Source organism: Hyaena hyaena, unplaced genomic scaffold (assembly GCF_003009895.1).
Source record: "Hyaena hyaena isolate Hyena2069 unplaced genomic scaffold, ASM300989v1 scaffold_204, whole genome shotgun sequence".
NCBI lineage: Eukaryota > Metazoa > Chordata > Mammalia > Carnivora > Hyaenidae > Hyaena > Hyaena hyaena.
The window spans coordinates 304,526-376,614 of NW_024080837.1; the positions used below are offsets into that span (position 1 = coordinate 304,526).

The 72,089-nt window shown below is 40.2% G+C and overlaps 1 protein-coding gene across 2 annotated transcripts; it reads right to left on the minus strand.

Annotated features, from left to right (window-relative positions):
- Positions 1–16,548: 16,548 nt before the first annotated feature.
- MYB (MYB proto-oncogene, transcription factor) lies at positions 16,549–48,537 on the minus strand. Of its 2 annotated transcripts, XM_039242023.1 has the most exons (16): positions 48,412–48,537; positions 43,786–43,903; positions 41,919–41,990; positions 40,402–40,494; positions 39,930–40,150; positions 37,978–38,212; positions 36,667–36,747; positions 36,108–36,212; positions 34,337–34,591; positions 32,861–33,223; positions 31,185–31,327; positions 30,085–30,199; positions 29,867–29,992; positions 28,925–29,035; positions 26,869–26,976; positions 16,549–17,229 (listed from the first exon to the last, which is right to left on the minus strand). In XM_039242023.1, exons 1-16 carry the CDS (start codon positions 48,432–48,434, stop codon positions 17,113–17,115), a joined length of 2,286 nt encoding a protein of 761 aa, XP_039097954.1. In that variant the 5' UTR covers positions 48,435–48,537; the 3' UTR covers positions 16,549–17,112. The 2 variants fall into 2 exon arrangements, with proteins under 2 accessions (XP_039097954.1, XP_039097953.1); XM_039242022.1 differs by lacking the exon at positions 32,861–33,223.
- Positions 48,538–72,089: the final 23,552 nt, after the last annotated feature.

The window sequence follows — 72,089 nt, forward strand, 5'->3', positions numbered from 1 at the left end:
TGTTCATATCTTCTGCCCACTTCTTCACTGGATTGTTTGTTTTTTGGGTGTAGAGTTTGGTGAGTTCCTTATAGATTTTGGATACTAGCCCTTTATCTGATATGTCATTTGCAACTATCTTTTCCCATTCCGTCGGTTGCCTATTAGTTTGTGGGTTGTTTCCTTTGCCGTGCAGAAGCCTAGTTCCACTTCTTTCTGAGGCAGGTTAGAAGGGCCGGTCCCACTCTGATCTTTGGTAGCAACATTAAACAGTGACCTGGGACCAGGATTTCTCAAGGATGACATTTCATTAGTTTCAATAACGTGCCAATTATGTCTCTGTGGTAGGTACATACAAATTTTGCGTAATTTGCTTAAAAACTACAGGCAAAGGTCACAATATTTTATTTTCATATTTTTTCCCTCTAAGAGTGAAAAAAAAACTCATTAAATATATGCTGAGTTTCAGGTGCTTCCGAAGAAAAATGGCGAGTTTAATTGAGAGTCTCCTGAGCCTCCAGTCTTTCAAAATGCTCCAGTGGTACCATTCACATAACATTGGCCAAATTTGAGGGGTGGGGGAGCTTGTCTGAAACATCGGGATAACATACCATACTCTTCTTAATTCTCATAGTTGGTTTCTTTTTAGAAGTAACATTTACAGGGTACTTTATCCTTTACAGAGCAGTTAATTCTTTACAGATCATTTGAACCTTATAACTTCAAGATGTGTCTATCTTCACCACCACCACCACCCTTGGCCCATTTTATACTTGAGAAAACTCAAGTATAAGGCTCAAAAGATTAAATAACACGGTGTAATGGAAGAGTCATGGCAAGTTCCCATTATCATCTGACATCAAAACCCATGCTTTTATCCGTAGCTTAATAAATGATTAGTGGTTTGGAATTTGATAGCATGTTATATGTAAGGTATTCAAAATGTTAATCCCTTCTTTCTTGTATGACATCTATGTCTTTAATTTGAAAAATATTGAGGACAGAATAATTAACTATCAATAAGTCATTTATTTTTTTTAAAGGCATACAAAGCTCTACAGTCTTACTTGCATGCTCAGGTTTCGAATGCTTATAATCTACTACTAACCTTACTGCTGACATTGTTGTATTCTTTTCCCCCAAACTTTTTTTTTTTTTTTTGGTGAATATTGAAACATCCAGGAAAGTTGAAAGAGTTTTAAAGTAATACCCATACACTCGCTGCCCAGATTCTACAACTCATATTTATAATACCTGCTGTCTCATATCCATCTACCTGTGCCTATCCATCCACAAGCAATCCTTCTGTGTTCACTTTTAACAGAACAGTTTGGTAGCCCAGAGTGAAATGCTGTTAAGAATATTGCTTTGTGAGCAAAGTTTGTCACTTCACCTTGGCTCCAGGGTCCACAGACAAAACCACTGATGATCTGAAAGTCAACTTCAAAGGAAGGATGCCAATAAAAGCACCAACTGCAATCGGTTTCAAAATGACTCACATGGTCTGAATGGAGGCATTGCTTGCCTGCTGATAGGAAGGGTTGGCAAGAATGCAACTCCTGCCCGCTGGCCCAGAGAATGTTCCTTTACTGCAGCTCTAATTCTGAGTCATATTTTGAGCCTTCTTTCTTTCTTTCTTTCTTTTCCTTCTGAGACTTCCATCTCAATGGTGATATACACAAAAATAAGAGACATGGCAGGGAATCATGGAATCATGGGATGTAGAAGGACAGAAGACCACCTTGTGAGTCTGCCAAAGAGCCCTGATGTCCAAGATGAAGGGTAAAGCCCCCCGAGCCTAAAAAACTGAAAAATATGTACAGTGATGGAGAGAAAAGACAAGGCAACTCCAAAAGAGTGAAGCAGCTAGATAATAGGATTAAGGCAAGTCAATATGAGCTTTAGGGGCCTGAAAAAGAGACCCTAGAAATGCTCTTTTATTGTTTTAAAACATAATGCCCACATAGGCCACTAACTGATTTTCTGTCCCTAAAACATGGTACTTCATACCTCATTCCACTCACCTGATATAAGCATTGAACCAAAGGAAAATAGTCTTGCAAATGGATTTGTAATTTATGGTGTTGGGAACCCCACAAACTCCAATGTACGGACTAGCTTTTGTAAATTGGGTGGGGGAAATTTTATGGCTGCTTGAATCTGGCTGCTGGGAGTTTCTCCAGTAAGTAAAACCCCAGTGACTCTTCCTCACATTGCTAAAACCACAACCACTCTGTTTGGGGATTAGCAAATGTTTACACAATGTTACCACTTACCAGAGAACACTAAGAGGGGAGAAATTAGAGGAGTGGAGAGAGGGAATTTTGGAGGAATTTAGGCAACTGTCTTGCTGTATGATATGTAAGGAAAGTTCTACTCCACCTAAGTCTCTTATTGATATAGCACATTACTTTTTTAAAGTAAACTCTACCCCCCAAGTGGGGTTCAAACTCACAACTCCAAAATCAAGAGCCAGGTGTGCTGGTGTAGTATGTTATTCATGGATTTCTTTAAGATTATTTGGATTTTGGCTTGAAAAATGTGGGTCTCTGATAATAGTCTATAGAAAAGGATTAAAAAATTAAGCCCAGGATAAAAATAACCATGTCATCCTAACTGGTTATGGAGATAACATACGGCTATACCCATTGAAGAAGAGGTGAACAGGGCCTTATAGTGAACCCAAGTCATGGGAAGCACTGTAGAACCAGAGTGGCTGGAGAAGAATAGCAACTGAGCCATTGGAATGGAAGACTACTTGGAGCAGTCAGGCCTTCACAACTGCCATGATATTCCAGACAGCTGTCTAATTTTCCATAAGGCCAGAATTTAAATGCGCCCTTGGTCTTTGCAGGCTTCATAGCTCAAATAACTGGAAATGGAGACCTTCCCTCATTCTGAGGTGTCTCAGCATTCCAAAAGTTATATGTGCATGAGAGGGGCAAAGGAATGAGCTACAAAATCTTCAATCACTCTTCCATGTCTTTCTTGCTAGTAAATTTTAGGATTTTAGACATATTAGCAGCAATGTTATTTTTAGTTGATTAAATAAGCCTATGTTTATAGTCAGTAGTATCCATGAATTGAATTGTGTCCCCTCAAATTTCCTATGTTGAAGCTCTAAACCCCCAGTGTGACTGTATTTGGAGACAGGGTTTTTAGGAGGTAATGAAGGTTAGATGAGGTCATAAGGATGGGGTCCTGATCTGACAGAACTGGTGGCCTTTTGAGAAAAGGCAGAGGAAGATGAATTTCTTGCCACCACAGAAAGGCCATGTACTGACACAGTAAGAAGGTGGCCACTTACAGGCTAGGAAGAGAACATTCATCGAAGCCTGACCACAGTGTTACCCTAATCTCAGACTTCTCATCTCCAGGCTGTGAGAAAATAAATTTCTGTTAAGTTGTTCAGTCTCTGGTATTTTGTTATGGACACCCAAGCTGACTAATATAGGCGGTAATACGACCAAAGTAGGAACACAGTTCTGACTTCTGGTCAGACACACTTTTTGCTCTTCTTTTCATCTATCAACCACCTTTCTCCCATTCTAATTCTTTATCTCTCTGTCTTTCCCTCCCTCTCCTCCTCTTCTCTCTCTGTTTCTATCTTTTTTTCATCCTTCTCTTTCTCTCCCTCTTTCTCTCTCTCTCCCCACCCCCATCATTTATGTATTTTCCCAAATGAGTATTCTGTTCTTAGATTCCAGATAACCTACTGATCATAAAGTTTAGCAAGATGGAATTTAAAAGGGACTTCTCAGAGGGTCAGGAACCATTAGACTAAGGAAGTTCTATGTTCTGCAACAGTATTCCATGCTTTTCTTCTGTAATATTTATATTTATCCTTGAAGCTGTTTTGTTGTGTATTTTTTTTGAGGCATTCTTTTTTTTTCACATATTTCACTCAACACACACCCACTTCCCCTCTGGTAAGCATCAATTTGTTCTCTATATTTAAGAGTTTGTTTTTTCATTTGACTCTTTTTTTTTCTTTGTTAATTTGTTTTGTTTCTTAAATTCCACATGTAAGTGAATAATACTATATACGGTATTTGTCTTTCTCTGACTGACTTGTTTCATTTAGCATTATACTCTCTAGATCCCTCCATGTTGTTGTGAATGACAAGATTTTGTTCTTTATATGGCCGAGTAATATTCTATTGTACATATAACCACAGCTTTAGCCATTCATCTGTTGATGGACCCTTGAGTTGGCTTCCACAATTTGGCTATTGTCAATAATGCTGCAGTAAACATAGGACTGACATATCTTTTCAAATTACTGTTTTCATATTCTTTGTCACCCCTGAAGTTTTATGTTTTTCCCTAGAACAGAAGTTTGATGAGGACAGAGGCTGCTTGTCGTGGTCACTGCCATATCTTAAGCATCTAGCACAGAGGAGTCACTAGATTTTCCTTCTGCGACAATTATCTCGTTTCTGTTTAACAAACATTCATGAAAGCCTTCTTGTGAGTGAGGCACCGTGCCCATGGAAGATACTAAGAGAACAGTGGTTCTCAAAGTGAAAATACTGAGCCAGTATCATCAACATCAACTGGGACCATGTTAGAAATGCAAATTCTTGGGCCATACCCCAGGCCTATAGTATCAGAAACACTGGAGGTGAGTCCCTCAATCTGTGATTTCACAAGCCCTTCAGGTGACTGATGCAGATTTAGGTTTGCAGTAGTAGTTATCCCAATCATTTATTACAATTACCCACATTCTTCCATCTAGGTAGAAGGAGTCCATGACACCCAGCAGCAAGGTACTGTCAAAGTTCTTTATAGCTCAGTGGTGCTCAAGCCTGACTGCTCATTAGAATTACCTGGGGCACATCCAAAATACCAAATGCTGGGCTCCTCCCCCAGAGAGTCTGCTTCAACTGGTTCGGTGTGTGGCCTAGGCATTGCTCTCCAAGTGAATTGAATATATAGCTAAGGTTGAGAACCATTGAGGGAGCTGGAAGTCCACAAAGGGAAAGGGGAATGGAAAGTGAGAATGCTGGAGGCTGAAGTCTTAGGCTGTCACAGGAAGCTGCCATATTTGTAGGTCAAAATCTGTCAAATGTTGGCAGGTATATATGGTTTAACCTAGATGTTCTAAACTCCCAAACAGAAGCAGTGATGGCACGTAGCCAACAGAAGGGCCCAGGAAATGGAGAAATCAGAAACTCAATTAGTCTAACTGAAACAGAATCCAATATCTTCACCACTAGTAATAGAACTGCTATTGTGATTTTTTTTATTACTTTTCCTCAAGGAGTAGAATCACAGACTTTTCCTGTAAAGGGCCTGATAATAAATATTTTCTTTTTTTTTTTTCTTTCTTTTTTTTCTTTCTTTATTTTTTTTTTCTACAAATAGTTTATTGTCAAATTAGTTTCCACATAACACTCAGTGCTCATCCCCATAAGTGTCCTCCTCTATGCCCATTTTCATATATGAAAATAATAAATATTTTCAACTTTGCAGGCCATGTGGCCTCTCTCGCAACTATTCAACTCTGCCACAGTCATGGGAAATCAGCCATAGACAGTGTGCAGATGAAAAGGCATGGCTGTGTTCCAATAAAATTGCATGTATTAAAAGAGGGAGTGGGCCAGATTTGGCCAGGGGTCATCATTTGCCACCCCCTGCTCTATGATATGGACTTTTCATAAGAGTGCTAGAGAGTAGATTTAAGATTTTTGCATGATGAAAAAGCTGGTTAGTTGACTCTAGTAAAGTTATACAAATTAGCTATAAAACACACAGAGAGATTCCCTATATCAAGCAGCTTTTAAGTGACACAACAGAGCATTGCTGAGTTCCTTGGAGTATAAGGATTCCCATTTAAGCAGCAGTTGGGAGGCTTGGGAACAGAGATGGGAGGAGCCCCAAAGTGTAGCAACTCTTTTTTTCTCTTCCTATACAATTGGTGATTAGCAAATGTTATTGTACAGTTTGTTAAGGCTATCATATCAAAGTACCAGACTGGGTGTCTTACCCAACAGCAATTTATCTTCTCATAATTCTGGAAGCTAGAAGCCTGAGATCCAGCTGTTGGCAGGATTGGTTTCTTTTAAGAGCTCTATCCTTGATTTATAGATGCCCATCTTCTTCCTGTGTTTTCACATGGTCACTCTGTGTGTCTATGTCCTAATCTCCCCTTCTTAGAAGGATACAAGGACATTACAGTTATATATATGGGCTCATTTTACCTTAATGGCCTCCACTTATATGTCCTTATTCCATATATAGTCACATTCTGAAGTGCTGAGGGTTAGTTCTTCAACATATGCAATTTGGAGGAGATATAATCCAGCCAACAGTTATCAAATGTATTGTTTTCATGAGCAATACACTTGTCAAATAAATCCTCTAAAACCACTATAGTTTCCCATGCACAGCAGCTTAATGACTTCACTTACTCAGAGATGGGTAGAGCAGGAAGGAGTCTGTAGCTAAGCTTATCCAAACTCATTTTATTTTTTTAAGTTTTTAAAAAATTTTATTTTAGAGAGAAAGAGTACGTGTAAGATGAGGGAGAAAGGCAGAGGGAGAGGGAGAGAAAGAGAGAGAAAGAGAAAGAGAATCTTAAGCAGGCTCCACATTCAGCATTGAGCCCAATGCAGGGCTCAATCCCACAATCCTGGGGTTATGGCAGGAGCTGAAATCAAGAGTCAAATGCTCATCCAACTGAGCCACCTGGGCGCCTCATCCAAACTGACTTTATAGCTAAGCAAACATAGACACAGAGAGATGAAGTATTTGACCCTTGTCACAGGCAGGTCATAAATGAGCATGCAGGGATGCTAACTCGTATTCTTTCATGGATTTTCCAAATATGTATTATGTCCTTCCACATGTTGGGCATTGGATTTGAGACTGAAGGTAAAAGGGTATTCCCACCGTGGAATGGTTTAGACATGCATCAATCCATGGGCCACAGTTAACCATGTGGCTCTGATCTGCCCGGGAAAGTGAACAAAATTTGTAGGGGCTGAACCCAAGAGGATTTCATTAGAAAAATTCATAACTAAAAAGTTAGGGAGTCTTTTTTTTTTTTTTTTTAAAGCAAGCTCTATGCCCAACATGGGGCTTGAATTCACGACCCACAAGTTCAAAAGTCACATGCTTCACTGACTGAAGCAGCCTAATGCCCCTAAAATATTAGGGAACCTTTCAGATACTTCTGCTTTTACTCAAGCTCTTCCTTTATTTTCTGGTGTCGTCAAGTACAAGGCTCTGTGGACTTAACAATTTTCAAAGAAAGAAAAATCAGACTATGTTAAAGACATACCTGATGTCAGAAATGTTTAAAAAAAAAACATGAATAAGGGCATTTAGTCTTTTTTTTTTTTTTTTAAATATTTTTATGTATTTCTAGGAGGGAGAGAGACAGTGTGAGCAGGGGAGGGTCAGAGAGAGAGGGAGACACAGACTCTGATATAGACTCCAGGCTCTGAGCTGGCAGTCAGCACAGAGCCCGACGCGGGGCCCAAACCCACGAACCGAACCGCGAGATCATGACCTAAGCGAAAGTCGGACGCTTAACCGACTAAGCCACCCAGGCGCCCCAAGGGCATTTAGTCTTAAAGAAATATGGCTAATAAGATAGCAAATCTGAAACATACCATTCTCTTGGTACTTTTGGGGGGTATCCAAGACAATATTGTTCTGTGACTAATTTGAAAATTATATTTATTAGATTCATAGAATTTCAAATTCTGCCTTATATGGGAAGTGCTCAACAAATATTGTAGAATAAGTGAATAATTTAGGTTCTTGGTAAAAAAGAATACCTGTTCTTTTCTATTCTTTTTGACTTTTATATTTGTGTTCCTTACCTCCCCTTCGTGGTCATTTGGTGGAATTTCCCAATGGAGTGGCATTAATTCATGTCTTCCATTCACTACGTTTAACCAGGATACATGTTTCTAATGTCTTCTCATTTTGGCAGATTTGCAACTGGGAAGGGAAATGGATTTGGTATGATCCAAGTGAAATCACCTGGCTACTACGTTAGCCAATGCACACCATCCCAATGTGTGGCAGGCTGTACACTTGGTCACTGATTCACTGACTTGGAAACTAACCAAAGACGGGAAGGTGAGGAGTCTGTCCATAATTAGGCATTTGGGACCACTAAATTAAAGGTGGATGCATTTACATTCTTTAGAGAGGTGACTGGCTGAAAACCAATCCTAGTTCTGTCTTTAACATCTGCCCCCAAACACAGGCTAAAGATAATTTGTTAATTTACAAGCTCATTTCAGAGGATGCTTTCCAGCAGGAAAACCTTGCTATTCTATCCTAAGTATTCCAATGTCTTTGAGCTACTGAAGCTTTCTTTGAATTTTATTTTTCTTTGATCTGAGAACCTCTGTGTGCTTTGTAACTATATACAGGATTAAATACTTCCTGCATTTAAATAGAAATCCCAAAGTACAGAGGTGTAAAGTGACTTGAACAAGTGTTTGGCAAGTTGATTAGAGACTGGTTTAGAACAAGGGACTTCTGGATGGAAATGGTGTTTTTGTATTTTGTTTAGGAACTAAACATTTTGAGCTATAAATTCCCTTTTGATAGATCATATGCAATAGAGCCATGTTATTAAAGAGATTCGGACATACTGTGAGTAAAATTATGCTTTGCCACACGTTGTAAAAATGACACAAAAGATGGATCTGACAGCCAAGTTCAGTCTTAATTACCAATATCTATAATACAATGATTCTCTGGATTTAAGACACTTTATTTATAGTTATGGACTTAATATTTTCCTAATATTCTATAGACCAATGGACATTGTAATGAAGAATTATGTGTTCCACAGGAATTGAAATCTATGGGGATTGTAATAAAGAGAGCACAGGGTTTGGGGGACTAAGAGGTTTGTCCTAAGACAGGGTTTCTAGTGTGGTCCTCTGAGACCACCTGCATTAGAGTCACCTGGAAGCTTGTGAAAATATTCCTAGGTCAACACCTGACTTATGAATCAAAATCCCTAAGAGGAAGGTCAAGAATCTCCATTTTAAACAAGTTGCCAGTGTTTCTGATGCCTAGAAAAGTCTGAAAATCACTGGACTACATGAATGTATTCTAGATTACAGAGTAAAATACAACAAATATACAAGTAAGCTGAGGACACCTTCCAGAACAAGTATTGTCAGCTTTCCTTAATGGGAAAGAATTATATCATATTTTAAAAATTCAATGAAGAGTTGTTTTTTAAAAATGACAAGGAAAGTTTTAGATAAATTATTGATTATTAGTTGAAAATATAGTGCTTTTAAAGGAGAAAAGGGTTTTAAGCAAATTTTCCTGTACTAATTACTTTATATACTATAAAATGTGAACAGTTTAGCCTTTATGAAAATAAAAAAAGAAAATAGCCTCTGTGAACTTCAGAGCAAAAGGTATTTTCTCAATAGGATTTTCTAGGATTAAAGCACATTCCTTTGAAATTAAGACACAGTAGGAAATGTACTATGTAAAACCCAATTAGCCAAGTATAAAATCCAGTCCCTGCAATCATTTGACTCTGCTAAACTAAGGTTTCATTTTATGCTATCTGTAAAAAGGGATTTGAACAGAATTATTTATGTAAGTCAGGTATAAATTAATCATTTTATTTCCCTGTCTAAAGCCATTCAACATTCAATGATTCCCTTTATCTCTAAGGACACAACTCAAACTCTTTAAGAGTGGTTACAGGCTTCTCTCTCTGGCCCCATATCTTTCCTGGTCCCCCAGGTTTTCCCTGTCATTTTTTCCTCACTCTGACCTCTCAGACATCACAATTCTTCCTCCCTCTACTAGGACCCTTTCCTCCCTCTCCCTTTTATCGTGAGTACTTAACACACACTGTCACTACTAATAATACCATTACTGACAATGAAGAAATGTGGCACATTTAAGGTGGCATATTTTCAAGGTATAGAACTCAGATCACTCTGAGCAATTGGTGTAAGGAGGGGTGATAAGGTAAAGGGAGAAATCAAAGATGACACTTTAATCTTTAGCTTGAGGGATGCCTGAATGGCTCAGTCGGATAAGTATCCAGCTCTTGACTTTGGCTCAGGTCATGATCTCACAGTTCATGAGTTTGAGCCCCATGTTTGGGCCTTGCAAGGTAGAGCCAGTTGGGATTTTCTTTCTCCGCCCCTCCCCTGCTTGCTCTCTGTTCGCAAAAATAAATAAAACATTTAAAACAATTTTTTTTTGGCTTGAGAAATGGAAGACATGAGGGCTAATTACTACAAATGAGAATGATTACAAATGAGAAAAATAGAAGCATTGAGTGATTATGAGCTTCATTTTATTTATACTAAATTTAAGAAGTTTATGTGGAGAGAACGTTAATATGGAATGGAGTACAGGAAACTGGAAATCTGGAAGGGGGTCAGGGCTAAAGATAAAGATGATACTTAGAGCAACAGTGGTAATAAAGTCACTCGGGAAGAATGATGGAGAAGAAAGAGGAAAGTACCACTGGGAGGCCAAGAGGAGGAGAGTATCAAACTGTGTTAAAAAGAAACAATAGGCTTGGGGCACCTGGGTGGCTCAGTCGGTTAAGCATCTGACTTCAGGTCAGGTCATGATCTCCCAGTTTGTGAGTTCGAGCCTCATGTCAGGCTCTGTGGTGACAGCTCAGGGTCTGGAGCCTGCTTTCTGTGTCTCCTTCTCTCTCTGCCCCTTCCCTGCTCATACTCTCTCTCTTTCTCGCTCTCTCTCTCAAAGATAAATAAACAAAAAGAAAAGAAAAGAATAGAATAGAAAAGAAAAGAAAAGAAATAACATCCTAAAATGGAGTCACTTATGCTAAGCCCCATCAAGACTTAATAGTTATCCTAATTGCAGTTTCAACCTCTCCCAGGAATGGAATTTTAAACCATTTAGTCTGGAATTTCTTGATCAGCACCAGTAAGGTCATCCACATCATCCTGCCTCTCCCTCTAAGGGAAGATGAGCTTGCCTGAAGCAATGTTTGCTAATAACTGCCTTGTCCTGCCACTGCCCCCCACCCCTGCCTCCTGCACCCATTTCTGCCTAGAGAAGCTTTCTATTTTGCACAGCTCCTTGGAGCTCCCTTCTACTTGTTTCAATAAAGCCAATTGGGTTTTTAAACTTACTCTGTTGACTTTTTGGTCTTTAACAAGAGGGAACCAGTGAGGAAGGAGGGAAACCAGGAGAGTAGTACTCTAAAGCCAAGAAAGAAAAGCGGGAGTGTCAAATCTGTAGAAGGCTGCCCATAGCTGAAGTCAAAAGAGGCCTGTAAGTGACCACAGGATTTGGAAACATGGAGGCCATTGGTGACACTGACAAGGGCAAGCATGGTGGAATAGGGGCAATGAAAGTTCATACCGTGTGGACTGCTGGAGAAGACAACAGGAGGAAGTGGTGCCCATGACCATAGAAGATCCCTGAAGTAGTTCTGCTGAGAAGAAGAGCAGATAAATGGGGCTGTATCATGGTGATGTTACTGCTGGGAGATATAGACCATGTTCATGTGACAAGAATGATTCAGGAGAGAGGAAGACATTATGATATAGAGAAAGATCCTATCTGCAGGATGAGGCCCTGGAGGGGACAAGGGTACAAGAATACAAGCTTGTAGAGGCCAAATGGAAGGGCTGGCCCCTGACTGCAACTGGGAGTGCTCATTCATGTTAAGAGGGAAGGCAAGGACTTTGGCCCGTGTGCTGGTCTGTGGATGGGTTTGATGTGAGCATATGGATGATTTTCTTTTCTCGCTGATGTTCTGAGCAGGGAAAAAGAATTTACCAGAGAATATCCTCAGGTAGTAGAGCTGCCTGAGTGCCCTTCTGTAGTTTGTCATCATGAATTTAAAGTAAGATAAGTCATTATATTTGGGTATTTTTCCTCCAGGAAATTTCAGACGCTACCTTCACCTTGATGACCCCTCCAATCCCTATCCTGCTTTAGCCTGGTTTTATCAGTCCTGTTCCATGCCAGTTCTGTGGGAAGCTGTGCTGATCTTCCAAATCTGGATCTAGTGCTCTCTTGTTGTCTCTTACCCCTGTTATAACCCTCCCGTAATTATCCACTGACTCCTCTCTATCTCCCTCCAGAATATAAACTCCCATTGTGCAGGGATTTTCAGCCATGTTCTGAACTCTAACCCCAACCTCAAATACACAGTGGGTACTAATTGAATAAATATGGTCCATATGGCAAATACCAATCTCCCCAATTTCCACAATAGCATCAAAAATATTTACATTAAATGTTAAGAAAAATTCTTGCCTGTTTATTACCAAAATACTAAGAGTTTCCTTAAAATTTGTAGTTCAGTTTCATCTTTCTGCAGTTCCCAAAGTTACTACATATAATTATGCACATGTTAACTTTATTTTTAAAAAGAGGTTTGCATTTTATTTTTTTAAAGATTTTGCTTTTGGGGCGCCTGGGTGGCTTAGTCGGTTAAGTGTCTGACTTTCGCTTGGGTCATGATCTCGTGGTTCGTGGGTTCGAGCCCCACGTCGGGCTCTGTGCTGACTGCCAGCTCAGAACCTGGAGCCTGTTTCAGATTCTGTATCTCCCTCTCTCTCTGACCCTCCCCTGCTCACGCTGTCTCTCTCTCTCCTAGAAATAAATAAAAAACATTTAAAAAATTAAAAAAAATAAAATAAAATAAAGATTTTGCTTTTAAGTAATCCATATACCCAACATGGGGCTTGAACTCACAACCCTGAGATCAAGAGTTGCATGCTCTACTGACTGAGTCAGCCAGGTGCCCCTAAAAAGAGGTTTGCATTTTAGCTGACTTCCTTTTAACTCTGCTCTCTAAAAAAAATGGAGAATAAGGGAAAAAATTTATGATAGCAAAGAGTAGAGAAGAAAAACAAGCAACAAACTTGTAAGTATTTTAAGTGCAGTGTAAGAAACCTGAACATCTTATCTCAACATTTTATCTCTTGGTTTTCTTTTTCAGATTAGAAACCAATAAGTTTGAGGAAAAATATGTTCCCATATTTCTCACAAACCTTTGAACAGGAAGGGGAAATGTATTTTTAGTGGCATCTCAGACTGGTTAGGAATATTTTGAGAGGATATAACTTAGATTTAAAGTTAGTTTTACTATGAAGAATAGGTTTGACACAATCAGAGACATGGACCTCAGTGGTATTCTCTTCTCCATTGCTAGGTAATAGACATGTTTTTTTCTCCGATTGATCATAAGTCATTAAAATGACTTACCCAATCACTAGGCCCTGCAACATTTTACAAAGTTGCCAGAACACATTTACTCTGTCATGTAATAATCTTCATAATGCGCAACAACATTGAGATGCATCTTATGTCCTATATAAGTAAAACGTACAATGAGTAATATGAAGCTTGGGGTGATAAAGTAAAACTTTTATAATTTCATAGAGCTGGTAAAAGACAGGGTCTGAATTTAATTCAGATCAGTTGGTTGGGTGCTAAGTGTGACAAACAGGAGAAGCCCCTTATGATGTCTAAAGTTCCTTCTAGTTCTAGTATTTTATAATTTCTAAAGAAACAAAAAAATTTTCCCTGCACCTCTGTTCTCACCTTAAGTGATTAATTCTATTATTAGTTGGGAGACAAATCAGAATTTTCTCAGCATCTCTCCTGTTCTCCAGATGTGCTCATTGGACACAAGCTTACACACAGGAACTCAAAAGAACAACCTTTCCTTTGAGTAGTAAGAAATGCAGTTTCCATGTATTTTACTACCTGAATCTTTGCTTTAGAGAGGAGGATGATTGGGACACTTGCGTGGCTCCATCAGTTGAGCATCTAACTTCAGATCAGATCATGCTTTCATGGTTTGTGAGTTGGAGCCTCGCATCGGGCTCTGTGCTGAAAGCTCAGAGCTTGGAACCGACTTTGGATTCTGTCTCCCTCTATCTCTGCCCTCCCCCACTCACACTTTGTCTCTCTCAAATAAATAAATAAACATCAAAAAAATTTTTTTTTAGACAGGAGGATTAAAAACAAAAACCCAGGACAAATAAATGTGTTAGAGATGCTTATGAAATGGGTATTATATGAGTGTATTTGTACATAAAACCTAAATACGCACTATTTTGCATTAGTTCAGGTTTTTAAGTTTCTAGTTACTAGGTCATGTACTTGTTGGAAAAGTAAAATTTATTTCAGCTCTGCATAATGCTGAATTTTCAGCTCTGCATAATGCTGAATTCACTCTTGCCATTTATTTAATAGTTATAATATGACCTCTATGTTTAACTCTGTAATCAGCAATGCACATCACCAGTCAGGTGAACATTTGACGCACTATCCGGCACATGTTACTTAATCATGGAAAGCATATGTAATAGCAAACACTGTGTTACTCAACAAGATTTTGTTGTAGGAATGAACTGATCTCACAGATGAAGAAAAGAGTCTCAGAAAGGTCAGTGACCTGTCCAAGTTTGAACTGCTAGTAAGGGGCAGAGTCAGCACCTAGAACATACTCTGAGAGTTTATGAATATAAAAATACTGTGTTAGGGATGATGTGTTATTGCTTATCATAAAGACAATCGAAGGGGGTGCCTGCGTGGCTCAGTTGGTTAAGCATCAGCATCTGACTCCAAGTCAGGTGAGATGGTTAGGCATAAGCACCTGACTTCGACTCAGGTCATGATCTCACGTTCTTGAGTTCGAGCTCCACATCTGGCTTGCTGCTGTCAGCATGGAGCCCACTGTCCCCTTCTCTCTGCCCCTTCCCCGCTTGCACACACTTTCTCTCAAAAATAAACATTTGTTTTTTAAATATTTTTTAGTTAAAAATGTTTTTTTTAATGTTTATTCATTTTTGAGAGAGAGGAGAGAGAGAGAGAGACAGAGAGAGAGAGAGAGAGCGAGCACATGGGGGAGGGGCAGAGAGGGAGACACAGAATGTGAAGCAGGCTCCAGGCTCTGAGCTGTCACAAGCCCTGCTGCAGGGCTTGAACTCACAGACTGCATGATCATGACCTGAGCTGAATTCGGACGCTCCACTGAGTTGGCCACCCAGGCGCCCCCCCCCCTCAAAAATAAACATTAAAAAAAAGACAATTGGAGAATACTAAACAGTCTTTTTATTCTTTCTTCCTTTCCCCCCCTAAATAGTCTTAAAGACTGGTGATTGGGGTAATAAATCTTTGGCTCTAGAACACCAAGTGCATCGTGCACATGAGAATGCAAAGTCTAAGTTGGACAAGAGTGACTAGAGGAAACTGTAAGGAATGCACGTGCAAAGGCCATGGTAGCACAGGGAAAAGAAGGGTGAGCAGAGAGAAGGGCCAGCAGAGGTTCATATGTAACACAGGTAACACAGGGAGGTAAGACGAATGGATGACTCGGCTGGAATGTCCTACCCTTGCCCCAGCAGATCAGTGTTCCCGGGCTCCATCCTTGGAGGCTGACCGACCTTACATCCAAGTGCTCCCTTGCTTTCTAGCTTCTGGTTGGTTCTGTAAATGAGGACCCTTGACAGAAATGGAAGGGACGGAGGTCAGGCCTTGCCCTGGGCACTCTCCCTGTGAGGGCTTCAAAGGTCATGGCTCTTCTCTAGGGCTCCTGCTTTTCACGACGGTCCCTCTCCATGTGACAGTGTCCTTCAGGCCTATACCCATGGGCGTGAATCAACCCTGTGGTCCTCCTAGCCCCACCCACATCCGCGGTATCAGTCCACATTATCTCACTTCAAATGCTGCTGGGACCCTGACTAATACATTCTGCAAGATTCCTCCCAGTGGTCACTCTGCACGTGATGATTTTGTAAACTACTGAACTTGGTTTGTTTGTTCTTCTTTCTTGGCTTCTTCACATGAGATTCAGATGGTGCACTAATTATTAACACAAGAAAGAGCTCTGAGTTCACCCCATTTTCTTAAAATTAAAACTATTGTCCACAATCACAACTAAGAGAGAAGCCAAAAGTAAGTAAAATACGGGCACAGCTTTATTTCTCTACAAGGCAGTAAGTACACTGTCGTATCAAAGTTCAGTGCCGGCCGTCTTGCACCAAATGTTCTTAAGGCAGCAACTGGCTATATCCCCCAGGCTCTTGACCCCAGCTGCACACACAGGCAGTGTGCGGCAGTTCTGAGACCTTACACTTAGAAACCATAGGGACGCTGATCAAACACATAACCCCTGAATTAAAGAACAGTTAGGCTGAACTCAAAACAAAACACAGAACATCAACAACACAATCTCCCAAAAAAGTAAAGAAGTGCAATGCAAGTTCTTATAAACCAACAGGGTAACCAAAAAAAACAAGAACAAAAAAAAAAAAAAAACCCAACAACAATGACATCAACAAATGCAAAATCTCCCAAACCAGTTTTCCAGGGTATTACAAAAGGAAAAAAAAGTCCATATATATATATAAAAAATTAAAAAAGTCTGAATTACTAGTGCATAGTCAATTACCTAACACCAGGTTTCTTTTCTTTCCGTCCAAAGCTCTACTGCCCCTCTCATACTAGCAGCATGGCTACAGGCTAAGACCATAGCAGCAAAACACATTTTTCATTTGGCATTTACAAAATTAAATTACTGAATAAAAATATAATTTTTTATAAAACTATTTCACACAGTAATAATTTTTAAAGCAAGCTAACAAAAAAAAAACCCTCATAAAATGGTTTAGTACAACATATGTACCTCCAATGTTATTAACCATAAATGAGCATTTACAATCTTGATTAATAATCCCATGGTATTAAGTCAACATTTATAGTAATGCATTGTGTTTAGTGATTGAGAAAAGTGAAATATTGGAGTACCTTTTTTGTGTGTAAAAATTTCAAAAACCCCATTACAGGAAAAAATACTGGTCTGTTGGATCCTCTAAAATACAGATAAATCATTTTATGTCTTAAAAAAATCTGCATTAAGATATTAACAACTGACTACAATTCATTACCTAATAATTTAGGTAAGATTGTTATTTATTTATTTATTAAAAAATCCTTTTAGTTGGGTGAAATCCCATAAGATTTCATCCACCTAAATGCACTTGGTGCTGCTCTCAACTGTTGTACCACAACAAAAATAGGTTCTTCTCCCATTCATGAAAAGTTTCATGTGGAGGAATGACATACGCCAAGTCAACTTTTGAAGTGTTCTGAAAACCATAATGCTTGTCTGGAAACGTCTCACATGACCAGAGTCCGGGTGGAGAAGGCATTCACATATTTACGAGCTTGACCAGAAGCCGTCATCTGATCTTCGGTCTTTCCACAAGATGCGGTCTCCCAGGCACCACTACAAGGCTAATGGGGGAAAAGAAGGCAATGGCAAGGTCAGACAGGAAGCCCGTACTTGAGCCCATAAAGGATTCCCGATCCCAGCAGAACCAGCATAGAGAATTCTGACCTCTATCTAGATGGCAAGAGCAGATACAAGGGAGCCTTTGTCAGATAAAATCTTAACTCTCTGCCCCCTCCCTCCAGAACTCCAGCATTTGGAGGTGCTACTGAGGGTCAGAAATCATTCATTGCGAAGAGGGAAAACCCCACTTCAGGCAATACCATAAGCTACAGCTGCACACTTCCCACTTTTGTCTATTGGGTGGTTTTACAAAGTTGGAGGAAGAAATGAGCATAACTCCCCCAGATACCTAATATGTCTCATTAAGCAAACTGGTGAGTACTTCAGTCCTCTGAGCGAAGAAGCTCCAGGAGGTGACAGAATCAATTAAAATCTACTAAACACAGTATCTATTTTGTAGTATCAATTAATTTAGAAATATCTGTTCACTAGGACAGACACACTAGAAGATACAGATAGAACTCGTATCTAATAGGCAGCCAGTGTTTGACACTTCACAGTCATGATCTCATTTACACAGCACCACCCCCCTGAGGGGGAGGTACATTCTGTCTTCAGTCAGGCAGGAAATGGAGACACAGAGAGTGGAGATAACCCATCCAAAGCCTCTCTGAGGGTGAGGACTGGAATGGCTCTGAACCCAGGTTTGTCTTCTGCACAGCCCTGGCTCTTGCCTTCCCTCCATATTGCTTCCCACTGAAATATATACTATTCATGCTCTACTTAGTTCCCCCAAAGGATTCATAATAATTACAATATAAATATAAGATAACAGGGTTTATATAGTGGGTAAGGCAGGGTCACAGGAAATAAATAACATGATGATTTGGGTGAGATTTGGACATAAAACACTTGTCATGAAGTACAGTGCACCAGCTGGGTGTAAGCCACAAGGTTGTCTCTGAGCTATCTAGCAGGCAACGCAGAGGAAAACAGAAACACAAGCAGATGTAAGATTTGGGGTCCTTAAGCTCAAAACTAAACCCGCGGTTTAGTAAAAGTGCAACTATCCATGGAATTGACATCTAAGAACAATTCTTCCATGGGACAGAAGAAGACAGACAATTTCTCTGGGAAAGGATTCCCAGAATCTGTTCAGGAGAGCTGAATACTGAGTACTATCAATTTCACATATTCTCAACTGGAAATTTGACTGTGTTCTTACTGGATCGCCCACAGGGCTCACCACTTTATTTATGTCTGGCTCTTTCTCTAGGGCCAGATATTTAAAACAAGATCAATATTCTTTTAAATCGTACATTTTTAATTAGTCTTTTGGAGGAAGCTTTTCAAACAGATTTTCCCAAGTCAAGAACAGGGTTTTCCAAGAAACAAATGGAGCATCTCAGGGGCACATGAGCCCTGGGGCTCAGAGTCTCAGCAGCGCAAGCCCCTGGGAACCCCTGAACCTCCCAGTGTAGACAAAGGCCAGGACCCAGTAGTCACTGTGTGTGGCTCCTTTTCTGCACTCTGTGAGTACTTCTTGCAACAATGAAGAAAAATCTGGTCAGAGCAGACCCAGACCTACCCGGAGAGAGTTGAGGCAGAGCACAAGGTCAAGGACTCAGGAAAGAAAAGAAGTGTTCAGGTCCAACAGCTGACATGACAGTGGCCTTCTCCTTTGCCATTTCCTTCTCTCTCTTTACCTTGAAGCCATGGGGCCCTTGGCCAACTTTTCAAGCAGACAGAATAGTTTTGACAAAGGGGGATTAAATGTCTTTGTGCTAGAAGAATATTTGTTACTACTGTCATCTTTATCTTTGCGCCTATTTATTCCTTCCTAAATTTTAGTTTCATTTACACTAAAGAATTGATAAGAATTAAGGATTTCTGCACATGAATTCTTATGTGAATGCAGACCTGTCACTCTACCCTAATTCATTTCAACATTAATAATCCTAGCGTACCTTCGTCTACTCTTGCCTGAGAGTCACCTTGTTTATCCTGTAATGGGCCTTTAATGGCTCCCGGGCAGAAGTGAACTGCAAACAGACTGTCAAAGCTTTAAAGGGGATATCCTGCTAAGGCACTTTAAATAAATACTGGGATCCTTTGTGGAAAACAGAAGAAATAAAATGAGTCAAGACCATGTCCACAGGTGGTTTTCTGTCAGAATTAGATTATCTTCACGTCTTTATTTGGAAGACAGTTTTTTTTTTCTTTTTTATGGTGCTGAACAACTGCTGTTATTATTATATTTATATTGCAACTTCACACAATAGCTGCTCATGTCAAAAACCTTGGCAAGGTATGCGTTTTACCATTTGTGGACCTAATAAAAAATTGGCAGAAGTCATAAAAAATGATTCTGTAGAACCAAAGCAACTCAGGAGATGGCAATGTATTTTTCTTTTGTTCTGCTTTTAAATAATAAACATATATGAATGGTGTCCTAAAGAGTAAGAATAAGGATTATCCGATTTTTCTATTTAACTCATCCGAAGAAAATGCTTACTCGGGACTAAAATTCTAAAAGAATTCATTCCTAAAAGAGCATCTTTTAAAAATGTATCGATTATAAGAGATAGTGTAAAAATCTTGAAGGCTGTTATATCTTAAAAGTCAGGGATAAAGCTGAGGAGAAGTGTAAGGTAAGGTCTACGGCTACCCAGCTTTTCTCATGCACGATTGCCTTCCTATGTCTGCACAAAAGAGGGGAATGCCCCCAATTTCAGGATTTTTAACTTTTCATAGAAAATAGCCTTAAAAGTTAGGGAATTAAAGGTCTAGACAGTGATTTGAGGTTGCCCCAACCACCAGTGCCCAAGTTAACTATTGTTAATGTGGACAGACTTTTCCCCTCTGGAGCTTGTCCTAGATGCCTCCGAAGGTCTCTTCATCTTACTTGTGTATAGACTTTACACACAGTTTATGTCACATAGCCTAGGGTGTCACCATTTTTGGAAAAATAGTTCTTTCCTTAGTGATATATTAGTTCAGACTATTAAGATTAAGACAAATGACTAATTGCTCTAAAGCAATTCTATCTTTGCCATCCCAGGGAAGAGTCAGGGCTCTCTGAATTTGAGCTTGATATATTTTCTCCCCTCCTTCAACCTTTCCTATTAAAACCGGAAAGCTTTCCACAGCAAACTTGCTTAGTTTATAACATATATTGAAAGCAGGTCACCGAAACACTACCAACGGCTATGTGAATTCTTGCTGGGGCAGGTGGAAAAAAGTGGCCCAAAGGTAGAACCAAATAAGTCCAAAGGTATCCAGGGAAGCAGGTCAACAACAGCACACTACATTAAGAAATGCCCAGAAAGACCGATAACACATGTAGACAGATTGTTTCTGTGTCTGTTGACATGCTAACACAAGCAGAAGAAAAATAGAGAAAACCGATCAACCATTAGAGATCTGACTACCTTTATTTCAGGCATCAGTTGAGTCAGCTATCTCTTTGGGTGACCCACTGACACAGTTCTGTGAGAGTGGAATAGGGAAGGGAATGAGAAAGAATGTGCTAGAGGAAATAGCACACCACAGGGCAAAAAGACTTGGCCAAAGATGAGGCCTCCTTTCTGAGAGACTGTGCACAGCCTTTGCCTGCCTAATTATAGATACCACCAGTGTACATGGGCAACTGTGCTGCCATTTTGAAAGTAATATTATATCCATTTCATCTTCCTGCCAACCTCATACAATGACAGGAGGACATACAATACTATAGTCCTCAATTTATAGATGAGAGCATGTTTTTCTGAAGAGGTTAATGAATTAAGGTCATGCAATCTGCAAATGGTGGATTCTAGAGTAAAACCCAAATTCCTTTTATCTGCATGTTAGTTTACTGTGCCCTTCAGCAATGCGGACCATACCAAAAGAGTTTGCCCTATTTAATAAAAAACAATTCAGGGGCACCTGGGTGGCTCAGTCGGTTAAGCGTCCGACTTTGGCTCAGGTCATGATCTCGTGGTTCATGGGTTCGAGCCCCGCATCAGGTTCTGTGCAGGCAGTTCAGAGCCTGGAGTCTGTTTCAGATTCTGTGTCTCCCTCTCTCTCTGCCCCTCCCCTGCTCATGCTCTGTCTTTCTCTGTTTCAAAAATAAATTAAAACTATTAAAAAATTTATAAAAAAATTAAAAAAAAACAATTTATTAACAATTCATATAAAGATAGGAGCAATCAAAAACACATGGAATTTAAAAAGGGAGTTTCACTTGCCTGCAACAATATTTTAAGATTCTTGGATGTTGTGCAAATGTGTTTAAATAATAATGGCCTGAGAAATTCACTTAAATTAAACTCACTGTTTTACAAAACTAAGGCCATGACAAGCCAAGTCAGGAAATTAAAATTTAAGGCTGTCATTCTGTGGTTACAAAAAAGAGGAAAGTGAGTGAGTAAAAAGAGCATATGAACACATCTTTTATACTCAGGTCTTAAATAGGAATAAAAGGAAATTATAATTTAAGAGAAAAATACAGAAGTTCAGAAGGCTTATAACTTAAGTACAGTTTCAGATCTGTCGATGGAAATGTCAACTTCAAGACATGTTTAGTAGCATAATGTATTTATTTCAAAATGTAAAGCAGATTAAAAGCATATTGAAGCAAATAGGCAGCTCTTTTCTCCTTGCAGAGGAGGGAGTTTGGTGTGGGTGTGGGTGTGTGTCTGCCTCAGGCGCTGTCAGGGTAACTTTTGAATAATGTTCCACCATGAATCTCTTTTCTGTCCCAAACTGCAAGCTTTCCAAGCTGAATTTTATTTCTCTAGATTTGATAATTTTTCTAGACTCCATCCTCTACCTCTACACAACATAGGGAATGGTACACTGGCCAAATGTGAAAACCTCAACATAAATTTAACATAATATTTTGAGCTACATGAAAGACACAAATATCAAAAATGTCTCAGAACATTTTTATTATAAGAGTCCCTGTTTACTGTTACAATTAAAATTAAAGCACCTTTAAAACAAAACAAAATAAAAGACATACAACAATTATAAGATTGTACGGCTGCTACAAATTCCTTTTGGAAAGAGGTAAAGCATAAGTAACTTTAAAAACAAATAGAACATTATTTGTGCATAATGGCTAATATAGCCTCTATGTAAGCCTTATAGTTTATGGACTGTAACTCAGAGTTCTGAGTTATTAAAATTTGTTGCTTCTCAAAGAAAACCCACATAACACACGACATATTTAGCACCCTGATTTTGGTCTATACATACTGTTTCCCACTGAAAGGATCAGAGCTCTTTGGGGAAATGGTTAATTCCAGGGAAAGAGGAAGGAAATGTGACTATTAAGTTAAAGCAGAATAAATTAGATAAAATTAAAAATTCCAGCTGTCACCTTGGACAGGAACATATTGGGCATTTCCATCACTGCAGGAGTTCTATTGGACAGGATTAAAAGGGATCTAAGAGACTAAAAGAGATTTAAGAGACAAAAAGTAATGTGAGTGGGGCACCTGGGTGGGTCAGTTAGTTAAGTGTCTGAGTCTTGGTTTCGGCCCAGGTCATGATCTCAAGGCTCATGAGACTGAGCTGATAGCGTGAAGCCTGCTTGGGATTCTCTCTTCCTTTTTCTCTGCCTTCTCTCCCCCCAAAATAAATAGATAGACATTAAAAAAAGGCAATATGTAAAATTGTTTCAATCTGACCAAACAAATAATAAAAAGATTCTTTTAAAAAATTTTTTAAATGTTTATTTTTAAGACAGAGAGAGACAGAGGGCAAGCAGGGTAGGGGCAGAGAGAGAAAGAGACACAGAATTGGAAGCAGGCTCCAGGCTCTGAGCTGTCAGCACAGAGCCCTATGTGGGGCTTGAACCCGCAAACCTCAAGATCATGACCTAAGCTGAAGTTGGATGCTTAACTGACTGATCCACCCAGGCGCCCCAAGATTCTTTATTTGAATTAATGGGGAAACTTAAATACAGCCTCAGAACTAGAATGTTAAAGAATTATCATAATTAACAATGTGTGATTAACAGTATTAAGTTACATATGAAAACGTCTTTATTTTCAGAAATACACCTGGAAGTACATATGTGAATAAATGTCATATTGTCTGGAATTTTAACATGTCTCATAAAAACAGTTGAAGTAAATATGGCAAAATGTAAATAACTGTTAAATCTAAATAATAGAATATTTTCTATATTCCTATGTGTGTTTGAAATTTGTCAAAATAAACTGTTAACTCATAGCTTCTTGCATTTGTAGTTTTAAAATAGTAAATGTAATTTACACATATATGTATAAGCATGTGCATTTCTATGTACATTAGAAGCTAGAACCATACAGGTCCAGTATATTGGCCTCAAAAATAGTTACCGCTCTGTCTAAAGTGTGATTGTCATAATTAAGTCAGGGATGATTAAAACTGAAATGATAGAACACAGAATTACTAAAGTTGTCAATAAACTGTTCTTATACCTAAGTTATTTAGACTATTTGATGGACAGACAATACAATTGGCCTATAAAAGTGGCAGATATTTTATATTTTAGAAGTATCAAAAATTGGGGGCACCTAGGTGGCCCAGTCAGTTAAGTGTCCCACTCTTGATTTCAGCTCAGGTCATGATCTCATAGTTTATGAGTTCAAGCCTCAGGTTGGGCTCTGTGCTGATAGTGCAGAACCTGCTTGGGATTCTCTCTCTCCCTCTCCCTCTGCCTCTCCCCCACTCTCTAAATAAATAAACATTAAAAAAATAAGTATTAAAATTTTAAAGTATTTTAGGAATCATATTTAGTTGTTTTAAATTAAAAGCACCATGATAAAAATATCTAGAATGGCTAAAATCCCATTTAATATTTGATTTAAGTACAAAGTACAAAAGCACTAGGTTGCTTAAGTACTCTTAAATTGAATAGCCAGATCATGTAAGCATTGCATTTGTTCAATAATACTGTTCATGAGAGTATGAGGAATCTCATGAGAAATGAGGAATCTGCCTGATTAGGTCAAATTGAATCATCAATGAAAATATATGATAAAGCAAAATTTCTAAACTAAATTACCAAATTGCATATAAACCTCTGTAAATATTGTTGAATCAGGGTTATATGAAACATAAAAAGTATATGTGTTTTTTTTTTAATTTTTTTTTTTAATTTTTTTTATTTATTTCTAGGAGAGAGAGAGAGAGAGAGACAGCGTGAGCAGGGGAGGCTCAGAGAGAGAGGGAGTCACAGACTGAAACAGGCTCCAGGCTCAGAGCTGGCAGTCAGCACAGAGCCCGACGCGGGGCTCGAACCCACAAACCGCGAGATCATGACCTAAGCGAAAGTCGGACGCTTAACCGACTAAGCCACCCAGGCGCCCCAAAAGTATATGTTTAAGTATTTAGATTCACTTGATGAATTTTCCAATATTTATCACAGAAGTCTAAAACATTTTAGCAATCACATACTTCTATGACATAAGAAGGTAGATCTCTATGACACAAAATAATGGAAATACTTGGGATGTGTGTACTATTCATTTAATGAGGATTTCTTAAAATGAAATAGTTATTTATTATGGCAAGTTAGTAAGATATATTTAAGCAGTGTAAACCGGTAAACCATATAGTACACACAGAAGCACTGACTCTAAAATTAATTTTTGGATCTCAATTACTCCATTTTGTGAAACTGATGAATACTGCCCTCACTACATGATGTATGTGAATGGCTTAGTCCCAATATACAGATATTAGAATCTGTAGAGTACCAGATATGACTTCTTTATATGGTAGAAATTAATAAAATAGAGCTACTATCACTTTTGAGCTTCAAGGATAACTACTATTTCCATTAAATAAGATATAAATATGCTGAGAATAAAGTTCCATACTGATCATTTTTATGAAAGGCAATAGCACTAAAACCTTTAAGATAAAAAATTGGGCAACTTATATTGCTTGAGTCCCAGACTTGGTTATAAAATATATGTAAGGTTTACTCTAGCTTACTGTACTAACAGCAATAGTCAAATTCTATGCTCTGGAAACCATGGGCCAAGTTTTTAGGAAAGGAAGAAGGAAAGAAAAATAAAGAAACCATGGCTTTTTTGGAGCCAGGATCAGAGCAAGGTAAAATTCTAAAGGAGCTGACCTTTGCCTTCACATACTTCTAATGTGCTTTCTATGGCCCCTTTCTCCCTTGGTGGGATTTGTTTTCTTCCTCCTGTCCCAATTCTTGGTGATACTCTCAGTCTTTTCACAGGTGGCCTACCCAGGCCTGACCGACTCAGGAACACTCTAGAATCTCTCCCCAGGCACTGGCTTTCCCTCTTCTGTGTCCTACACTCTAGTCATCTCTCACTAAAACAGCTGGATCAGATAGAAACGACAGGAAAGCAACCTCATTGAATTCAGAAACAAGATGTGACTGCCTATAGCCCTTCCAGCTACATTTGCATTAGTTAAAAATATAATGCCAAATATCATACCTACTTAAAATGGAGACTTTTTTTTTTTTTAATGTTTTATTTATTTCTAGGAGAGAGAGAGACAGTGTGAGCAGGGGAGGGTCAGAGAGAGAGGGAGTCACAGACTGAAACAGGCTCCAGGCTCTGAGCTGGCAGTCAGCACAGAGCCCGACGCGGAGCTCGAACCCACGAACCGCGAGATCATGACCTAAGCGAAAGTCGGACGCTTAACCGACTAAGCCACCCAGGCGCCCCTAAAATGGAGAAGTTTTAATATTCTCACAATTGGGAGAAAAAGCCTACCACCATGATAGGGAAGCCCCGAGAGAGAGAGAGAGAGAGAGAGAGAGAGAGAGAGAGAGAGAAAGTACGCAAGTCCTCAAAGCAAGCCAACCTGGTTCCGTGCCTTTAACTCTTAGTAAAAATAGCAATAGCACTTTCCCCTTCTGACTCCAGGTTTTCTCCATGCTCCAGGGTTTATGAAGTTTCTCTAGGTATAGCTCAGAGGCATGGTGGGGGAGGTGAACTCTGCAGGTGGCTGGATATAGGGCTATTTAATGTTGGGAACCACTTTAAATAATTTAGGGGAGTAAATTTGCATTCTTATTTACATTTGGCTCAGGATTAATCTGGAATTTGCTGTATTTCATCAACATACCCGTACTTCAGAATTACAAGGGAAATCTCTTTTGATATTAAAACCCAGCAGCAGATGGCCAACTGCAGATTAGCTACACAACATTGGCAGCTGACTTTCTTATTCTGATAGTCAAATATATTGTAATTCTTTTCCAACCAGCTAATTTCAAACTTCATTTAAAATCCGAACAGTGCCTGAGTTTTGATGGCTTACTAATTGAGTTTAAAAAACAAAAACTTTGAAATAAAAAGAACTATACCAATAAACTGTGTCTAAACTATTTAAGAGCAGAAGACAGAAATATTGACACACATGTAACCCATGATCTTGCCCTCAGTCACAGTTAGAAATGTATCACTTCATCATGCTTTGGAAACCTGCTCTCATAAAATCGTCTAGTATGTCTCAGATGAGTGGCAACAAGGAATTTTAGGAAATTTTTAGACATCAAAAGTTGTTTAAAAGCATCACTCCTCTGTATCTAAAGTCTTAAGAAAAAAAAAAAGCCCTCAAGATGACAGTGTTTCAGTGAATGGCTTTTAAGACACTAATGTTGGAATAGTAATTACCTGTAAGGGACTCGCCAGGGACCTGTTTTTAGGTACTGTAAATGCTTTGAGAACATTGTCTTCATCTTCTGATACTGGTGTCATTAAAACGGAACTTGTAAGAATATTCTAAAGGGAAAGAACAATTTGAAATTTAAATGAGGCTGGAGAATATGAGAGCCGACACAATTCTGACACCATAGACAGGAGATGATTACGAAGTGATGCGCATGAGCAGGAACAAATGCAGGGATCTGCCACAAATCTTCTCACTGAGCTAAGAGAAGGCCTTAGCTACATACTTACCTGCATCCCATCATGGCAAACACCTCTACAACAAAAAACTTTGGGTCCTGATATAGTTCTAGGCAGGAGATGGGCCCTAAAAATATACCTGCTAAAGGAGTTAGTAAATCCATACTTTTGAAAATGAAAGATCTACTAAGCTCCAGTTAGAGAGCTATTTATTTTGTACGTTGGTATAGAAATATTTTAGAGTTACAAATTAATGGCAGTATAGTATAATGGTTAAAAATGTGGAATTTAGGGGTGCTGGGTGGCTCAGTCGGTTGTGAATTTTACCCCTGTATTGGGTTCCTCGCTGGCATGCGGAGCCTGTGTTGGATCCTCTCTCTCCCCTTCTGTCTGCCCCTCCTCCACCCATGCACTGCTCGCTCTCTCTCTCTCCCTCTCTCTCTCTCTCAAAATATAAATAAATATTTTTTTTAAAGTACGGAATTTAGAACTAAACTCTCTGAGTTCTAACTCTGAACCACCACTTATAGCTATGTAATCTTAAGCAAGTGATTAAGCCTCCCTGTGCTTGTTTCCCAGTTGGTATAATGGCAATGAGAATGTTACCAACCTTGCAGGGCTGCTGGGCTTAAATGAGGTAATACATCTAAAGCTCTTAGAGAATAGTACTTACCACTTGGCACATTCTGAATAAATATCAGCAGTTGTTATTAACTCTGATTCTCCATGAAGGACAGACATGGATAAATTACAAATTTTTAAAACAGTTTAACACTTAAAAGTTAAACTTAACACTTAAAGTTACTTAGTGGTAACTAAGTGCTAAAAAGAAAGGAGCTCTCAAGCCATGACAAGACACACAGGAAGGTGCATATTACTAAGTGAAAGAAGCCAGTGTGAAAAGGCTATACACATATGATTTTTAACTATATGAAGTCTCGGAAAAGGCAAGACTATAGAGATAGTAAAAAGTCAGTGGTTTCCATGGGTTGGCGACAGGGTAGGAGAGTGATGGAGGAATGAGTAAGTAGACCACAAAGAATTTTTAGGACAGTGAAACTACTCTCTATGAAACTGTAACAGTGGATACATAGCATAAATTTGTCTGAACTCACAGAAGATACAGCACCAACAGCGAACCCTAATATAAACTACGGACGCTGAGGGATAAAGGGTCAGCAGTGCTGGCCTATCAAGTGTAACAAATGTACCACTCTAGTGGAGAATGTTGATAATGATGGGGGTTACGCACGTGAGGGGGCAGGGGTATGTAGAAAATCTCTGTATCTTCGGCTCAGCTTTGCCATGAACCCAAAACTGCTCTAAAAAATAAAGTTTATCTTTAAAAATGGTGGCAACCAAAGTAATGCAATGACAGGAACAGTAAAGGGCATCTACTATAGATGCTGATTGGCATTATGTTAGATTCTGTGTAAAACCAAACAGGAGATGATGTAACAAGGAGGAAATACTACATTTGGAAGACAGATAAACAAACAAGAAGAAAATGTAAAAATTAACATTCTGTTTTCACAGAAATACATATTTTCAGGCAGCAGATTTTTCTAAATGGCAACGACTCTCAAATCAAGAAAATAAATAATGAAAAAAATCTGCGATGAAAAAGAATCTATTTCCAATACAGAAACAAAATGTCTACATTCAACATTAATGATCATAAGGAATCATAAGGAAATAAACATGTAATGGAGAATGTTTAGAAATATGATGCATTAAATAGTGCTAAAACCACAGGAGCCTCACATGCCACATGGAGAATTCTGCGAGGCACCAACATCTCATAACATGGGTGTGTACTTACTGGCACATCCGCCACAGGCGATGCCTGTGTGAACAGCTGAGTGTTCAGGCTCTCCCCTTCCCAGTGGTTGGAGCAGAAGAAGTTTCCTGCTTTATCCGTCGGAGATTCCACCTGAAAGCAAACAGGAAGTGCTTTGTTGTTTCTAGAACTAGAACTTCCCATGGAACACTGATACTCGGTAAATTTCTATAAGATGAGAAATATCTGAGGATCTAATGTGTAACATGGAAACTGTCGTGGATAACATTGTATTGTCTAACTGAAATTTGCTAAGAGGGCAGAAGTTAAAGACAAACATGTGAAGTGATGGTTATGTCCGTTAACTCAGTGATCCTTCCACGATATATACGTATACCAAATCATCATGTTGTATACTTCAAATGTCTTACAATTTTGTCAATTATATCTCAATAAAGCTAAAAAGAGAAAGGGGTAAATTTCTGGCCATTCTCTTAAATATTTATCCTAATATGAAAATAAATTCAAGAGGCACTGTATCTACCTGTTGGAAATGCTTCTTGCCACCAAGCTAAAACCTGGATCCCTGCAAGTTACAGTGTTTTTCTTTTATACTAGAAGTTAGATACTATTGTTTAAATTTAAATTTCAATTCTCCATGACATCTGAAAGTTAAAAGTTGATGTATTAATTATCTATCCATCTGTGTATCAGTGATAAAGTACAGTAAAAAGCTGCTTCCCTCCCTATCCTTTATCCTCTCTAACATGTTTTCTGTTCACACAGAAGTGGCCTGGCTTCCCAAATGAAAGGTTACATGCCTACAGGCTGGCAGTACCTCTTAAATGCATCTTGTAGGCAAATCTTGTATGAAAAGTGGTGCTGTTACCCAGTACTGATGCCAGACATAAAAAGCTGTCCACAAGGAACAGGGAGCAGGAATCACATCTTGTTCCTTCTTGATCCAAAGGATCTCGTGTTTACCTCTTGTTTGATCTTCTTCAGTAAAGGTGGCCCATTTTCTTGAAACTCAGCGACAATTCCAGATTCATCAGATTCCTGCTTGATCACATCCTGTAGGTCTTCTACTAGATGAGATGGTGTCTGAGGCTGAAAGGAAGGGTGGATATGTTTGCATCAGAGGAAAATTTCTGTCTGTGATGAATACATCAGCTAACCTCAAGAACTTGGCTAAAACTTACTAGCATCTTCAGAGGACCATATTTAACTTCTTGAGCTGCAAGTGCATGTTTGAACGGTGTAGGAGTTCTTGGAGAGCTTTCTAGGATTGACCTTTTGATAGCTGGAGTTCTAAAACTTTAAAGGGAAAACAAGTGTTGGTTCAATATGAAAGAACATAAACCCTTTACATCATTCTACCTATTAAATGTAATATTTTTATACTGAATATACCCTATTATTGATATGCAATTGGGTATGTGAATTAATCATATAGGTACTTTTAAGAAAAAGATAATATACACATTATGTATTTCCAAATATTTAAAAATATAATAGTCCCAAGACTAAGAACATTAAAATATTTTTCATCTTTCTTTAATGGTTCTGAAGACACATATAGTGCCTCTAGGTCTTTCTAATGGTCATAAACATGGTAAAGATCTGATGTCATTTACAAATCGATTTTATCTATTCATTAAAACAGGCTCATCATAGAAAACATAGAAAGCAACCTTTTAAAATGTACTTATTGTAACAGGAAATAGTAAGGTTGAATTTTTTTTATTGATGTTCTCTGCCATTTCTTTGAATTGGTTAAGCCCAGAATATAAATACTGTTTAATCACTCCTTGGCTTCTGATCATATAATATCCCTGGGGATTTTAGAAGAAGTCTTATCAATAGATAAATTTCAGAAATGAAACGTAAGATTTAAAAAAACATGAACTAAGTAAAGAACAATACCACTGCTATTCTGAATTTTGTAATCAGAGAGGAAAGGAGGTTGAAAATCTTGTCTTCAGTGAAGAAAGAAAGGCCTTACTGAGCAAACAGAAAAACTGAATGGAAAAATTATATAAGGACTACCTCTGAATGTATAGAACATTTTCAAGTGAGCTACAAAAAGTAATCTAGTTTGTCCTCTGACTTGCCACCTGTAGGTAGTTGTAACATGTCCAGGATGGATATATTCAGTGTGGGAATATATGTGATTATGTACATGCAAGTGGATCAGTATAATTATATACATGCAAATGGATTAGACATTGGGGACTATATTCCATTAATTAAATATAAGTAAATAAGGGGAAATAATTTTATTCTTGAACCAAGAACTTACATAGTATTTTCCTTCTGAGTTTTCACAGTCTGGTCTCTATGAAATGGTGTTGTAACAGTCAATTTGTGACCATTGAGAGGAGTAGAAGTTAAAGAAGGCATTTCCAAGTCTAAGTTTTCATGGTTACTAGAAGTGTTTAAGAACTAAATATGGGAAGAAAGGGGAAAAAATTACTTAGATTAAACCGTGATTCTTTATTCAGTCCAACTTAAAAATCACACCACGAAAACAAGCAAGTATGTTTTACTGACCCACTATGTAAAATAATTAAGATGATAACAAACACATAGCATTGGATAGGGTATTGTTTTATTTCATTTGAGCAGTCAAGGTTTCGGAATGTAATTTCCAAGAAATAAAATCTAGGGTCACTGCTGCAAAACTTGCAAAATCTGAAGAAAGTATTCTCAATAAAGGCCACCTCCCATTAAAGAGAATGAGATGCACTCTTTATTAAGATTACAAGCATTAAAGAGATTTTTTGGAAAGGAATTCTTGTTTTTCTTTCATGCTATTTTTTTCTCTTTAACGATCTATGAATTATTATGATAGAAGATTTGCATTATGTGGAAAATTCTTGAATAGTAAGCTGTGTTTCTCCAAACACCATCATTCTGGGAAAATGACAGGTGTTCCTTAAAAAGTTCCAAGATAAAATAAATTTGGGAAACATACATATATCATAATCTCCTCCTTGAAATTCATACACCAATGCATTCAAAACTCCAAGAGGTCCTGCAGTAAAGAGACCAATTTTAACTCTGACTTAGTGTTTCCCAAACTTATATATTTCAAATTTTTCTGGAGCATCTACTAAAGTCTTGCAGAACTAATATTCTCCAGAACACAATTTGGAAGATAAAAGCAAAAAACGAGACAATTGTTTTGGTGGGTGCTTCATTTGTTCATATTTAAAGCTGTCCTTAAAATAAATCCAACAGGCATAACTGGAAAAATGTTTGAAAGTGCCAAATTAACTACTGACTTCAATTATTTTAATAATTAAGGAATACAAGTCTCTGATAAGAAATGTAATTTCTGTGACTTGTAAAAAAAAAAAACTCTATGAAATGAGGATATTTATGGCAAATACTGTGCTGATAACATATTATGGCACAACTCAAAAAGCCAATGTTGAGAAATTAAAATTAAAACAGAAGTTGTTTTCCTTAAGCATTTGTTCCTTATGCTTTTCCAAAACTTTTCCACATAAAGATGGGTTGGAACCTTTAAAGTTTCTGGTTGCAACTCAAATGCTCTCCAAACATACTTTGGTAACCTCCTCCCCTGGGTCAGTGAATCACAAAGTACTAAGTGAACAAACAGGAAGAAAATCTACTAAAGTTGTTAAGGAGAGAGAAGGGATGGCAGAAAAGGAAGGGACAGAAATGTTAAACTCTAGTGTTGAAGGAAATAAAAACACATCCCATGCAGCTAAGAGTGTTTCAAATCACCAAAAAGAAAGAGCGAGAATTAGGACAAAATCATCAGTCAGCCTACAGACAGCTCAAACTTTGGGAAGCAGTATGACTTAGCAACAGCTAGATTCAACAATGGAACGAAATCAGTGAGGGCAACAGTAATTAGTCATTTGTTCCAAAGGATTAGTTTCTAGATTATTAAGTCTCGAGTGTCTGTTGAAAATTAGTAATAGCTGGGCAGAAATCATGCTCTACCTGCGAAGGGGAGAAGGGTAGGCTTTTGAAAGGGGAACGCTTGGGAGTTGAGCTGCTGACGCCAGCAAATAGGAAGGCGCTAGAGCCTCCGGCGGCTAAAGGGCTTGCCTGGCCCCGCTTGTTTCGAAGGATGACCAGCGGAATTGTGCTGTGCCTCGAAGGAGGTAAGGGCTTGAGCGGGTCAAGTGAACCCTCACTCAGCTTGTGCGGGTTTACCCCCGTGCTAGCCTCGCCCGCAGGTCTACTCGGACTGCCCTCTCTTTGCTGAAGCTGCAGGGCTCTGCCTGCATGATGTTGGCTAGGTGAAAAATCTGCTTCTTCAAAGAATTCAAAACTGCTGAGATCACACCATGATGAAGAATCCTGAAACAATGTGGGAGGCACAGAACTTTGAGACAGTGTGTGCATATGTGCCGTCACCTGAAACACAGCACCGAGAAAGAGACACTGGATGCAGAGAAAACACCTGTCCCTCTTGAGAAACAGCTTCAGGATTAATAACTGTTCCGGCATGCCACATAGCAGGTCTACCATGCCGCCTCCATGGTCCTACATGTGTGCCACAGGGACCTTCTGGTACTCTCTCATTTGTATGCAGTCCAAAGCAGAAAGAAGGTCTCTTCTAGATGGTACATTTTGGCAATGTTCATCCCGTTTGATGGATATGCAATAAGTGCTTTTTAACCAACCGGGTAACAAAGGAAATAAATTGAGTATCTGCTTTTTAGGTGCTAACCTCATGTTTGTTTCACTAAAGATGGTTTATATCATTGAACCTGTTGGGACTGGCAATCAATCATCAATGTTTGGTGGAGAGAGCCATGAACCACCAATGAACTCACTACCACTTCAAATACATTGAAAGACTGCTGAAAGTTCTAACTAAACACAATTCTTAATGTGCGATCCAAAAGCAAAGCACAATTCTAGGGGCACCTGGTGGCTCATTCAGTTAAGCATCCGACTCTTGGTTTCGGCTCAGGTCATGATCTCACGGTTCCTGAGTTCCAGCCCTGCATCGGGTTCTGTGCTGACAGGGTGGAGTCTGCTTGGGACTCTCTCTCTTTCTGCCCCTCTCCTGCTCTCTCTCAAAATAAATAAACTTTAAAAAAATTAGAAAATAAAACAAAACAAAAAAAAGTAAAGCACAATTCTAAAGAAACATAAAAAAGTAACAAAGTAACTAAATTAAAAATAACTCAAACATTATTCCATAACCTAAGATCTACTTATAGGTCTTAAACCTTAGTATTTTAAATAATAGGCATTTTGAAGGAAATGCATGAAAAGCTACCTTTTACCTGCACAGCCTACGAAATCAGATCTTTCAGAAAACATACACAAAGGCTAAAATCATACTTTTACATTCATATATGCTAATAACATGACATTTGCTATAGAAAATGGCAATAATTTGAGAAATGGGTTTCCTGATTCACATCAAAAACATTAACTTGCCTTAACAATTCTACTTACAGAATCTATAAATTGAAGTGTTTCTGCAAATTCTAAGAGGTTCTTAACATTATCCAGAATGGTGCCTTGGTGGACGATCATGCACCTTGCTGGAGAGGCACTTTCTTCAGGGAGGGAGCCAGGATCCACAGGCAGAGAGGGAGTGGAGTGGTGTTCTTCCAAACAGGAAACAGGTGCACTGTCTCCATGAGGTCTGGTGTGGTCAGCGATGGTGGTGCTGTGCCACCCGGGGTAGCTGCATGTGTGGTTCTGCGTTTAAGGAGGGGGTTGGGGGGATAAAGAAAGAGTGGGGAGAAGAAAGGGAGAAGGAACTTAGCAATGAAGTTGCACAAGGTATCAGATGCTGTTGGAGGAAAGATAAAAGTAGTTGCATCATCCAAAACTTGCGCCTATGAAACAGTCGTCAAGATGTTTCCTTTTATCGATGCAAGAGCCTATTTAATAGCAGTATAGTCTGTCACCTATATGAATAGCCCTCACTTGTCATCACTTTGCTAAAACTGCAAACAGAGAGACTGTGTCACAAAGTGCGACTTTCCCAGGAACTATCTCAAAAGTCTACTCTAACATAACCTCCAAGAGGACCACGCATGGTTGTCTTGAACTAAGAATTGTCCTGTTCTCATTCTAACCTACAAAAAGGCCAGAGGACTCAAGAGTTAGAGGTGCTTTTCTCGGCAGACGTTCTCGTTGCTTCTATCCCTTTTTAATGTTACGGATTGCACCGATGCAGTGAAGGGCTGCCAAATCAACATGGTTAGGAAAGCAGAAGGGCAAATTAACAGAAGTCTCCTTTCAGCATGACCGCGCAACAGGAGAAATTGCAAAACATTAACTAGAGTTAAAAAGTGGTCGAACTAACATATGCACATAATCATCTTATGATTTAACCCTAAACACATCTATTCCTGAGAATACCTGCTGGGTATCACATCTCTTTTATTCTCTTTGTTGCTGAACTACAACTGTCACAAAGTACACACTGATTTCTCAGTTTCCAGCCAATCACCAAAAAAGACGTCAAAATTCAGTAATGGTCCACACAGCTTTCACGCACACAAACGGAAGAGAACAGGCATGTTATTCATGGAGAGATGATACATATCTTTTTCACAGGTATACACTGAACATGCTTCAAATCATACGTGAAATTAGGAAGTATGAAAATCAAGGTTAAGAAAAATAATAGAAAAAGAAAAAATCAAATGAGTAGGTATCATACAGATACATAGCTTTGTAAATAAACGCAGATTTTCATTCATTTATATCGGTTAGTCGGTCTTTGAATTGATAACAGTCCTGGAAAAACAAGATTGATGGTGACAATTACAAGTAGATACTGTGTTTCTATTGCCACGCAAGAGGGCTGCTTTTAATTTAATCAACACACATGGTGATACCAACTACATTTTATTACAAGCAACTTTTGTTTAAACATTGTTAATAAAGGGACATCTGTCTGCGTGGCTCAGTTGGCTAAGTGTCTGACTTCAGCTCAGCTCATGATCTCGTGGTTCATGGGTTCGAGCACCATGTTGGACCCCGTGCTGGCAGTCTGCTGCACATTCTGTGTCTCCCCTCTCTCCCTGCCCTTCCTCCACTCACTCTTTGTCTCTCTCTCTCTCAAAAATAAACATTAAAAACAATTTTTTTAAACACTTGTTAATGGATCTATACTCTTGATTAGTGTAACAATTAGAAGAGAAAGGAAAAGAGACAGGAGGGCAGTGGGGAAGCTACCCCACATTCAGGCACACGGCTGCATTCTTACCGGTAGCGCCTGCTGTCCTTTGAGCTCATTCTCAGTTGACATTAGGAGCAATTCTAATTCCTTTATTCGCTTTTCTTTCTCAGGGTCTTCATCATTATAGTGTCTCTGAAATTAAAAGTGAAGGAAGAGAAAAAGACAAGGGCCTGATTGAAGCTGCAGATACAATGGTTATGGACCGCAGCCATGAGAGACCGGACAGCCCAAGGAGCCTCAGCGTGAGACCAGCACCAAGTGAATGAGGCACAAATTCTGTGAGTGTTATTCCACACGTAAAGGGGCAATGTGAAATCTGAGGCTCAAGTGGGTGCAGATTGATGAGCTGGTTCAACTCATAACACCAGAGAGTCAGAGAACTCCTGAGCTTACTCTCAAAGTGAAGACTGGTAGCTTCCTGGACAGAACTCCATCCACCTCTCTGCTATCTCCCCTCCCCCCCTTTTTTATATCTGTTGGTCAAGGGAAAATAAGCATGTACATGAAAGAAATAAAGTATGTCTTTAAAACATTGCCTTGAACCGTCAACGGGTTTCTTTACAAAGTGGTCTGCAAATGATCTTACCTGAATGGCGGCAGCAGCTGGCTGAGGGACATTGACTATATTTACATGTAACGCTACAGGATACGGGACATGACTGGAGACCTAGATCAAAAAGGCAGACAAACAAAGGCCGAGTCATTCATGGTCACATACGCTTTAGGGGAATTGGCTTCCTGAGGTTTTGCTCTAGGATTGAGAAAAAAAAAATACTGTACTAATAAAATTCACACATGCACAGAGGGGGAGAAAAACCCCAAAACCCTCTAATTTGAAATTTTAGCCAGGCCTTTAAAAACAGCCAAACAAATAGCTTAAGCGACATAAAGAGATTTGAAGTGCTCATTGATCTTGACAAAAAGTATTCTTTAATTAGAGAAAAACACAATGAAAAATATAACCTAAAATATCTTCATGAACGTAGGAAGTTGTAATGCGAAAAACTGATGACTTAGCTGTTTATAATAGAAGTATTTTTCTTGGAATAACTATTAGTTACATTAAAAAGCACAGAACTGCCTATGATGGTTCATTTATCTGAGACTTTTTTGGAAAGTCTGTAGTCAAATGAATGATAGAACAGATAGAGAAGAGTAAAAACTATTCAGGAATATGCTTTGAATATAATTTGCACAGGAGCTCCATTTTCTTGGCTAAGTTTCACCGTCTATTATTGTTAGTTGTAAGATTAAAGTTTATTGATTTTTTTCTTTATGCTTCATATTTTTCTTTTCCCTAAAGATAATTGTGTGGCAATTAGGCAGGCATCACACTGATCCAAAGGAGGATGAAAGAAGACAACAGAAAGTGGTGTCACCAAACTGCTCCTGACTCAGAGAGAGAAGGTAAACACACATGGAAGGACCATATTAAGACCTTTCTGCTAGATCACTAGCAGAGCCAAACTTAGAGAATCAAACTTGTTGCATTTCAGTGTCAAACGATCTCTGCTTTAAATTTAGTATGACACTCACTTTTCATTTTGGAAGAGAAAAACAAATGCATCTTCATTCCACCATTCTTCTTCAAGCAGGACCTTGTTAAGTAAACTTACATTTGAAAGCTACTCTGATCTGAAGCACTTCAGTTAGAATCCAAAGGCCTGGACCGCAGTCTGTACTATGAGCTGTGTGATTCTGCAGATTACCTAACATCCTGGCTTCCCAGGGTACACCAGGGATAACAAACCTCCCCCTATCTACCTCAAAGGCTGTGAAGTAGGGTGATCATTTTCATGGAAGCTCTCTGTAAAGTAAGCAAGTGTGAGGTATTACTATTACCTGGAGCTAAAATAACTATCTCTTTCAGTAAACTAAATTCTCAGAAATGGCTTACATTTTGTGCTTCAGAAATGTGGTAATAAGAATAATCATTGTTAACTGAGGTCTGCCCAGCTGGAGGGAGATGAGCCGAAGGTGGAGCATGAGCAAAACCCATCAAATGACTGTTCTTCTGAAAACTTGTGGCCACTGTTGGCGGGCTGGCTTTAGAAGACTCTTGCAGATAACCTTCCTGCTCGACCTTCCGACGCATTGTAGAATTCCAGTGGTTCTTGATAGCATTATCAGTTCTGCACAGAAATATATCATGTAAGAATTTTACAAAAAAAATTTAATTCAGATTAGAGTTAATTGACAGAAAACTGTTTCCAACAGAGACCTTTTCTTTGGGTCTTTTGTTTTTTGTTTTTTCTTTTAAATTGTTCTAGTCTTCTCTCTGAAAATCATGCTTCCCCTATGATCTAACTGAAAATCCATAGATTTGTCTTTATTACACAATATGGAATAAATGTGGATTTTTAGAAATCTTTAAATTTTAAATTTTGTTTTTAAATTATTTCCTTGATAAAAGAGAATTTTCAATACAACCACGCTTCATGTTTATTCTGACTGTTCATGGTACAAGACTCTAATACAACTTAAAGATGCAACTATTCTAGAAAAGTACTCCTTTGAGTGTGGCTTAGTAGGGCCTACACACCCCAATAGGCACACAGTAAAGTTTGGTGAATGATAATGATGTTGCCACTGCCTCACTGTCCACTCCTTATCTTGAATAGCACTAGCCAGAAATTTTGAGTAAAAAAAAAAAAAAAAAAGGAAAAAAGAAAAAAAGAAACTCCCACCTTTTGACATCCATCTCAAATTATTCTATTACCAGAGATGAGAATGGAAAATGGGATCTAGAAGGGAGAGATGCTGAGTCCCCATATGTTCAAACTGCAAAGCATTTTTACTAAAGTCTTTAAATTCTCAGGAAAAGTTTCTCAATTCAAAAAAAAAAGTTTTAAGCCTCCCTTTTACTATTTTGATGGGGGTGGGGGAATGTATGCTAAAGAAAGAGGAAGTTTCAATTGCCCCTTAAATTTTTACAGGAATCAACAGCATATCCTCAGGCCAAATGGGGGATAAGGTTTTCTTTCCTCAAAGTCTTGGATTCTGTAAGCTGATAGGAGCCAGGAGGGAGGCAGTGCTTTGGAACATCACACAGGAAAGCCACATAAACCATCAGAGCCACGGCCTTCTTTGAAGGACCCTTTCTCCAATTCTGATGTTTAAGAATATAATTTATTAAATATTTTCTATCTTATATTACTTATATAAGATTTATAATGAAAAGTATCTTCCAAATTAAAGAAAATGTATCATAAACTGTTCAAGTGGGAAGAGTGGGAGCTTCTAGAGATAGCCCTCATGATGAGGTCATTTTTGTGCCTTGTTCATTAAAAGAAAGCATAACACTGACATTATTTAAAAACCTGGAAGCAGTATGATAATTCCAGAAATACTCCATTTCTTTCCTTAAAAGAAAAGAAACGAAGCCCAGGGGTATAATGAAATGAATGTTGGTATCAGGAAAATGATAGCTGAGTTCCTTCTGATCACTTAACCAGCTGTATGAACTCAGACCAGAGGCAAAGTGTCTAGCCTCAGTTTGCTTCTATGTATTTAGAGTTTTATAGTTTACAAAGTACTTTGACATTCATTTTATTTTATACAAACATTGGCCCTGTGAAGAAGGCAGTTATTTAGTTTGCAAATAGGGCAACTGAAACTGAGGAGAGTTCAAGGACTTGGCCCAAAACTCCCTGTTGGGTAGATTCTGGAAGTCCTAAACCAGATAAACCCTTAAGACCTCCTCCAGTTTAAAAACCTATATCTCTGGCATATCTAATGAAACACTTACAATTATGGGAATGTAATTCACTCGCTATACATTTAAAACAAAATGTTCAATACCCACTCCCTCATTCTTCCCAATCAATATATTTTTTGACATATTATTACCGTCCAGGCAGTAGCTTTGCGATTTCTGCCCATCTGTTCCCCAGTCTCTTGTGTGCCTGGTAAATAATTCTGTCTTCCTCTTCTGTCCAGGAGGTTTTCTTAACTTCTGGATTCAAATGGTTATGCCACCTCTCCCTACATTGTTTTCCAATTCTCCCTTTTAAGTGCTTGGCAATAACAGACCAACGTTTCGGACCGTATTTCTGTACAAGCTCTATCACCTTCAGATAAACACACAAAAATAACCTATGTTTTAATGTTATGTAATGACTCAGTGTAATCATTCTTCAGTGTTACAAGATCTTTAGAAAAAGTCTAAGACTCTGCTTTCATTCATCGGAAAGATGGGAATAGAGTCCTCTGCTTCCTGTTCATACACTTTACCTGTTTTCTCAAGTTGGGAAACATTGAATTAAGATTTCTGGGGAATATTCTTAATTGTGATTCACACACCAATGAGGAAAGAACTTACTCTCTGATCTTCTTCTTTGGTCCAAGGCCCCTTGATGAGCTCAGGGTTTAGTACTTTCTGCCATCGGTGCTGGCATTGCACATCTGTTCGATTCTAGACAAAATGATAAAGCATGCACTGTCATATAGATAGGATGAGATAAGCACATGAAGACTTGATTATAACATGAATCGTACACAGACAATATACAGTGAACACATTCAGAAATATTTTAGGGCATGTTCGGAAAGCCTACCTGTCTGTCATTACTTATAACTAATGAACATACAGAGAATATATCAAAATTGGATCTAAAATTAGAAGCTCTACCTCTTAAGTGAAATAGTCCTGCCACGCAAATTAAAAGACCATCACATTGTAGACATGGCTGTCAGTTTAACTTAACCTTAACCTCAACATGTGGAATTACCTCTATGAACTAAAACTTGTTAGCAATTCCACATGAAGTTAAGCTTCCATGGACACCTACTCTAAATGACTAAAGTTTGCTTCCCATTCAACCTAAGAGAGAGACGTGCTTCAGTTTAAGGCCTCAAGTATTAATACTGCAGAATAAAGATGAATAAAGGTAAGAGAGTATAATCTTATAAAAAAAAAAAAGACTGATATATAACTAACTAATAGAAGGCAGGATTTGATTCATATGCAAGAAGAAACCAAAGCAAAATGATATTGGGCTGAGAACAGAAGGTTTTCCTTAGGAGCAGAAATTATGTTTCCTTAGGAGGAGTCTGGAAAAGCTCTTGATAGGGACTTTGAAGGATGGATAGAACATTCTAGGAGGTAGCATCACCAAGGACAGAAGCCCAAAGGAGGGAAAGCAGAAATGAATTCAACCAAACCTGCTGACAGAGAGGAAGTAGGAAACAGAACCGGAGCTGTATGTTGGGGCCCTGTGGAAGGGCCCCTGTGTGCCAGGTCTAGGCTGCATACTCAATTTGAGATTCCATGTTACTGCTGTTGATTTTGAAAAGGCACAGCTACATCTTAGGAAGCTCTATCTGCCAACAATGGTTGGGCTGGAAGGCTACAAATAGGAAAGCCAATTAGGAAGCCACCATAATTGTCCAGAGTAGAGGGAAGGGGCCAATTCTGTGGGGCAACAAGGAGGATGGAAAGCAACATGGGCTGAGTGATAAAGGAATTCCAGATTCCTCAGTCACTGTTTAGACGTAGGGGATGGGAAGTGGAATAAATGAAAAACGAGTCCAAAATTTTCAGCCAGGGTACCAAAAGTATGTCTACTGAAAAAAACATGAAATTTAAAAGAAACTAACTTGGAAATACCACGAGTTCAGTCATCCTAATGTATAACAAGTCATCAAAATACTAATTTATATTATCCAAATAAATTAAAAGATTATAATATAAACCATAAGTCATGGGTGAGGCATTTCTCCCCCTACTTCTTATATATGAGCAAATGTGTAATGTCTTAATACCCTCTCTCAGAATATCTTATTTAAATCATTGGGAGAAGATTTCCTTTCATAGAAAGAAAAAAATTACAAACTCACCGGGAGATAATTGGCAATAACCTTCCAGTCATCCGTTCCATTCTGTTCCACCAGCTTCTTCAGTTTTTCATCCTAAGACATTTAAAGTTAATCCTGGGGCATCACTCATTTACTGTATAACTTTATTCTAATTAGAGTAAAAGGGAACCAGTCCAGTGATCCAATCCAGGAAAAAAAAACCTCAAAAATATCCAAAAACACCCAGATATTAATGTACTATACTGGTTGGAGAATAGATGTATTTAGAGTCAAACAGACCAGAGTTTAAAAATTGACTCTGCTACTGACTAGTTAGATACACTTGGGGACATGATTTGACTTTTTTGGGCCTTAATGCTGTCATCTATGCAGTGGCAATGCTGATGTCAAGGTGTTTATTTGGGGATTACGTGAAGTAGCTATGCAAAACATTTAGCATAATGCCTGGCTCAGTCAATGTTTAGTATATGATAACTGTTAAAAGTTTTGCCTGATGGGAAAAAATTATGAACCCAATGTTAGAGTCAATAGATATTCAACTATGGCAGCAAATAGGATCTTGAGTAAGAACCAGTTCAATTTCTATTTTAACATCTAGTTAGTTCAACCTCTTTCACGCAAACAATGGAAGATCACTTTTTAAATTAAATTTGAAGGCATATATAATGTAAGAAAGTAATTTCATTTTTGTATTGATACATTCATAATTTAAATGAGGCCAAACTTATTAGAACACAGAAGACACCACACAACAGGGACAAATCTTTCAGTTCACAAGTGTCTTTCTACACACATTCTTTCACGTGAAAAAGAACCTCCACATTTCTGCAAAGGTAACTTTCACACACTGTGGGTCCCTAGAAGGGCACAGACACAGGACTTAGGAAACCAATGTTAACAACAGAACATCTGTAGCTCTCAGGGTCATCTAAGCACACGCTCCATAGGTAACCTATGCATTTCCTAGGGACCTTGCTAGCAATCCTGACTGCCTACCAACAGGGGCTGTGGTAAGCAAAGTGGGGTGGAATGAAACTGAAGAAGAGTCAATATCACTTATTCTAACAAAATCCTCTGCAGTCACTCGCAAAACTTTTTGAAAACTTTAAAGCAAAAGGAACTTTCCCCATCCATTAATAATTTTGCTCCTTAAGTATTTTCCCATTTCTACAAAGATCAAGCTTTTGATAAGCTAGCAGAAAAAGAAAGGGGAAAGAAGACACATCTCCATCCATCATTGAATGCCATTAGAACAGACATTCATGTATAATCCATCATGACAAGATAGGAGTATTTTGTTTCATACTTGTTTTGTTTTGTTTTGTTTTGTTTTGTTTTGTTTTGTTTTGTTTTTGGAAATAGCAATTCATTCACTTGGACAGACAATGCTTATTAACATCCGACTTTGAATCAAGCAATTCTGGGCTCAGGAAACATGAAAACAAAGAGATGTTTAGCCCTGTCCTCAGTAGGTTTGTAGTCAGCCTACTGGGGAAGGCACACATGTTACAGCAGCTATGAGGAAGAATGTGTATCCAATGCCTGGAGGATGCATCCAACCTGCCTGGGGAAGCCAGGGATAGCCTCTCTGAAGCGCTGATGTCTTCACAGGTGACGAAGAAGGAGTAAGAAGTTGTGCAGAAGGACAAAAGCAGAAAAGGCAGAGAGAAATACAGATGAAACATACACTGAGGATGGGAAATTCAAAGAACTACAGAGAATTTAGCAGTGGATTGTATGGTGTATGCGTGGGGCAGTGCGGGGAGTTCAACATGGTGCACAGGCTCGTGCTAATGAGGTTGAGCACCTGTAGTGTAGCTGTAACATCTTCTTCATAAATTGATATGCTCTAGGTTTATCCCATGGGTTTTGATACATGATTATTTACCTCTTCCCTGGTCCACCTAGTTTTCCCCAAGTGACGCTTTCCAGACTTAGGAAGCAGTCCATCATAGTCATGGTCACACATCTCAATGTCTTCATCATCCTCATCACTGCTGTATATGCTGCAAAAATTTAAAAAATGGGCAGACAGGGACTGAAACCAGAAGATTTAAAACTACTGGATTACAAAACTTACACGAAAACACAATCTTTTCAAAGGTTATGAAGATAAAAGTTTGAAAACTTGCACAACAAGATTGCTTTCTTCATTCTGTTGCTCCAGTATTGTAAACTGGTTCTGCTGTTATTGGTATCCACAGATACGGCAAAGGACCTGGCACTTTCTTATTGCTCTGCATGTTTAAACCTGCTGTGACTGTCAGCCCAGTGACAAGTTACACATTTGGCAACCTTCCAACCAATGAAGGTCTAAGTTTAAAACTTAATACTAAGGACAATCAGAGAAACAAGAGCCTATGTCCTTTATATAAGTACACACTCAAAATCTTTGGCATACACTACATCATTTAAATAATATTTCTCCAAGAAAATAAACAAGCCAACTATGCTACTCCAATGGAGTTGGTGTTTTATTGGGAGAAAAAAAATTCAAGAAGTAATACACCCAACAATACAATTATAGTCATCCCTTAAAGATTGGAAGATGAATAGAATGTAAGAGGAAAGGATTTTAAAAATCTGAGGAAGGATGAGGCCATCCAAGTGATCAGACTGCTTCATACACAGCATTAATACCCAACATCTCAAAACTCAAGGACAGTTGATCCAACCTGTGGCCACGATTACAATACTGTTTCCTAAGTAACTAAATGAATAATTAGGCCACTTGGTAGTCAGACTCTTACTTACTTTTTTGTTTTGTTTTTTTCTATTTCTGACTGAACACCATTTGAAACCTCTTAAGATGTATTCAAAACTGAGGGATTCCCCCAGATGGGTTTAAAAAGAATGCAGTAGTGTTTTGAAGAGAACTTTTCTTTTACCTAGTAGACAAAATTATGAATTTTGATGACTTTTGAAGTAATTCTACATTTAAGATTAATTAATCATATACTAAAGAGATGACAGTAACGTTACAGCCAGTAAAATTTACAGTTTACTTTTACCTATAATTTTACTTCTAAAATGAATGATATGCTATCTCAAATTATATCTTAATAAAATAAATTAATATAATACAAACATACACTAAATAAGTGATACTATCCTAGAAACTTCAGTAAAATTTTTCATTGTAATATTGAGAAACTCACCAAACTGAGAACAATAAAAATGATGATATAAAGCAACATCATAAAGCAAATTATTATTTTTAAAAATGAAACGTATATTTATATCAGGTTTTGTCTTCCCAAACTAACTTACAAGTATAGCTATAATACAAGTACATAATATGTACACAATATGTATAACTTATGTATATATAATAGAGGTATATAATATATACAAATATATATACCCTTACAAGTCAAGCAAAAGTGCTTTCCAAAAATCCTGAATCTGAGGTTCTTATAATTTAAAACTATTATTTTGGGAAACAATCTGAAGGTCTAGGATGCATGGTGACAAGTAGGATGTGATCCAAACTCCAAATGCCGCTACAAAAGAGAGCAGTGTGTATAATCTATAATCATTTTTTATTTAGTGTCTCTTCTTTTAAACGAGAGTCTACTCTTGTTCCCCACTGTCAACAAGAGGTTCTAAACAGCTTATGATTAATAAATGCAAGAGTTTCCCTTTTAAAATAACGCACAAGCATCAGAAGATGAAAAAATATATAATATTTTTCCCAGAGCTGTAAGTCAGCATCTTTCAAAAGGTTCATTGGGAACTCCTTGGAAAGCCCCCGAATGAAGTGGTCCCCTTATAAAATATCAGGAATATGAAGAAAGCCAGAGTAGTAAGCACAAGAAGTCACAGACGCCATCTACTTTAAAGCGTCAGGTTTGATTAAATCTGGAGATCACATTTTCATAAGTGAGAACTACCTTTTCCAAACTCCTCATTGGGCATCTTTCTCCTGGACACAGCTCACTTCTCGGGGAATAAGCAACAAATACCGCAGCCCATAGGGGGCAGCCAATGTCAGGTGAGAGAGGTAGGCATCAAACAGGACTAGGGGCTTGGAGGCAACTGGTGCCAGTCCAAGATCTGCCTCCACCTCCCTGCATGATTGGGACAAATCACTTCCTCTCTCTCTGGACCTCAGTTCCTCGCCTATACCTAAGGGCTTGGATTCTATTAGTAAGGTACTTTCCAGTTCTAATAAATGATGATTTCTGATCTTCCATGGTTCTTAAAAATTCAGCAGAGAAGCAGAGGTGTGCAAAACCGAGGTCTTGGGAAGGGGGGGAGGGTGTGTGTGGCGGAGAGGAATGTGGTGTGGAATTTCCATGGGACCCTTTAGAGACTATAAGGGGAGCCCGGCGAGCTGCCCACAGCCAGCTCCTGGGTCCATAAGCAGGTTTGGCACCCGGGCTGGCTTTTAAGCTTTGCATGCGATGTCTTTGCTCTAAGGTGTCCTGGTAGGCTAAGTAGCAGGGTTAATTTCTACTAAAGACTTGAAATAACTTTTCCTTTATCTGCTCTGACAAGCTCAGACCCAACAGTCAGAGGACTTTCAAAGTCTGATTTCAGGCTTGATGCACTTGACTCCCCACCTGCTAGACCTGGTGTGGTTACAAGAGTACAACTATGAATATTACATTCTGTCAAGGAAACAAACCGTGCAAAGAAACGAAAAAGAAAAGAGGTGCTGGGGGTTGGGAAGAGGGAGGGGAGTGGGAGGAAGTGCCTTGTGGCCGCTACTGTGATTCTAGAAAAGGGGTTCAGACTCATTTCGCTGACCTGGTTAATAATCCCTGCCGAGTTGACGCTCGCCCTGCAAGAAACGGCTTCGAGCCCGCAGCCGGGTTTCTCTTCCCCCTGAGGCAGGTTCAAGGCTCCCGCCCCTCCTGGCCGCCACCCTTCTCCGCTACCTGGGAGCTGCAGGGAACCTGCGCGGCCCCGCCCCACCCGGCCAGCCGAGGTCGCGGGGCGCGGAGCCTCCACCGCGCCTCCTCCCAGCACCCCTTCCCAGCTTCCTTCTCCTCCTCTTCCTAGTTTCTGCTCTCAAAAAGAAAAAAAAAGAAAAAAGGGGGAAAAAAATAGGTGCCTTGGCTGTTCTGCTGTTAAGTCCCAAAGGCGAAGGGTGAAACCACTTCAGGGGCAGCACCCCCGCCCCGCGTGGCCGGGCCTTAGGCGAGGCGCAGGGAGCCCAGCCCCCCCCCCCCAGGTGGCCTCCCATTTTCTCCGGCGCCCAGCCATGCCTAGGCGCTGCTTCCCGCCGGGCCAGACCCGACCCGAGGGTGCTGCGGCAGGGCCCACACCCACGCTGTTTGCAACTTCCCAGCGCTGCGCGGGGACCAGCGACAGCCGGTTCAAAAACAAATAAGTCCCAGAAAAGCAAACAATCCGAAGGAAAAGAGGTTGGATTTGCTTTGCCACCAGGGGCTAACACCAAGAACCTCCGAGCGAGGGTCGGTCCATCACCCCTCCTCTGCGCGGGAGACCTAAGGTGGCGGGAGCAGGGCGTGGGGAGGCGCGGCAACCTCAGCCACGTCCACGTGTGCGCGCCGCGCCCCGACCTCTCGCCCCAGGGAAGAGGCCGCGGGGATTGCGTCCTGGTTGCGCGGCAGCGGCCTTGGGTGCTGCCCGCCTCTGTCTTTTTCCGTTGAGTGGCAACCGCGACGGCCGCTAAGCTTGTCCCCGCACCCGGCGGGGAGCTCTGGCGCGTCCAGTCCTGGAAGTCCAGACCCCAGGGGAAGCGGCAGCGCCAGCGACTGACAGTTCGGACGAGTATTTCCCTCCTCCTCCTTCCCTCTTCCCCTCGGCGCGGCCACACTGTTAAGGGGACTTCACCCATCATCCCGGAGGGCCTCCCCAAATGCGGGGACATGTGCGGCGCGGACGCGTGGGAGTGCGTGTGAAGTGTTTGCAGAAGAAATAAAAGCTTCCCGGAGTACAATGATCAGAGCCTTCGAAACCTTGGCTTAAAACGATTTGCAAATGTAGCGACCCTTTTCCTCCCTAAATTCCTCTTTCCAGCCGCCTGTCAGCTGCCGCTTGGCTTCGCCTCCATAAAGAATGAATGAAATTTAAAGGAACTACCTGCAGCTACTAAACAATCCGGCATTTTCCCTATATCTGCCATATGCTCTGCACTCCCAAGTCCAAACATATCGCAGTGCATCAAGCAATTACTCTGCGACTCCCTCGCCGACGCCCGCGGCATCAAGCCAGGGACCCGGTGGGCTCCCCGGAGCGGGTGGGCACCGCTCTGCCCCCAGGCTGGAACGTGCTGCTTTTTGTGCCCCCTAGAGAGAACTGTTTCCCCGTGCAACTTGCAAAACGACCCTCAGGGCATGCTTCCTGACGTCCTGACATATTTCCCGAATAGGCTCTTCCATTCATCAGTTTCACAAGCGGCTTCTGCCCAGGCAGAGGTTCTAGGTCCTCGCAGGACCTGACAGCCCCGCACAAGATCCGGGAACTCATTCCCACCTGCTCTCCGGCCGCCTGGTGCCCCGCGCGCCCCCGCCCGCGGCTGCCCGTCCGGGCTCCCCGTTACCTGTGTCGGGGTCTCCGGGCCATGGCGCGGCGGGCGCGGGGCGCAGCTGGGAGCCGCGGGAACCGCACGGGGCTGCCGCCTCCCGCTGCCCGCCGCCTGCCTGCGTCCCTCCCCGGCTGCGCAGCGGCGTTCCGCACCGCCGGGGCGAAGTTTCTCAGGAGAGAGAGGAGGAGGAGGAGGAGGAGGAGGTCGCGGAGGAGGAGGAGAAGGAGGAGGAGGAAACAGGTTGATATTAAAATGTAAACTCTGTAAACAGAGATGCCATCAAACAAAGAGCTTTGGACACTCCCCCTCCCGCCAAATCTGGCGCCCCTGCAATGCGCACGCGCCCTGCCCGCCGCCTCCGCGGTCGCCTTGGCTGCCGCGCGCCCGGCTGCTGGGCCGGCCCGGCCGCCGCTTCCCTTCGGCTCTCGCGCCGCTGCGCTGCGCCTGGCGCGCCGCGCGGCCAAGGAGGCGCGCGGGCGGGGAGCCCGGGGCCGGGTCGGGGGGGCGGCCGGGGGCCGCTCAGGCGCCTTTTCTTGCGCAAACCCCGCTCCCGGTCCCCGGCCGCGCGGGCCAGAGCTGCGTCCCGCGGCTGCCGCCTCCCCTCCGCGGCGGCCGCGCCGCCGTCGCCCCACTCGGCGTGCTTCGGGCACTAGCGCCCGAGCTCGCCGGGCTCTGACTCACTGTGGCGGGGGCGGCCAGGCCCGGGGCGGAGGGAGAAACTCCAGCATTCGGGAGTGGATTTTAGGCAGGGTGTAAAACTCAGTTCTCTGGACATTGGGGAATGGGGGGGGGGAGGGGTAGTAGGGGACAGGAGCATGTATTTTCAGAGGACATTTGGCTGCGTGCGTGTGTGTGGTTTTTACAATAACATCTCTAATTTAACTTGTTAGTGACAAAGGACACTTAAATACGAGTGGGGCCGCAATCGCTCCTCCATATGGGGCATCCGGGAGGAGCTCTTACTTCTTTCCCAGATCCTGGAGCCCACACGCCACCTCCGTATTGTCACTAGCACTTCACTCTCACCCGGGCACACGCCCGGCCCCACCCACCCTGCCCGGCCCGGGCGGCGCCCACCGCACACCTCCGCCCCCACCCCCACCCCCACCCCCCACGCACCACCTGTACAGCGCGCGCCCTGGATTACACACCTGCTAAATCCACGGGGTTCCAAACCGCCCGCCCCTAACAGAACTCAGGAAACCCCACATGTGCTTGCGTGGTTTTAAAAGTCAAGCGGTTTGTGACATAGAGGTTGGTAGCCATGCTTGGCGTCGTTTGGGGACTCTGTTTTACGAGATAAAAATCACTGAGGACTTTTGTGTTCATTTACCTAGGGACTCCTGAAGAAATTAAAGGGAGAGGATGAGGGCCGAATTTATAAGGATTGATGATTGGGGGATTTTAGGGGAGTTTTAGTTTTACTTCCGTTTATAGACTTGTACCATTGGGGATTTTTTTTTCATTCTCTGTACACACTAATATATTTTTCCTTTAATCTTATAGAAGTTTGAGACTTCTGCTGACTGGGTTTGTGGGTGTCCCATGTGCCCCGGCAGTTTAAACTTAGCTCAGAAAGCATTTTTCTTACTAAAAAAGCAGTTTTTTACAGAAATGAGTCATAATTTTATTAAATGGTGAAGCATGATAGGTTTCAAGACTTTATCTGGTGTTTTAAACTTTGTTTCTTAAAAATTGTAATATAGTTTAAATCCTTATCAGAAAATGTTAGTTCCTAGCAAGGTTTTAACAATACTTTCTTCGTGAGAAAAAAAAATAACAGTGAAACAAAATTATTGTGAGAGATCTCAGCTCACAATTCTGACAAGTCACGTGCAATATATTTTTAAAGAGAATATTTATTTGCAGATTCTATAATAAAGTTTCTACACATCAAAAATAAAGATAAAAAACTAGAACAAACATGTGGAAATCACTCGGAAAGTAATTATATTCCGTCTTTGGGATTAATTTATGAATCTGACTGGTGTGATTCCCAAACGGTGAGCCTCTTTGGCACAATCAGAGTATCAGAACACTTCTCCAAATGAGTTCATAACCTGTTTCCTAAGATTCTTAGGAGGTACATCCGTTCTAGGATTCTTAAATTCCTTTTACAGAGAAAGGTATCAAATTCAATTTAATTCCTCTTGTTCACTTTGTGCATCATTTTTCTAATTTTAAAAATTTTTATTTATGTATTTATTTTTCTTTAACATTTATTTCTTTTTGAGAGACAGAGAGACAGAGCATGAGCTGGGGAGGGGCAGAGAGAGAAGGAGACACAGAATCTGAAGCAGGCTCCAGGCTCTGAGGTGTCAGCACAGAGATTGATGTGGGGCTTGAACTCATGAACAGTGAGAGAGATCATGACCTCAGCCAAAGTCGGACGCTTAACCAACTGAGCCACCCAGGTACCCCTGTGCATCATTTTTCTATGTGTTTGGAGAGTATATTATAGTATAGTATATATTATTTTTATCCCCCAGACATTTTGGGATGTACATTTTTTTCCCTCATAGGTGTACCGTAAGACAAGCATAGTCCAATAAAGAGTATACCTGCAATGATTCTTACTAGGCTAGTTTGGGATATATTGCCAACTGGTGAGTATATGGAAGGCTAGAATCCAATGGAGTTATCATAAATTCTCGTATAAATGAAAATGTATTATCTGAGCTTTAAGGAATGTTCACTACATCTATACATTTCCTCCCTCCACTTATAGTGATTACAAATGCATTTTTTTAGATGAGAACTTTATATATTTCATCACTCTATTTTTTTTTTTTTTTAAAGATCTGCCACATCAGTTATTTTAGCTGTGGCTGGGCTGGGATAAGGCTAACATCAGATACAGCCTTTTATTTGCATTGCATTAGACAGAGGTCAGCAAACTTCTGCAAAAGGCCAGAAAGTAAATGTTTGAGACTTTGTGGGCTATATTGTGTGTTCTTCTTTTCTTTCCTCCTCCTCCACCTTTTACAATTTTTTGAAAATGTAAAATCATGTTTAGCTTGAAGACCATATCCAGCCTGCAGGCCATACTTGGCCAATACTAGAACAGTGATCTTTACTCTTTCGTGTGTATCAGAAACACTCAATGTTCCCATGAAAAGTATTCCATCCTTGGCAGTGTCCCTAGAGACTAGGATTCAGTAGGTCTGAGGAAAGGCCTAGGAATCTGCACTTCAAACAAATACTCAAGTGGTTTTCATAGAAGTGATTTCTCTCTTTTTTAAAAAAAAATTCTTAAATTTTCTTTATTTTTGAGAGAAAGAGAGGGAGAGACAGAGACAGAGAGAGAGAACAAGCGGAGGAGGGGCAGAGAGAGATGGGGACAGAGGGCCTGAAGCAGGCTCCGCGATGACAGCTGATTCAGGCCCGAACTCACGAACCTGTGAGATCATGACCTGAGCTGAAGTCTGACACTTAGTGGGTTGAGCCACCCAGGTGCTCCTAGAGGTGGTTTCTAGACTGCTCATTTGACAATCTTGGATCAAAATCGAGAGAGAGAACAGGAGGGTTGAATACACCTTTGCCTTTGCCAGCTGTTTCTCACCACCTTCTCCCACCTCATTCTCTTTCACCTCTCCTGGGCTAAGGATTCAGTCCTTCTCTAATCCAGAATAATTTAAGTCCATGAGAAAGTTGGTGCCAGTGACCACAGGGCTGTGGCAGCCTATTCTTTCCTTCTTTACTGCTAAACTTCAGTTTCAGATCTAAAACTTGAAAGAAAAGAATCATTTATCACTTGCTGACTGTCATTAGGATTCTCCTCCTCGAGACAGCAAGCATTTAAAACATTTTGTTTTACACTAAACATCAGGGAATGGCTGAAGGAAGAAAGATGTTTAATAGGTACAAATTTCAGCTTTTATTATTTTTTTTTTTTTTGCTTCTGACTGCTGAGAAATCCCGAGCCTGTGGTGGTGGATCTTTAGCAGCTGTGGTCAGTTGTCCCAAAAAGGAATGAGGCTTATCCATGGTGGTGATAGACCAGGCTTTTGGGGCGCCATGTCTTTACCTCCCACCTTTCCCCACGATCTCAGCCTGTTTTCGTGTGGAGCACTAAGAGGGAAATAATTACAGTAAATGGTTAAAGGACAGACAATTCTTGATCATTTCAGTCACTGAATGACAGCTGCAGAATGTGTAATTGAAACCCGTAGGTTTGAGAAAAAACCTCATGCCTGCTCACAGTAAACTTTTTCATAATAACGGGGAGCCTGGGTGGCTCAGTCGGTTAAGTGTCGACTTCAGCTCAGGTCATGATCTCAGTTCATGGGATCAAGCCCCGTGTCGGGCTCTGTGCTGACAGCTAGCTCAGAGCCTGGAGCCTTTTTCAGATTCTGTATCTCCCTCTCTCTGCCCCTTCCCTGCTCATGCTGTCTCTCTCTGTCAGAAATAAATTAAAAAATTAAAAAAAAAAACTTTTTCATATTAACAACGGGGGGTGCTACTTTAGTGCAATTTGTTTCATAGGCCATCTATATTACATAGTGACCAAATGCATTTTTATCTTTAAATTATTTCTGGGTTTGGCACTACTGGGCATTTCCACCCTCCAGATTCTCATAAACTTATTTATTCCTCTGACAAAAAAACCTGCGTATTTTCATTGCCATCTGAACTGAGTACTTGAACAAAAGAGACAAGCTTTTTGATGATGCAGGAAGGGCATTCCAGAGGAAGAGAAAACGGTGAGCAAAAGCACACAATCAGGAATCACAAGGCATCTTCCAGATACAGGGAACACGGAGATGTCCATATCGCCTGGGGCACGGAGAGATTTGAAGGCCGAATTTGAATGGAAGGGCTACATTTTCCTCCATGCCCATCCCTCCTCCCCCCCACATCCATCAGTCCTCAGTTTTTGTCAGCATTCAAGAGTCTCTCATGGTTTGCCTCTCTCCCTTTCCCCCCACTATTTCCCCCCTTCTTCTCCCGGAAGGGCTACATTTTCAAAGCTGTGCCTTTGGAAGATTAATCTAGTACTATGATCAGATAGACTGTAGTCAGAAGAAGATGAAGGGGAAGAGTTCAGTTAATTGATCTCCAAGAGGACAGTAACCCTAACTGGAAAGAAAAGAAGGTGGCAGATCAGAAGATCATTGCACAGGCAGAACCTTCAAAACTTAGCAACGGATTGGGTGGTTATTGGAGGCAACATTCATAGAAATAGGGAAGTGAAGAGGGGAAGAGAAGTGTGCGCCATGGAGATTCAAAGAGGAAAGTGAGTTTAGATTTCAGTATGTTAAGTTTGGGTTTTTTTTATGGAAGAGATTCAGCTATAGTTGCTCAGCAAGTGGTGGAGAGTGTGGGACCAGGGCCTGCTGGCAAATTCAGGCAAAGTTCTGTGAGCCAGCTGTTAGACACAGACATGATTACAAACTAAATTTTATAAACCTACAAGTAAATGTATTGTATTTCTTTTTTTAATTTTTATTTATTCATTTTGAAAGAGACAGAGAGAGACAGAGGCAGAGAGAGAGAATCCCAAGTAGGCTCCATGCTGTCAGTGCAGAGCCTGATGCGAGGCTCAGACTCACAAACCATGAGATCATGACCTGAGCCAAAATCAAGAGTTGGATGCTTCACCGACTGAGCCACCCAGTATAAATATATTGTATATCAAAAGGTATTAAGTGTTCAAAATTCATAACCTCTTAATTATTTTACTGCATTTTACTAGCATATATGCTCTTGAGGTTATTTTCTCTATTACATATGCTTGATGAAAATACTATGTAATGTATACTAATGTGCATATCTTCCCAATTTTGTGTTCAGCAAAATCATGTGGGAGGTGAGATTGGCTATGGTTAGAGTATTTATACCACAAACAAAAACGCTACCAATAAGGGCTCCTTAACCCCCAGAAAACCTGTTGTTAAACATTTACCAGGGAAGTACAACATGAATACTATATTGCAGTAGTTGCTCTATATCATGGATTTGCTAATACTCATTTGTATAGAGAAATGGCCAAGGGAAAGTCTTTGGAGAAGTTAAAAAATGAGGTTGAGACTGAGTGTAGGGACTAGATGCAGAGACTTGTTGGAAAGTAAAGAAGATTTTTTAGACATGCATCAATAAATGTTTTTGTCTTTTCTTCTTTTGATAGAATTCTGTATTTTGTCAACTGATTATAGAAGGTTTTCATTCACTTTGAGAAAAAAATATTTATTGGACAGTGACTTTCAAATATTTTTGACTTTGACTCACAGTAACCATTTTACATCTCATTTCAATACACACACACACACACCCGACGCTTAGAGGTAAAAAAGTTTCATAAAACAATATTCACCTCATTCTACTAACCATGCAATCTGATCTATTCTATTCTATTCTATTCTATTCTATTCTATTCTATTCTATTCTATTCTATTCTATACCATCCCATCCCATCCCATCCCATCTGATTCTAAATACATCCAGGTCACAGACCCTGCCTTGTTTTTGTGCCCTGCTTATGGGAAGTGAACCCATAAGCAGAGTTTGAAAAATGCTGCTGAGAGGGCTGAAGGCCTTCCCTCTTTCTGCTTTAGGAAATCGGTAACTTTTTCCCAAGTAATAGTCCTATTTTCTCCAAGCTTTGAGAAAAAGCCCTAAAAACCAGTTGAAAGAATTTGTTTTTCTCCCATATCTTCTCACAACTGTTTTAGCCAATTCGTCATCCCTCTCTACACTTCCCCCACATATGTTATAAAAGTAAAACAGCAGATTTCAAAGTCAGTCAACAAAATAGCAAGCTTTTATTAATAGAAATCTTAACAAAAACACCAACAGTGTGACACCTCCAGGCTTCCTGGGGTAACTAAGTAACAAGGTATCCAAGCCAGGTTCACTAGATATACAGGCAGAACACAGCCTCTCTGAGCCTCATACTCTAAACTTTCCAAATGTGGAGATTGAAGAAGCGAGCTTTAAACTATTTTCAGGGGAGACGGGGTGGCTCAGTCAGTGGAGCCGCTGACTCTTGATTTCAGCTCAGGTAATGATCCCAGGGTGGTTGGATCTGTCCAGCAATGGGCTTTGCACTGAGTGTGGAACCTGCTTAATATTTTCTCTCTCCCTCTGCTCCTCTTACCAGCTCACACTCTTTCTCTCTCTGAGATTCAAAAAAAAAAAGGTATTTCCAGTCCTTATACCCTGTTTCTCCCTAAAATACCTGGGCCTCCCATTTTACCTCTATATACTTTACAGTGTTTCCACAGTGCTTTTCTTTTGGTAAACACATGGAGAGTATTTACTAAGTGTTGGGCACTGCTGGGCATGGGCTTGCAGACAGAAGAGGGCCTTTGCTCAAGAAATCTTGCACATTCAGGGCCTCTTTTCCATCTAGATTGTCATTACTTCAGCATAAACTAGCACGACACCCCCTCACTAATGTTCTCTCTCTGTGCTCCTCCTTCCCAACAGACCTATTCTCACCTCACTCCGCACAAGCTCACTGTAACCCCTTTTGGCGATTTAGTCATATATTTAAAAATCCTTAACTGGCCCCTAACGCTGGAAAGATAAGATCTGAACTCCTTAACTTGGCATTTTCTGTCTTGAGCTTGCTTTGGCCTCTGTGCCTACACAGCCTTACCCCCAGGGCTGATGGTATTTAATAATTGGGATGGGTCATGGACCAACCAATCACAATGCTCGTAGCCACAGGCAACCTGTATAGCTTGAGTGGGGCGCACTGGCTGAATGTCTTTCTGCTTTACAACACAAGCTCCCTTCCAACCTTATCTTCTACCATGCTCTGTTCACTCTGCTTCCTCCCCAAAAAGCCATTGGCAATCTCAGGGCCTTTGCTTACACCATGCCTTCTGCCTGCAATACTTTCCTTCCTCCTCTTTGCTTACTTAAGTCCTCCCCATCCTTCAGGCCCCGCTGAAGCCCAGCCTTCTTTCTGAACTTCTCCTACGCTTCTCTGCTCCACAATCACTGCTCCCACCTGTGAGTTGTGTCAGTGTCCACCGTTCCTGCTTTGTATTGAGCATACGGCCTATATTACCTTCCTTTGTTATTTATTTGCTTTATTGATCTGCCTTTAATTTCTATAATGTGACTTATCTTGAGTCTTGATTACAAACAAGACTAGAGGGAGAGACAGTACCTTTTATCTCTCTACATTCTCAGCTCCTAGAGGAGGGACTTGAGTACATGTATGCATGTAAATGTTTGTAATGCTCATAACAATTGATGAGGAATTAGTTGGAGCTGGTGTGTGTGTGTGTGTGTGTGTTTAAAATATACTTTACATTTGGGTTTTAGAGTTTGCAATAGGCTTTGCCATATATTACCTCATTTAATCCTTGTAGTAGTTCTTGTCTTTCTGCCCATTGGGTTTTTTTCCTCCTAGATGTTATTTTTTTCCAGTTTTGGTTGGGGGTAGCTGAAGTTGAGAGAGGTGAAGTGATTGACCCAAGGCCACACAGATAATAAATTGAAGAGTGGAGATTGTTTAAACCCAGGGTTTTATTCCAAATCCTAAATGCTTTCCACTGCTCTATGGTAGCCTCTGCCTTTTCATTCTTACACTTTGATGTTCTTGTAATTTTTCTCAAGTTGTGAATCCCTCACATGGATTCATTCTGTCATCAGGCAAAGAAAGGTTGATAACCTTACAAATTATATCAACACCATCATTTAAATCTTAATAATAGTACTTTATTTCTTCTTTTCAATTTTTTTAATGTTTATTTTTGAGAGAGACAGAGTGTGAGTGGGGGGAGGGACAGAGAGAAAGGGAGACCCAGAATCTGAAGCAGGCTCCTGGCTCCAGGCTCTGAGCTCTCAGCACAGAATCCCATGCAGGGCTTGAACCCATGAACTGTGAGATCATGACCTGAGCTGAAGTCAGAGGCTGAACTGACTGAGCCACCCAGGTGCCCAAGTATGCTTTATTTCTAATATTTGTGAACACTACAGTCCTTATGAAAACTTGACTCTGGAGCTATTTTCTTTCAAAGCCTGCTTTTTTCCATATATCATTTTTCTGAATCCTGTTCCTTCCTCCCCTGCTCTATCATTGTAAGTTTATCTCTATTTATTTACTTTAAATAATTTTCTACAATATTAAATTCTATTTCTTTACCTCAAGTAACCATCTGTTTTGAAACTAGTCATAAAATCAATGAGAGCTCAATTCTAGCAAATATGAAAAGCTTTCTTAATCTTTGTAAAAACCATTTGGTCAGAACTGGGATCTTTTCTAATCACTAGCATATCTTTCCTATTTCTTTTCCCCTTTTCTTCCTCCTTCCTTCCTCCCACCCTCCTTCCCTCTCTTTCTCTTCCTTCCTTTACCCTTCTCTCTCTCTCCCTTTCTTTTTCTTTTCTTTCTTTCTTTCTTTCTTTCTTTCTTTCTTTCTTTCTTTCTTTCTTTCTTTCTTTCTTTTCTCTCTCTCTCTCTTTTTCTTTCTTCTCTCTTTCTCTCTCTCTGTCATCTGAACCCACATTCTAAGGAAATAAAGTTCTTACCTCTACCAGAGCAGGAAGAAAGAAATAGCTTTAGGGTAGTTATTACTTTTCTTTGACCCTTCACGTCAAGTGTACTACATAATTTAAAATGTCCACCTGTTAGGTTGAAATACACTGTAACTCTTCTCTTTTCATTCAAATGTATTGGTAGAAATATAAAAAAGTTTGTAAAAGTGTAAAACCAATATGACAATGTTGTGACATCTATAAAGATGACAATTTTTCATTTACTTTTCAGTGTTAGTAATAGTTCTAGGGAACAAATAAAAATAGTTTTTAATTGGCTTATGAAAAAATCAGTTCCTGGAATTATTTTAACTTGGTTTAAATATATGTGTTAAGCAAAACATTTTACTTTTTTGTAAAGAAAAGATCCTTTAGGAAAACTATGTCAAATTATTTATAAGCCTTTGGATTAAAAATTTGAAAAACTTTCAAGGCACCTAGGTGGTTCAGTCAGTTGAGTGCACAACTTCAGCTCAGGTCATGATCTCACAGTTCATGGGTTCAAGCCCTGCGTGGGGTTCTGTGCTGACAGCTGAGACCCTGGAGCCTGTTTCTCATTCTGTCTCTCCCTCTCTCTCTCTGTCCCTACCCTGCTCACACTCTGTCTCTCTCTTTCTCAAAAATAAAATAAACATTTAAAAGTAATTTTGAGAGGCACCAGGGTGACTCAGTCAGTTGAGCGTCTGACTTCAGCTCAGGTCATGAATTCATAGTCTGTGAGTTCGGGTCCCGTGTCAGACTCTGTGCTGACAGAGCCTGGAGCCTGCTTCAGATTCTGTGTCTCCCTCTGTCTGCCCCTATCCTCCCATACTCTGTCTCTCTCTGTCTCTGAAAAATGAATAAACCTTAAAAAAATGTGTTTTTAAATAATTTTGAAAAACTTTCAAAGTGATAGTTCTGTGGAAGCCTGAGGAGGCTCATCTAATCCTGTTTTAGGGTAGAGCCTGACTGAGAGAAGTTTTTTTTAACTAAAAAGCAGTATTTTGTTTGAAAAATATTAGATCTGTCAAAGTTCTAACTTCTTTTTCAGTCTAGATTACATACAGCTTCTTTTCTGAAAGCCCTGTTGGTGCTTTTTTTTTCCTTTTAAATTAATGAAGGGTTAATGATATCCTAATAGAACAATTAAAAAGCAGTACATATGCAAACTGCTTTGAGAAAGATGATTTTTTTTATCTTTAGACTATTATACTTCCTAATTAACAATGTGATATATATAGATATAAGAAGTAGGTGTTACTAAGGTTTAAAAGTTTTTAAAAATCTCATAGCAGGGGTGCCTGGGTGGCTCAGTCAGTTAAGCGTCTGACTTACTCTCAGGTCATGATCTCCTGGTTTGTGAGTTTGAGCCCTGCGTCAGGCTCTGTGCTGACAGCTCAGAACCTGGAGCCTGCTTCAGATTCTGTCTCCCTCTCTTTCTGCCCCTCTCCTACTTGTGCTCTGTCTCTCTCCTTCTCAAAAATAAATAAACATTAAAAGAAATCTCATTGCACTGTTCTTAGAGATACCTTTAAGTATGTGAATATCAGACTTTTTTGATGATACTGTGGATTCAAATTCCAAAAGCATTTCATAGTAAATAGGTTTCTTTGAGACTGTAACATGGGAACAGATTTTACTAAGGCCAAAACCCAATTCAGTTCCCGTGTGCTGGTGCACAGCCTTGTGCCACGTTATGAATTTATTGGATCCTTTTGAAGCCTGTCAACAGGTTTTGCATAGAATGATTCATTCAGAAGAACATGCCAGGCAAAGTTTTGAAATTAGACAAGTTTGGGTGGTTGGTGTTCTCTCTCAGTGAAAGGCACAGCCATCCTTTCAGTAAGTCAGGGAGTTGGAAGTCACCCTCAATTTTCTGTGCCCTAAGATCCAATCAAACACAGAATCCTGCTACATTTACTTCTTTACAATTTATCCAATAATTTCTCTTGTTCAATCCCTCCTATTACCACTTCAGCTTAGACATTTATCAACTCCCTGATGTTGAGTGAACTTCCTTAAAAGTCATTCTCCTCACAGACATTTGTCAGACATTTATCAACACAGACCTGGCCCTAATGATCCTTGGCTTAAAATCCTGCTTTTAGCAGTGGCTCTGGACCAGACTATCAGGGTCATCTGGGAACTGTTTTCAGACTACACATGCTTCCTGTACAACCTCTGGCACTGTCTCCCTTACCCTAAAAAACAACCTACCTCCAGATTGAGAATCAAACCCTTAGCATTGCCTTTAAGCCTCTTCACAGCCTCCTATCGTGTTTAAGCCCCAGAGTCCAGTGCTCAGATGCTACCACACATGCCATGAGGATCTGTGCTCAATACCTTGCTCATTCTAGTCCTCTGCTTGCTGCTTTCTCCCCCTCCCTTCTTTAGTGACTAATTCCTGCTTGTCATTCTAGCCCCAGTTTAGACACCTTCTGCTCGAGAAAGCCTTCCATGGCACGCCACAAATGTCTCAGCGCCTCTAGCCGACTCCTTCCATCAAGTCCAGATTTGTTTCCTGTCTCTCCTGCTCCCTAGAATGGTGGCTTTCATATTTTAGAGGGATCAGAATGCCATTCAACATGCAAACTTCTAAGTCACCATTGTTCAGAGTCTAACTCAATAAGCTTCAGTGGGATCCAAGAATCTGCATTTTCAATAGGCAGAATCAGGTGATGTTTGGTTCACTCATGGGTATTTGATAGTTTATGATGAAGCACTTTAGACACCAGAATTGTGGGTTCGTACTATTAACCTTTGTGTAACGAGTCATTTTCATTTCACAGATATTCCATAAGTGTTTGAGGTACTGAATTAGAGTGAATATAGCTTGTAATTCAATAGTTATGTCAACTTCAGGATTTTTGAGGCCTGTGTGTGCCTCTCTACCAAAAACAAACAAAAACGAACAAACAAAAACACATTTTTGCCTTCTGTCTGGCTGTTTCAAAGAAAGTGGCACCCTGAAAGATCTTATCAATGAAGAAACAGAGATGCAGGCTAGCCAAAAATTAAAATTTATCAATAAAATGAAACATGATATTTATCTGTGATTTTCCTCAGTTGCACAGATAAATTGGGTTTCCCGTAGAACAGCGCCGCCAAATGAAATTTAATGCCAGGCATATAACTACTTTAAAATGTTTTTGTGGCCATGTTTTAAAAAAGTAAACAGAAACTGATATCCCTAATTGTAATAATATATCTCGTTTAACCTAATGTATCCAAAATATTATCATTTCAATGCATAATCGGTATTAAAAACTATTAAGATATTTTGCCTTCTGTTTTGATACTAAATCTTTGAAATCTGGTTTACATATTATACTTACAGAACATCTCAATTCAAATGCTAAATTTTCATCAGAAATATTTGTCCTGTGTGCAGAATTCTTAAAATGTACAATTGAAAAATTACACTTATGTATAAGCTGTTTCAAACACACTTAAAGTGTTTTTAGCAACTGAAGCAAAAGTCAGGTTGTAAATTTAACATTAAATTAATTAAAAAACAACTAAAATATAAAATTCCATTTCTTGGTCACACAAGTCACAGTTCAATTACTCAATGGCCATATGTAGCTGATGGCTACTAGAGTAGACAGCGTCGCTACATTACGTAAGATTGTTCAAGGTCAGCTGCTTATCAATAAGCTATCTTCAAGCTATTCATACTCGCCTTCATCACTTTCACTAAGGATCAGATTTGCAGAATTTTGAATAATGAAAATAAGAACATTATCCCCAAGAGGTTCCATTTAATTATTCAACATTTGATTTCACTGAAATATAAGTCAACATGCTACCTTAAGTGAATGAACAGGCTGACTGGGTCAGTGACGGTAGGCAGGGTAGCACGAAGGCAGAAATGTATATATGACATAGATTCAGAGACCCTGAGTTGTCCCGACTCTCCCAAATAAACTGCACAACTCTGGCCAATATGCATAATGTTTAAGCCTGTATCTACATCTGTATAATAGAGATGGCACCTATTTTATGCATGATCTTACAGAATCAAAGTGAGACTCAAGTGGATAATATATTTCAAAGTATTTCATAAACTGTGGATAACTTATTATAAGAATTCAAATACGGTTTAGAACTATTAAATTGAAACACTAAATTAAGAACTACCATTCATTGAGCATTCAGCAGGCACTTTGTAGACTCTTAATTCTCAGAGCATCCTTGCCAGGTAGATGATATGCTCTCCATTTGACTGAGAAAGAAACAGAGCAATTGTGAGCTCAAGTACATGCGCAAAGTTAGGTGACCTTTAAAGTTCAGAGTTAGAATTTTAGCACAAGCCTTTTTTTAAAAATAGTTTATTGTCAAGTTGGTTTCCATATAACACCCAGTGCTCATCTCCACAAGTGCCCTCCTCCATGCCCATCACACCCCTTCCCTTCCCCCCCACCCCATCTGCCCTCAGTTTGTTCTCGGCATTCAAGAGTCTCTCATGATTTGCCTCCCTCCCTCTCCCCCACTATTTTTCCTCTTCTTCTCCCCCATGGTCCTCCGTTAAGTTAAGGTCCTTCTAATCCTCCTATACATGCAAACATATGGTATCTGTCCTTCTCTGCCTGACTTATTTCGCTCAGCATCACACCCTCAAGTTCCATCCACGTTGCTACACATGGCCAGATTTCATTCTTTTTCATTGTCATGTAGTGTTCCATGGTATAGATAAACCACATCTTCTTGATCCATTTGTCTGTTGATGGACACTTAGGCTCTTTCCATGTTTTGGCTATTGTTGAGAGTGCTGCTATGAACATTGGGTTACATGTGCCCCTATGCATCAGCACTCCTGTATCCCTTGGGTCAATTCCTAGCAGTGATATTGCTGGGTCATAGGGGAATTCTACTGTTAATTTTTTGAGGAATGTCCACACTGTTTTCCAGAGGGGCTGCACCAGTTTACATTCCCACCAACAGTGTAGGAGGGTGCCCATTTCTCCACATCCTTGCCAGCATCTAGAGTCCTCTGATTTGCTCATTTTAGCCACTCTGGCGTGAGGTGGTATCTCAGTGTGGTTTTGATTTGTATTTCCCTGATGAGGAGGGATGCTGAGCATCGTTTCATGTGTCTGTTGGCCATCTGGATGTCCTCTTTGGATAAGTGTCTGTTCATATCTTCTGCCCACTTCTTCACTGGATTGTTTGTTTTCTGGGTGTAGAGTTTGGTGAGTTCCTTATAGATTTTGGATGCTAGCCCTTTATCTGATATGTCATTTGTAACTATCTTTTCCCATTCCGTCAGTTGCCTATTAGTTTAATGGATTGTTTCCTTTGCTGTGCAGAAGCTTTTAATCTTGATGAGGTCCAACACAGGCCTTTTTGATCCCAAAGCCTGTGGACTTTTCTAGAAACTTTACCTCCACCACCATCCTCCCCACCCCCAATAAAAACGCTGAGGTTCCTAAATTTCTCTTCAGTTAATGGAATAAGATAATCCAATTATTATTTTTGGAAATAATGAGTGAGCTGAGAATATAACTCATTTTGAGAAGGGTTATGGAATTCTAGGCCTGTATGAGGGCTAACTTATGTAGCAAAGAGAATGGAGAATGACTCCACAGAGATTTGTGAATAAGGATTCACTCCAGATCATTTCCCAGAGAAGGAGTACATGACCTTCTGAGGTTGGTAATTACTGGCGTTTCTGGCTCTGAGCCAAGCCTGGAGCCATAGGAATTAGCTGGCAGTGATTAGGCATGTGCTCATTAAAGAAAACAACCGGGCTTCAGTAGTACTACAGTCAGGTTTCATGTAAATCTAAAAGCTTGTCTTTTATGGAAAACATAACCTGATGTTCTGAGAAGAAAGGGAATCAACAGTAAACACTCAAACCATCAAAGGTTTGCTGAAGTCAGCTACTTCCAAACATCAGAAACACAAGGCTCTGTGTTCACGTAGTTAGAAACCCTCTTGATCCCCTGTCTGTACCCAAAAGGATATAAGGCAGCTCTAGTAAGGTGGCTTGCAAAATGTATGTTGCTTTCGTATAGTAGATATAAATTGTATTTGTCTATTTTTTCTTCTGGATTTTAGAAAAAATTTTCAGGTTTCCCAGTGAGCGTTGTATCATGCTAGCCATGCCGTTTTCACACAAATAGAGCATCCTATGACTTCTTTGGAGGCCAAGAAGCATTCCATCAGGGATTACTCTGTACTTGCTGCCATAGATGGGATCATCCTATCAATCACCTCCTCAGAAGACAATCTCTCCATTGCCTTGGCTACTAGCTCCACCTCCTGGGTGCTCGGCAGGCCAGTCCCCCCACCCCCACCCCCCCAGCATGTTCTCTTGCAGCCAAGAGGGCAGTACAACTGGAAGTCCTTGATCACCTTCCTCAGTGGCAGCAGGAACAGCAGGGACAGCAGAGTGACACAGCTGAAGACTAGCGCGGCCACCAACAAGTCCTTCAGCATTGGTGACAAAGATGAAGGCGCTGAGTTTCTGCCCTGAGAGAGCTCAGTGAGAGGAGGCCAGCACATAGTAATTACCATACCATGTGCAATTCCTGGGAAAGAGCTTAGGTTACCCAGAATTCTAAAACAACCAGAGAAGATGTTGGAGAGGACTGGCCCTGTTCGGCCCAGTCTAACGTGTTTTCAGAGACTGAACTGTCTGGATGCTTTCTCTGTCCACCTGGCACTATGTAACCCTGTGGTGATATCAGACTCCTGTTCAAACTATTGCCTTGAGGGGCACCTGGGTGGCTTAGTCAGTTGAGCGTCCGACTTTCACTTAGGTCGTGATCTCGTGGTTCGTGGGCTCGAGCCCCGCGTCGGGCTCTGTGCTGACTGCCAGCTCAGAGCCTGGAGCCTGTTTCAGTCTGTGACTCCCTCTCTCTCTGACCCTCCCCTGCTCACGCTGTCTCTCTCTCTCTCTCTCTCTCTCTCTCTCTCCTAGAAATAAATTAAAAAAAAAAAAACTATTGCCTTGAATTAAACGAGCATATTGATCCATTTTTAACTATTACCCCATAGTGTGCTTTCATTTTTGAGTTGTGGGTTTGGTGAATAGACCTAGATGAGATGCTGGAGTGAAAAACCTCACTCAGTAGCAGAGAAATCCTAGGGAGTGCATCCCACTTGGTGAACTTGGGAAGAAACCTAGAAGTAACCTGGGTTTCTCAGGTTTGCTTAGGTCCCACTCTGCCTCTAATAAAAGCCACACCAGAATGTACACATAACATTCAGCATGTTGTAAAATGTTTTTAAAAAACATATTCTTCAACGATATATGCTTTTTGTGAATGTCATTGAAGTCTTTGAAATTATGTATTAGATTCTTGTTTTCCTTCATGTGCGGTCATGCTGATGCCACTTGAGCTACTGTGTGAGAGCAACCACTTGCCTAAGTGAGGTGAGTTAGCCCATTGATGGTATCGGGGCATCCGTGTGTACTTCAGGGCCCTGGGATGAACTCCATGGGCAGGCATGTGATCCGAACGGCTTGTTTACTCCAGCTGACCAGGGATTCACTTCAGCAATTACTTGCCAGAAGGAGTAAAACTTTGGGTCAGTAGGAAAAATGCCATTTTCACATTGCTTTTCCATATCAGTACAGCTCTAAAAGAGCCTTGGTTTTGAAGTTGCACCTCTTGTGTGTGAGGGCTTTCACACACAAGAGATCATGAGATCACGGCTCGGCCATCACCAAGTGAAAAGGAAGTATCCCCAGGAGACCCCTGTCTCATCTCTGGGTTGGTGTGGTACCTCTCTCCTGCAGAACAACTCTATTTCACAAGTCACAGCTTTGGGGATGGTGCTCCTAAGAATACAGAAAACTAGTAAGATCTCACCTGTACCATTTTTGCTTCACATTCCCCACCTTCAGCCTTTTGACTGGGGTTTATTTGGAAAGGAAGCTGCATTCAGAGCCATGCTTCTCTTTGAGAAAACCAGATTGATCTGAAGGTAGGTGAATCCTGAGGTAAAGACAGAAGCTGTCAACCCAGAGCCAGCTGAGAGGCCTGTGGGGGCTGCTTCTCTCTGGGGTCCAGATATAACAACAGCGTATGATTGGAAGGACAATGTTACCTCAGGAATATGGTGGAAAATAGTTTATCTGTATAAAGTATTCTGAGCCTATAGAAAAATTTATGAGAGGAAGTATCGGGGAGTGCAACTAGCGGTACTTGTAATGTTTGTGTACTAAAAGTTGACCTAATTTCCTGACCAGTGTTTATATTAAAATACTGCTGGTAACCTGTATTACACATTGTTTTCAGTCATTATTTTCTTTCATTAAAGGTTTTCAGTTGATTTTTCACCTTACTCCAAAGTTCCTAAAAGAGAACACTCACAATCCAATAAATACTAACACTTCCAAGAATATTTTAGGGGTTCCCAACCTGGGTCTGGAGGTAGACTCTAGGGGACACTTTACACTACATGTAAATTATAATGAATATATTCATTTCAGTTTTTAAGGGGATAAGTTCTGCAGTCATTTGATTCATGAACTCATTGGCAGACCGTAAAAGTGAGGTACGTTATTATGTGCCACTTTACAGAACGAATTTAATTCTGTCTCAGAATTGAAAACAGGCAGAAATCCAAGTCCAAATCTAGTTTTAAATAACTATTTAGTCCATAAATGTGAGTTTGATGGACGTATAGTCAAGTATGTTATCTGCTACATGCAAAGTAGGGACAAAGTAAAGTTTGTGGGGGGTTTTGTTTTTGTTTATTTTTAGAGAGAGAGAGAGCAAGTTGGGAAGAGGGCCAAAAAGGGGGAGAGAGAGAGACAGAGAGAGAGAGAGAGAGAGAGAGAGAGAATCCCAAGCAGGCTCCACACCCAGCACAGCCCTGACATGGGCAGATCCCATGACCCTGGGATCATGACCTGAGCCAAAATCAAGAGTCAGATGCTTAGCTGACCGAGCCACCCAGGTGCCCCTGAAGTATCATTTTTATAATTCTTAAAAATAAAATCATGTGCTTTCTTCCAAAACTTAGAAACTTTTTTTTCAGAGAAGTGGACCTTTTTTGATTTCCAAAAAAGATGAAAACTTGCATAACATTTTCGTATAAGAGCAAAGTTAACCTTTTCCTCTCCCCAGAAATAAACATTAAACTGAAGAGAATCAGAATTCTAGTCATAAGCTTTTATTTTTTGCACTTGAAGAACTGAAAGCTTTCTCTGTTTGTTATTTTCTGAGGGAGGGGGTTTCCTGTGTGTCTTTCTGAAGCTCTGGGGATCCCCTCATCATTTTAGTCCTAGCTACCTTTTCCTTTATAGCAAGCATCCTTTGAACCAATAAGGGCTCCTGTAGCCATCATTTGCCACCCCCTGGCAGAGCTATCTGCCTTTTTTCTTCACTGAATAAGGGTACTGTCTCCCTGGTGTGGGGCTTGAAACACCTCCAAATGCCTGCTTCAAGAGGAAGCAGAAGCTGTCTGAGTTGAAGGAATTAAAAAAAAAATGGCTGGATTCTCAGCCTCACAATTCATGCACACAATGTTTGAAATTTTACCTTTAAAGTTGAGATTCTCACTTTTCTGATGTTTGTGTCCTTTATGTATTTGTTTTTTTTTTTAATGTTTTCTTTATTTTTGAAAGAGAGAGAGGTGAGGGAGGGGCAGGGAGGAAAGGAGACAGAGGATCCGAAACAGGCTCCAGGCTCCTGATGCGGGGCTAGAACCCATGAACCCGGAGAACCTGAGCCAAAGTCGGAAGCTTAACCGACTGAGTCAAACAAGCGCCCCTGTTTTGTCCTTTAAAATGGAGTCTTCCCTGGGCATCCTACTATTAGGAATCAAATATTTTGGCTCGGGGTATTGGGACAACTATTTACGCATAAACACTAAGGAAAGAGGTTGGTTGGAAGGTTCATGAGAATCCAAGAGGGAACAGCTGGGGGCCCAGTCCAGCGTGGGAGGCAGCCTGGGGGTCAGCAGTCTTGGCTGGGCCTCCCCTGGGCCTCTTCCAAGAAAAGAGCACACGCCTCAGAAGCTGCCACCTCCCGCTGCAATTCCAGGCACGACCACTGGGGAACTGAGCCCTCCTGTCAATTTGCATTCTACCCAAGTTGGTAGTAAAGGAAATCTCAAACCTGTATCATTTTTTCAAACTATTATGGGTATAAAAGACACATTTTTCTTTTTTGCCTGCTATGTTTAGCTCTAAAAATCATGAGTGGTGTTTTAAATGGATTATTAGTGCAGAACACGTTATTGTAGTTCAATAAAGAATCCTGTGTCTCCATTACACAGACTAATAACACCTCCAGACATATTTACAGTAATTTTCTCAGCTGATATAGTTTAATTAATGATATAAGGACATAATTACATGTTTCAGTGATCTTTCACATATTTACAGGAACTGCTGTAACTAGCTTAATTAGAGTAATTATGTAAATAGCTGATAATGCACAACAAATTACAGAAAAAAAAAGTCTCCTAGAGTCTAGCACGTTCAGCTTTAAGAAAGTTTAGAAAAGGAAAACATTTACATCTGGGGATGAGAGTTAAGACTACAGGGCCTCTGAATTTTGTTGTTCCTAAACCAGGCAGAACATAACTGTTGGAGGTTTAACAGTTAACTTTTCTTCCTTCTGTAGTTCTGTTGCAGACCTCATGTCCGTTGTTGTTCTATGAAATTGCTCATTCTGCTCTGCTACTGGCTCGAGTTTCACGATGAGTTTTCTGTCATGTTGGGTGCACTCGCCGAGAATGGGAAGAGTACTTAGGGAAAAGGTTGACAAATCTCACACATCTTTTTCATTTCCTTTCTTGTCCTTTAACTGATATCTTCTGTTTTCATCAATCACACTCATACACAAAGATCCTTCTTTGGACCAGGCTCTAAGGGCTCTTTCTGTAGTTAAACACGTATTTGTAGACTCTGTAATTGATGTTCTCCTGTGCAGTTCTAATTCTGGTTTGCCCAGTGCTCAATTCCTTTTGATGTTGCCTTTCCTATTGAAGTGATCAGCCTTTTAGTCCCTAAGAGGAAGCAAGAGCCTCCTTCTAAAGTGAAATAATGCCCCTCCTTAATCAGCTGGTGTGTTTCTGTTGAGTGACATCAGGCACGCCCTCCCCCTGCCTTTACTTTGGCAGGCGACTGAATCCATGTCCTTGTACTTCTTGGGTAAGAAGACTTAAGGAAACTCAACCGAGCCAAAAGAAATAGCAACCTTAAATAGTGTAGAGGGTCGAATTATATTAAAATTTACTCAAATGAGTGACTGGTGAACACTTTGCCCATTCACTCTGCCTATTTTCCATCTTTTACCTGCCCTACCTTGTTCCCACTGTCCCACCACAGGAACACTCTCCTGCATTCGGGCCAGTCTCCTGAGTATCTTGTGAACACATTCTAGAATGTAGATGTTTCTTTCCTTTTCATTCTTCTTTTCTACTTGATTTTATCCATTTTTGAGGTCCTATTCAAGTTCACCTTCTGCATGAAGCCCTTCATTATTAGTCTCAGTTTTCGTCTCTACCAAGACACAGTCTACACCATGCAAATCAATTAATTCTGTACTGTCATGCGTCATGCTTCCATCTCTTTGCTGGAGAGCTAGATGGAAGGAGGGAAACTTCATCTGATACTTCTTTATTCCATGTCAGTGCCTAACACGGTGTTGGTTACGCAGCAGGCATTCAATAAATTCTCATTAATGGATTCAAGTGTAGTAATCAGTGTATGTTTACACAGGCTGTGTATGAACAACTCTAGGGGGCACCATTGAACATCACCTTTGCAATGCTTTTCACTCTTGTGTCAGGTCCTTTCTTCTCAGTGGGGCTTGCTGCAGTCAGTGATGTCTTTACCTTTAATTAACCTCACTCTGCTGAAATCTGTAAGTAGTCAATTCTTCTCCACAATAAGATCTGGTATCCTCCCTTAAGGAATTTGCAGGCAATTAGGAGACACAGACATAGAAATAAATAATTGCTGAACCTTATAATGATCAAAGTATGCAGAAATTACAGAATATATGTAATGATCAAAGTATGCAGAATGGATAAAGAAGATGTGGTATGTATATATACATATATACAATGGACTATCACTCAGCCATAAAAATAATGAAATTTTGCTAGTTGCAATGACGTGGGTGGAGCTAGAAAGTACCATGCTAAGCAAAGTAAATCAGTCAGAGAAAGACAAATACCATATGATTTCACTCTTATATGGAATTTAAGAAACAAAACAGATGAACCTGGGGGAAAGAAAAAAAAAAAGAGTGAGGCAAACCAAAAAAGAGCTTCTAGAAAATGAACTAGAGTTGCTGGAGGGGAGGGGAGTGGGGGATGGACTAAATGGGTGATAGGTATTAAGGAGGGCCCTTGTCAGGATGGGCACTGGGTGTTGTATGTAAGTGATGAATCACTAAAGTCTATTCCTGAAATTAACATTACACAATACATTAGCTAACTAGAGTTTAAATAAAAATCTGAAACATAAAATAAAGAAACAAAACAAAATAAAATATTGTATTCCAGTTTAAAAAAAAAAAAGGATACAAGAATTACAGGAGTGGTATAGGGAAGGAAGTACCATTTAAATTGTAGAATTAACAAGACTAACTGGATGTTGGGCTAAGAAAGGGGTGGACAAAGGGGTATACATCATTCTTAGGTTTCTGGCTTTGGAGACTTCGTAAAAGATGGTGCATCTTGTGAGAGAGGTGATTCTGGATCAGGAGGACTAAGTCTGTAGAGAAAAGAACAGTGGGGGATATGTGCCTTTGGAATGCCTATGGGAGATGGGAGGTGGCCAGCCAAATGTTGTTTTCATTGGGTTAGTACTGAGACATGGGAAAACCAGGAACATCAACATTGTCTGTTACATGGGTGGTGGTTGTGTGGCATGTTTAGCTTTCAGGGACAGAAAGTGAAGGGCAAGAATGAGACAGGGCAAGAGGAGACTCACTGAGGGGAGAGAGGAAAAGAACCAAAAGCAGAGTATGGGCAGAAGAGGCCCAGGAACTTGAGGCATCACAGCTCAAGTTATGATAACTGAGGATAGCCCATTCCAAGATCTTGCTTTAACCATCCAACAAGGATGATTTCTGACAAGCACAACCAATGTCAATATTAAGCATGGCATTTTCTTTGCATATGAAATGTAGAAACATTCCTTTTCTAAACATTTTTTTTACATTATTTTTGTGCAGCGTAAGTCCTTTAGTAGGTTGTTACCTGTTTAATAGAAAAATTAGGTTGGGATTAAATACTGAAACAGGTGTCCCTTAAATGAATGTTTGAGAGTGGGCTGAGGTGTAAGAACTGACAATAAGGTGAGATCATCAGGGCTCATTGGTGGGCAAGGAGGATACAGAATTGCTCATCTTGTTCACAGCTCTGCCCCCACGGCCAGTTTCCTGTTACAGTGAGCTGTGTTTGGCCCACTTGACCCTGAAGCCCCTTGCAGCAAACTCATCCCCTTCCATTTTTATAGTTTTTTTTCCTCCCCACGCTATCCTTTGCTCTGCTTGCTCAACATCTGTTTTAAGTGTTTATTCCATTTTTGCTTTAGAATTTCTCACAAATAGGGGAGCACCTGGGTGGCTAAGTAGGTTAAGCGTCCAACTTCGGCTTGGGTCATGATCTTACCACTGGGGAGTTCGAGCCCAGCATCAGACTCTGTGCTGACAGCTCAGAGCCTGGAGCTGCTTCAGATTCTGTGTCTCCCTCTCCCTCTGCCCCTTCCCCACTCATGCTCTGTCTCTCTCTCAAAAATAAATAAAACATTAAAAAAAGGTTTAGAATTTCTCACAAATGGCTTTAAATACCTTCTATGTACTTATAATTCTGAAATTTTATCTCCAGTCTGGATCTGACTTCTGAACTCCAGACTCATGTAGCTAAGTGCCTGGTTCTCATCTCTGGATCTTCCCAAGTCTTTCCTTTCTCAGTAAATGACCATTCTTCCAGTTATCAAAGCTGGTCGTTATCCTTGATTTCTTTTTTCATAATCCATCAAGAAATCTTGTTGATCCTATCTTTATTATTATTTTATGTTCATTTATTTTGAGAGAGTGGGGAGGGGCAGAGAAAGAATCCCAAGCAGGCTCCCTGTTCAGTGCTTAGTGTGGAGCCTGACTTGGGGCCTAAATCTTGCAACTATGAGGTAACAACCTGAGCTGATATCAAAAGTCAGACACTTAGCTGAGTGAGCCACCAAGGCCCCCTGGCACTATCTTTAAAACATCTTCAAAATGTGACCACATCTCACTATTTCCATT

Bases quoted from the DNA above. Each gene is read 5' to 3' on its own strand.
- MYB (XM_039242023.1), bottom strand. From the start codon at position 48,434: ATGGCCCGGAGACCCCGACACAG. The intron at 29,993-30,084 runs GTAAGTTTTAGC...CCTTCCTTTCAG, and splicing joins ATGGTCCTCTGAAGATGCTA to CCTCAGACACCATCTCATCT. The intron at 26,977-28,924 runs GTAAGTACACAC...CTTTCCCTTTAG, and splicing joins CGCCTGTGGCGGATGTGCCA to AATATTCTTACAAGTTCCGT.